Source organism: Magnolia sinica, chromosome 1 (genome assembly GCF_029962835.1).
Source record: "Magnolia sinica isolate HGM2019 chromosome 1, MsV1, whole genome shotgun sequence".
Lineage (NCBI taxonomy): Eukaryota > Viridiplantae > Streptophyta > Magnoliopsida > Magnoliales > Magnoliaceae > Magnolia > Magnolia sinica.
The window spans coordinates 20182943-20255031 of NC_080573.1; the positions used below are offsets into that span (position 1 = coordinate 20182943).

General features: G+C 40.8%; 1 protein-coding gene across 1 annotated transcript; it reads left to right on the forward strand.

Moving 5' to 3' along the window:
* The first annotated feature begins 25293 nt into the window (after nt 1-25293).
* Nucleotides 25294-48247, forward strand: LOC131242486 (uncharacterized). Its single transcript, XM_058241169.1, has 8 exons — nt 25294-25453; nt 33422-33582; nt 38494-42147; nt 42727-42969; nt 43062-43220; nt 44465-44623; nt 45454-45600; nt 47664-48247. Exons 2-8 carry the CDS (start codon nt 33505-33507, stop codon nt 47919-47921), a joined length of 4698 nt encoding a protein of 1565 aa, XP_058097152.1. The 5' UTR covers nt 25294-25453; nt 33422-33504; the 3' UTR covers nt 47922-48247.
* The last annotated feature ends 23842 nt before the right edge of the window (nt 48248-72089 follow it).

The following is a 72089-nucleotide window of genomic DNA, read 5'->3' on the forward strand; positions in this document are numbered from 1 at the left end:
GCAGCTCATTAATGTGACCCACTTGTTGGATTGACGCCCATTGATGCCGCCCAATGATGCGACCCACCGTGATGTGCATATGAGGCTAATGGTGCGGTCCAATGTATCGACCCACCGTGATGTGTAGGCCCACGTGCTGCATGTGTAAGGCCCACCTGTGATGACTATTTGAGGCCACCTGTTGAATATTTGGGCCCACCTTATGTTCGACTCTATATGGGCCACTACTTGGGAGCAATGTTGGTTAAATGTCCACTTTAATGGGCGATGATGGTTGAATGTCCATATTGTGACCTTCGCATAGGCCATGTTCGACCAATCAACGAGGCTGATTATTGATCGATTTCGATTGACGTGACTGATTTGCCGATTTTGATTATCGACTACCGATTCCGATTGTCATGGCTGATTGATCGATTGTCGATCAAGGCCAATTATCGTGACCAATTACCGATTATGATTGTTGTAGTCGATTGACTGATTATCAATCGAGACTGATTATCGTGGCCGATTGTCGATTATGATTGTCGTGGCCGATTGGCTGATTATCGATCGAGGCTAATCATCATGGCCGATTATGGATTCCGATTGTGATGTATATTCTGCCCGTGGGTTGAGGCCCATTGCGATATATTTGGGACCCCTGGGTTAGGCCCATTGTGATGTATAAAGGCCCATGGGCGTGGCCCACTACGATGTATATGTAACCCATGTGATGCGTATTAGCCCCATGTGACGCGACCCATTATGATTGTACGAAGCCCATTGTGGTGTGTTTGAGGGCTAGGCTATAGAGCTATTGTGATGTATGTTAGGCCCATGTGAAAGGCCCATTGTGATGTGTATTAAGCTCTTGAGTGAGGCCCATGGTGTTGTATATTTGTCCCTTGTGTGATGTCATGGGTCCACTATATGTTAGGATCTATGTGGGCCATTCTTTGGGGGCAATGTCGATTAAATGTCCACATTGTCGAGGTCGATTGTCGATACCGGTTATTGATACCGATTATGAGTATGTGACAGCATAGCATCATGATACATGCCCATACGCATCATCTGCATGTTTGTTATGAGATGTGGTTGATCATTGCATATGTCATTGAGCATGTTGTTATGAGACTCCCTGATAGGCGGAGGTTATCTCACTTAAGCACGCAGTATGCACGGGATTGATGCATGACCTGGATTGTATGACTCATGCATCTCACATTATGATTCTGTACGCCCAACGACACTAGGGCCGTAGCCTCCAGCGTATCGTGGATAGCCAAATGGGACACCGAAAATTTTGGTTTCAGCATACGGGCGCCATAGATGTCCTTGGGTGAAAATTTCTAAACCTCCGTGGCCAGAAAATGCCCCAACGTCGAGACCGAGTGGATATATATGAGCGCATGAGGGCCGTATACCAGTAGGTCGCGTCTCCCATTGCGACGTGGTCGGTTGGGAGGGTGTGACCTTACCCGCCTGAGTGAGGGGGCAATATCTAGGTTGAGTTTGACCAGCTTGAGGAATGGGTCCACTATCGATGAGCCGGGCCCGACATTGGCAGGCGGATAGTGAGGTCTCTTCCACTTATCCAGTTGTGCACTCGGATAGGGGCGACAAGCTGGTGTAGTGTAATAGACCCCAGTGATGATTCCAAAGATGAACTGTACTGATATGTGGATTTAGTGAGTAGGAGTTGCATACTCATTCATGCATTCATTAATTAACTATCCACTTGGGTTGGTGGTGCGCAACTAGTTGTTATGTGCACCTTCGCAATGGCCAGGATTTCGGTTGGGGCGCGCGACTAACCTGAGATCAGGAGTTTACTACATTGAGTCTGACTATCCAAATTTAGGTATGGGACTGGTTTTGATAGAAGTCTCTTGTGATGGACCTCATAGCCCGCGATACTACGTACTATCATCCCGACTTCACACTCCAGTATGGTCATTTCATTCGTACCACATATTGCATGACATTCGCGGTATACGACATTTTGGGTTATTATGTCCCTGCATTCATATGGTCTAGGTACGCTGACGCTATTTGTGTTACTCATCAGGAATGTATATTGTATTGCATCCTCTGCATCTGATATTTGGCTATCTATGATTTCTCATTTGCATAATTGTTCTACATTGCATATTCTGACATTGATTAACTCATGGACTTGCCTATATTTTCGCTTACTCTGTTATCGTATGATTTATAATCTTGTCAATATTCTGTTTACTATGATAATTCATGCTCTTGTCAGTACTTCCACTTAATTTGATTACTCTGATATGGAATACTTGACACCTACCTTGTGCACACATTTACACCAACCTCTAAGCTTTCTATAAGCTTATGCACGATAGATGCGTGCAGGTGATGTGAAGTTGCGGCAATGTTGAGCTTGGATCGTGCGGCGGTCTTCTGGGGCTTGGTTTTTATTCATGTATTTCCTTCCAGCATTATACTCAACTGATTATATTAGTGGATATGTGATGTTGATGTTGCCTTTGTGATTTGGGTATGCTTGTGGTTATGCTTATTACGAGTTAAATGTACAAAAAAAAAATCCCCCTTGTAGTATCCTAGGATCGGAATCTGGCGTATGAACGCAAAGAGCTGAGAATGGGGTACTGCGGACGGGTCTTTGTACGAATTTTTCCGAGATGTTACAGAAATCTCCAGCCTCTGCAGACCCATGGAGCTTGTGGGACCCACCTTTTAAAGGGTTGTAATTAAAAACTTGATGGGTTTCGTGTTTTGCAATTTCACACATTTTTTGTGGGTAATTGCAAGAGCACGTGATGGAGCATGTTCAGTTACAAGCAAGGTCGTTAGACGCTCCTCTCAGGATTCCTTCTTGATGCTAGAGATGATCAGGAAGGCAGACGAATGGTCCAAATCATCTAGATCATCTTGATCCACAACGACTTCCATCAACAGTTGGTGGAGAAGAAGATGGTTACCACTTTTGTCTTAAGCTGATCCACGTGAATGGTAACAAAGGGTTAAGATTTTACTTCATGGATGGCTGAGATTGATAGAGAAATTCTCTCTCGGATTTCCAGGTCACAGAATTTGAAATGGAACTTCCTTTTTTAAACAATTTTCGTGTGGGAAGAGGCTTTCTGCTTGTGATTTTGCACATGAAAATGCACAAACACTCGTGCCGCTTTTGATTATGTGATCGGGATGGTAAGTAGAGCTGTACACGATTTGGAACGAGTTGAGCTTGGCATAGCTTAGCTCAGCTCGGCCAGTAGCTAACCCCAGTTCGAACTCAGCCCGGCTCGGTCCTCGAGCCTAACTGGCCAGCTCGGCTCGGCTCAGTCTGCAGCTCGGGCGAGTTAGTGTCGAGTTCGAGCCTATGCGGCATTTTCTCAAACACATACAACGCATCTTCAAATTTTCACAGAATGCAAAACAATAACCGCAGCAACAGGTATTTCATCAAACACTGCGTGGGAACATCAAAATCATGATTTGAGGGCAGTTTTATAATGTAAAGTTTGTTTTTATGAAGTGATTTGTTTCATATCCGATCCTTCCTCGCTATTAGCTATTCCCGTGGAGAATGCACGCACACAAAACATCACATTATTGAGTCATTTCGTCAAACACTTGGCGAGCAACATCAATATCAAAATAACTGAGTCAATTCCATCTAAGTCGATTCGAATTGAGGTTTGATTTGAGTCGAGTTGAGCTCGGGCAAGCTTGAACTCGGCTCGAAATTTTTTCGAGCTCAGAAATCCAGCTCGACTCGGCTCGAACTCAATTTCAAACCGAGTCGAATCGAGCTTTTTTTAGTCGAGTCGAGTGAGTTAACCAAGCTAACTCGGTTCGTGTACAGCTCTAATGGCGAGTCCCTTAATATGGACAATCTGGAACATCTTCACGGACGATGATGGTGGGCCACTCACATAAGCACTCTCCCTGTTAGTTTGAAATAGAAAGGGAGGGAAAGAAGGAAACGAGTCCTTCTCGTCTTCATGGACTTTTTGAAATTTTATTTATTTTATATATTTTTATTTTGTGGTGCCCGCTTTAGACTCTTATTGGGCAATCAAAGTCACGCTAGCCAGCCCCCATTGGGCCATGTGTACAAGGATGAAGTGGATTAGATGTTTAGGTGAGCCTCAAGATGCAAATTTTAACTATTTTTCTGTAAATTATTGAAATCAACAGTTGAATCATTTTTAAATCGCTTCTATACGGTTCATCAACCGTTCAAGGTGTCTCTAAGTTAGTCTAGGTGAACTTTAGCGGTTGATTTTGACATCAGATGATCCGATTTGTGTAATCAAGTTGTGGATCATCCTACATAGAGTTGTGGACCTGATGAATGGTGGATTTTGTGATTTACGCCCTGTAACTAATAATGTACAATTAAATTAATACAATGAGATGTCATTCAAAGTTTCACTACGTTGGGAGTTCCAAAATTTAATTTTCTTCAATTATTAGTATAAGCTATGTAGATTACATGTATTTCCACACCGATAAAGAAATACCCGATGACTTTTAATATTTGAGTATTAAAAGTTTAGGGTGTTACATCATGCCTTAAAATGAGCTGATAAAATAAATGGATGAGGAGGATTTGACACATACATTAAAATGACCCCCACAGACTTTGTCTCTTTTTTTCTCATTGATTTTAGTATACATGTCAACATCATCAGGGCCTTTTGTATGAATTTACATTAGTAAATAATTAATATTCATTCACCAGCATTCATGATGACAAATGGTAAAACACCCAGGCTCTAACGTTATTACCAATGTAGGAGCAAAGTCAGAAAATGACAACAAGAAAAGAAAAAAACCAGCCCGCAGCTCGGGTGAGGAACGAGAACCATATGGACAAAAATCACAACCCTCCGTCATCAGCTGGTCGGGTAGAGAAATCCTGGAAAGAAACAAACCCACACCTCGAGGGAAAAAACAGCCAAGGCAGAAAAGATGAGCCCACGGAGAGAGAAAAAGAGAACGACAGCGACAATTTCGTACGCTCACTTAGTTTTTGTTTGCTGCAATGATACCATGTACTTTTGAACTGCTATCAGCTCATACATGACGCTGATGTAGGATCCAGACTGTTCATCGGATGAGACTGATGATTTTAACTGTACATACATGAATAATTTACGTAGAAAACTCATGTGGTACATACCATAGGTATTAATGTAAAATCATGGTTGCAAATAATACATTTACTTGTTGTGGACGGCCTAATTATTATAATGTATTAAATTTAATAATCTATTAATCTTGGTGGGTTTCACCTGATGAATGGATCGGATGACATCTAACCGACACGGTATACTCCACATTCCATGTGCAAGTTTCTATGGTGGAGGTTCCTTCCCTAATATCTCCCATTGTTCCCTTCGGTGAAGCCCACCTAGTTTATATATCAGTCTGGATTTTAGTATCTAGAATTAAAATCTGGAGGTTTATCTAAGGGACGGTTTGGATGGCACTCAAATATCAATTTGGGTCCCACACAGCTCGAATTTATGGTAATTCACATGTTATCATTTTATTCTTCCACCGTTGAAACTCTCCGCATTCATCCAACCCGTTCATAAGGTCACACTGACATGGATGTAGGGAAATCACAGATATCAACTTGATCGAAAACTTCTGAGGTCCCCAGGAAGTTTTCAACGATGGGCGTTCAATTCCCGTTGTTTCCCGTGGTGTGGTCCAATTGAGCTTATTTTGGGCTCATGCACTATAATATTGAGCTGGAAAACGAATGGACGGCCTGATTAAGACACATACATCACGGTGGACCCCACAGGAATTTGTACGGTTGACACACATCACGGTGGGGTTCACCTGATGAATAGATCGGATGACGTCCTTACAAAATTGTATGATTGGCATACATTAACTCAAGTTAAACCTACTAAATTGTGAAATCCACGGTTGTTGAGTTACAATCCTAAAATCTAGTTGGCTGACCAATCACAACCGCTAATTCTTGGACACTTGTTTTCTGAAACAGGACCATTGGATTTTTTTCATCTTCAACGGTCCAATAAGTGTTAAAAAATCAAGCATCAACTAATTCGTAGTTATTTTTCTAAGTGCAAGCAAATAAAGAAAAAGAAGAAGGCATTTTCTAAGTGCAGGCATATCATCCGACCCACTCTTCCACAGTATCAAAGTGGTTCTGAGTAAACTGTACGGGGTTCACTGTTATTTATTTATTTTATCCACTCCGTTAATCCATGTTAAAAAATAATTTTAGGACTTGATCCCAAAAAGAAGCAAATTAAAATCTCAAGTGGACCACACCACAGGAAACAGTTTGATTGAACCTCTACCATTGAAAATTTTTTGGAGGCCAAAGAAGTTTTGGATCAAGCTGATGTTTGTGGTTTCTCTTCATCCATGTCTTTGTGATCTTATGAATAGGTTGGATGACAAATAAAAATTACTTTAGACCCTAGGAAGGTTTCAACGGTGGAAATCATTATTCCACACTGTTTCCTGTGTAATGGTCCACTTGAGCTTTGGATTTACTTCAATTTTGGGATCAACCCCTAAAATTAGCAGTAAAAATGGATGGACGGTGTGGATAAACCACATAAATTCACAGTGGGCCCAACTGAGTTTACTCAGTACGATAAAAGCGTACTGAGTAACTCAGTACGCAATCCGATTTCCTCTTCCAGAGTATCAAAGTGGTTCTCTTTGTACATATGTGCTTTTATTACGGAAATAGGCAAGCTTTGCATGTACTCACCCTGTCGGTATGGGCGTCAGTACCGGTAGGTATTCAGTGGGACCCGCCATGATGTATGCATTTCATCCACGCCGTTTATCCATTTTTAGAGCTCATTTTATGGAATGACACCAAACAATGAGCATATGGAAATCTCAGGTAGACCACACCAAAGGAAAACGGTGGTGCTTGAATTCCGAATAATTAAAAACTTCACAGGACCCACTGTAATGTTTATTTTCCATCCAACCTGTTGATAAGGTCATACAGTCCTGGATGAAGATAAAACACAATTATCATCTTGAACCAAAATTTTAGTGGCCCCACGAATTTTTTAATGATGGTTGTTTAATCACACCTTTTCGTATGGTGTGGTCGACCCGACATATTGATTTTCTTATTTTTGTTATCATAGACTAAAATGAGTTGTAAAAACAAATGAACGGCATGGATTTTTTAAAAAAAACGTCATGGTGGGGTCTACAGAGTGCTGACCAATAGCGAGTAGGTATTGGCTGGGTCGGTAATGCAATCCGTGTCCAGGGTGACGTACCAAAGCGTTTACGACATGCTCGAGGGAGCAAACTCCCGGGCCCACCACCAAACAGGTAGCTGCACTTATCAAGATCCAAACAAATCATCTGGTGGGCCCCATCATAAATTGGGCCATGCGGCGCAGAAAGTTTTCAAGTAGGGTAATCCTGACGGTCCAATTGGTAACCTACAAATGGACGGATAGATATAGTCAATAGTCCACATTTAATCAGCTCAAGCGGATGATTGGGATCACCCTAGTTGGGAGATCTGCGCCATCAACCGACCCTGAGGCTGCACGGTCGAGATCCTCCGAAAGGTTAGTAGGTAATGAAGAATTATCAGATACACTGTATCTTAGCTTTCCAATACAACCCTACCTTTCCGCTCACGTGTAATATAAATAGGACATCGGAGCCGTTCAAAAGATGGGTCAGCCATACGTATTACCTACTTTGAAATGCTAAATTTAGGTGGGGCAGACCTGTAAATTAAGTCAGACTATGAGCTGTCATCTGACGTTGATAATATCGCTTGCTCAGATGGATCCGTTGATTTTTCTTTTTTACAATGCCCATTGATTCTGACTGTGTGGCCTCCCGCAGGAATGTATTAGCCTGTTTTTCACCCAAGTAGCATAGTGACAAATCTCTCTGTGGAATTTCTCACCTCGGGAATTTCGACTGAGTTTTTTTTTTTTTTTTTTTTTTGAGGTTTTTCTTGAAATATTATGGGGAGAATATTGTTATAATTTAAAAATAAAATATTTATTCTAAATTGGTAATTAGTTTTAAACTTTTAATATATAATTATATAATGAATTAGTTAAATCTTTTAGATATTTTCTAGTTAGTATTGGATAATTATGAGAGAAGCTTGAAAATGGAAATCTGCATTTTTTTTCCTTAATATGGAAATATTGTTATGATGATACCGTTTAGTTTAATTCCCATGTTTTGTGCCTAACATTATAGGGTTAAGGTTTTCCATGCCCCCTTTTTTCTCTAAGTAATAATAAAGGTAGTACAATGGTATGTAAGGATCACTTAAGGACATGCACTTACACAATTCAACATTGTCCTCGAGCTAGAGCATAAATATGAAGCATGCCTAACTAGAAATGTAGTATCAATAAGGCAAGGCTTTATAACTGTATTTTTGAAAATGTCAACTTACTGATCTTCAGAAAATAAATGAAGTGTACAAATGACTGCATTTATGAGCTCTTCGGGAGCAAAATGATAATCAACTTTAATATGCAGCTTAATGCGCTTATAAAAGATTAAATGAGAAGTAATGCACAGGTCGCAACTTTCGTAGAACAAAGAAACAAAAAAGAAGATAACAACACCTAGCTCAGAAAAATAGGAAATGCAATCAAATAACCTTGCTGATAACATGACAAATGGAACGGTTCTCAACTTTGACAAAAGAGCCAGTAACAATAGATTACTCTTTACTCTTTCAGAAGATAAGATTGCCTCCAACAAATCTACATAAGCTTGTAATAGACCACCTGCCAATGGAAGAACCAACCGATCATCATCACAATTGCATAATTAATTGGATGACCACAATTGCATAGAGAATGCCTTTTTTGAGTGTATGCTTGACATAAGGAAGAATTATAATGAATTGTGTTAAGATAATGAGAGCATGGTGGCCGCATTAGAGTTTTGGAAATGTAGAAGAAAATTAAAAAATTTCACTAGCCCAAATTAATCGAGCCCTAAAAATCTTATTTAGATATCATCAAGTCTCTATTAAAAGCTGAAATAAAAATATTTGTGTTCGAAGATACCTTCTGAGAACCACCATCAAGATTTTGGTTTAAATTGTCAATTTTGTATTTTCAAAATAGAGGATCCTCTTTTAAATGAAGGAAAGCCAACATGAAAACCCTAGTGTAGAGCTAAGGCAGCACAGAGAACATTTATAAAATCACTCAAATCATTTTAGAATAGCCGTTCTAGTGAAAATCACTTGATGGTAATCTAATCTATCATATCTCAATTATAAAAGTGTTTTACAAGACTAATGGTTTTCTTGTTGAGTCATATGGACCTTAATAGTATTTAAATGTATGAACTCAATAACATTTTATGTGTAAGCTGCTCTAATTGATTTTGCGAGGTATATCAAAGTACATCACATCAGATACTTACATTTCTCATACATACTCATATTTAAGTCGATTATATAATAGACGTGATGGGTTTCTGAATCTAAAGGCTTAAGTTGATGTTCCAAAGCAAGTGTCCAACATGTCCAATATCAAAAGCCTAATCCCACAATAAACTTACACTTCTACCCAGGGTAGGGCTTATACACATTGACTCATCATCAAACCCAATGGTGGCGAACTTTTTATCTCAATTCATCATTGACTTTCTCACACAGGAAAACCACATCATAATGATAGCAACTGCATGTTTATCCTACCACCTGCTAGATGAAACAACAGGATATTAAGATCTATATAACATAACCCCCTCTTGATCAGTGCCCATTGTGTCAAATCTCAAGTGTCTAAGGACTATGAGAAATTTCTCTCCTTTAATCCATGTACATGTATCTTATATGTGTGTGTGTGCGTGCGCGCGCATATTAGTTATGACATTACACATGACCCATATTCATCGTGACCTATAGTCAAGAATATTAAATTAACTTATAAGATTAATATATTAGTTTGTAGAGGACACAACACTAACAACCTATATGAACTGACTATTTATGCTTACAGCACGATGTCAAAATGAGTGATAGACAAATAAATAAGATTTCCATGATATTTTGACAATATTGTGACATTTTTAGAATCTCGACAATATTTGTCACATTGCCAAGAGAACTCCATTAAGTTGCCATGTTATATGATACTTCACCCAACAGACATGTTGACAAGAAAGATAGGATTGTACCTGAAAGATCACATGCATTAGAGGTATGTGAAGATTTCTTATCTGCATTGATACTTCCTTCTCAGGCTCACCAGTTGACTTGACTTAGACAGTGCAACATGTGTGACTAATATACGACTCGATCTCTACCTTTCTTTCCTTGTAAGCCTTACTAAGTACATAATACTCCAGCTTTATGCTTGATATGCTTTCAAATTGATAGTCCAAAGATCACATTATTAAACATGTTGAAATTTCATTTTTGAAAATAAAAAATATTTCAAAATTTTTATTTTACTGCCAAAACGATTTTGAAAATTTTTCACATGAAAAGTGTGGTTTATACTTTTGTCCCACATCAGAAATGAGAAAAGAAAACTTTTAGTTTATATGTGGAGGTATATGTAGTATTCTTACTTAGAGTTTTGGAAATTGAAATCCTCGTACGCAGGCTCGAGCATGAGCATGGGCAGTGTGACTGTAGTGGCACACTTTGCACTTCGGGCGCAACATATCACAGAGTAGTCGCTCCCTCACGACCTAGCAGCCTTAAAAGCCACAACAGTTTGAAAACGAACAAGATATAATGATCCAAATATTAGATCTTTCAATCCAACAATACAGTCAAACCTCAAACAATCAAATGAGCCTAATTTCTAGTTCATGATACATCTAATTTCGATTGACATAATTTGAAGAGTTTAACTTGAATTAATATTGTTTAATGTGTGTAAATTATAAGTTCTAAGTGCATGCATGTCATCCATAACCCTGTCAAAGTATCAAAGTTTTTTTTTTTACTAAATAGTTATATAGTCTATACGTTCTAGCTTAGTATTGTTTGTTGCGGTTTGCTAGAAAACATCCTAGCATATTGTTATAAGATGCATCGCGATTGTACTCATTGGATCTATGTGCTTGGATCGCTTTAAGTTTTACCCTGCTAATACTTGAGAGTCTCAGAATAAAGCTATTTCTTGATTTCAGCTTGCTCCAAATCCACGCTGTGTCTACACAATCGTTGCCGGCCCTATCATGTTTATTTAGTTGCATTGCCTTAGTTCACATGTTGACCTCTAGCTTTGTTCTCGAAGTACTATTGTTTCACCTACCAAAGTAAGAGAACTTGTCCTCCTCCTTGAGGCTCGCATCACCGGGCTCCACGAAATCTGCATCCTGCATCTATGAAAGGGTCTCGTTGGTGTTTTAAAACACCGCCCAGTGGGAGTGAGTGATCAACTCAGTGGGTGCTATTAGCCTTAAGTTGCAACAAGCATCAATTATAATAAGAATTTAATGAAAAGCAATCAATCATAAACATCTATCTAGTCTTGTTAATGTGCATGCATGCAGGATGATATGATGTATGCCCTCACCACAACGCTCCCTCGTGCGACAACATCTAACGATCGCCAATGCCAACACTCCCTCAGTGCGACCTCGACTGCCGAGTCGCCAACCTAGCTAATGCCATGCAATGATGATGTTAACCGGGTTCTTAGTTAAGTCCATTCATCCAGCAGATTTGGGAATCTGATACACCCCACGTATCAAATACCCTGAACTAGTTGCGAGGCCAAGACCCCCCAATGTGTGAGGCCGAGACCCCGCGATCCTTGACCCCGTCGGGTTTTCCCCATCCCCGACTTCAAGCACATGGGGGGTGCTGAATGTGGGGTCGCTCGCGGTCACTACGGGGAGGCGCGTCACCCCAGCGTAGGCCGACAGCTCGGACACCGTGTCTCATTCCACCATGTCCGGCTCATGAGACTGTGGATCAATATTCCATCCGGTATTAATGGGCTACAACGGTAGTACGGTGTTCCAGTTTCCATACATATGTGAGCAAACAAGGTTAATAACCAGGTGAGTCATCCAGTGGACTAAACTGCACGAGCCCAGGCAAGTATGTGGCAGAACGACATCGGGTACAAGCGACCCATGTAGCCTAACTACTGTCGCCCACACGTACTCGCCCAAACCCATGAGTTTAGCCTCAAGGTGGTCCTACCAACGGAACCACCTTCGCTCTCCTCATGTTCCTGACCAACCCAAGGGTAGGAATAGTGACTCATAGCATGCCAACTACCAATGTAACATCAAACATATTCAACACCATGTTCTCATATTGCTCAACATACAATTCAAATTTCTCTAGCAAGCAAACTATTAATAACATGAATAAGGTGTATGTGTGTGGTGTGGGTTGGTGAGGAAGTTAAGCACTTCCTACACCTCAAGGGATCAATTACACAAGAACAATGAATTAACACACTAAGAAGCAACACATATGAGAGAAAAGAAAATCAAACAAACACGAGCATGTAATCATCCATACACTAGATCATGAGAGGCAAGATTTAACATCAAGGAAAACTAAACATGTCATTCCATACAATCCAACAACATACCATTCCTAGGTTCCTCTAGATTCTTCCATACAACATACCAAGCAAACAAAATCATTAAACTCCAACTATAATTGGTGCTAGGCCACCTAAGGATAATAGTCCGCACCTATGGATCGTTGAGATCTTGGAAAACGACCTAGAAGCGCCAAACTCGATGTTGATCGGCCGGAATCCTAAGACAATGCACTTGCATGTTAGGATTTCATGCATTTCCTAACTCAAACCCAAAGATTACCAAAAATGATAGGTGCTTACCTCCCCATTCGGATAGAAGTGGCTTGTAGTTGTGCATATGGGAAAGGAAAGATATTTCTCTAAGGCCCCAAGCTTCCTTGGGCCTTACCTCCTACCACACACCCCTTTCCTTTCTTCTTCCTCTCTCTTTCTCCTCCTTTCTCCTCTTCCTCTTCTCCCTTTCTCTCTTTTCTCTCTTCTCTCTTTCCTTTCTCTAGGGCAAATTCGTATGGGGAGAGGGGTGCCCCAAATGAGACCCTTATATAGTCCCAGATTTGATGACAATGGCCCCAAGTGTTGGGTTTTTACTATACTAGACCTATGAGAGGGTCTTTCTAGCCTCTAGGGCCCACTATGAGGTGTACAAGTCAATATACACCGTAGGATAGCTAGCCCTAATGATGATCTACGTATGGATATGATCGGCCCGCCATTTGGATGCGCCGATCGACAGATATGATAAGAAGTCTGTTCAACGGTCACCGATAGTCGATCAGGGCCGCGGCTATACGGATATGAGCAGGAAAATATCCTTACTCCATGGGTAAAGTTTGGTCGCAAACCGACGGTCCGAAATCCTCAACTTTGCATAAGAGTGGACGACTCAATTCACTTAAGTTCCAACTCCTTCCTTTAGGGTATTTGCACTTCTCATGCACTTGTCCTTCGGCTCAAGTTGACCAGTTCTGGACAGTACCCTGGTCCGATTCCTGCGATGGGCGTCAAGCCCAGTAAGATGGACATTATTCTATAGTTTCGGAACTAGTGGCCCACCAACGAGCGGTGTAGAGCTTGTTTGGAGAATCGGGGCAATTCTGGTGGCCCTCTGACCATGAAACTTATAGGATAGGTGCTCCATGGCCCGATGAAGGGCCATGTAAAATTTAGGAATGATCAGATATGGGGTTTGGTCGCACGGGTCTGATTCGTGATCAACGGTCACCGTGCCCCGATCGGGACCCAGATTTTTGTGGGCGGGTGTAGAAAAATACATTAGACCCTCATCGTAAATTATGAAGAAATCTGACGGCTGAAATGTCTTACATCTCAGTTTTATTTACCCGTGCCAGATTCCAATTTTGGCATTGGTGGGGCGCATCTGGCAAGTGTCAGATTCCACTTCTGGGTGTCCACTGGGTCCGTGGTCCGCGATGGTCCCCAAGCCCAGTGAGATCTATGCTCCCTTGAATTTTTATAATTTTCTGACCTTCCCGTGTCGCGGTATAGCCCGCACGGGCTGTCGTTAAGTGTAAACGGCTATCTGGCTTGGAGGCCCGCACCAGGTTCTATCAAGGCTCGTCTGGTCTATTCAATTGGGCTAATCTTGGTCTAATTTATTTGTGATACCTCACTATGAGTGGCTTAAATGAACAGTCCTGTGGCAAATCTTACGTGGACGCCCCAGGACACTGTTCTGGTTGGGTGGGACGTTACACTACACCTGATGTTCAAGTGATTGGGCGGATTCATTGGCTTTCTACGGCTGATTAATCGGACTAGTGCGGTTCTTTACTGGTACACTCTTGTATAAACTATCATTGAGTGCTAATGATCATTAAGTGATGTTATAAGTTAATTAAATAAAAAAAAAATTCAAGAATTTTTGAAAATCCAAAACAGTGAAAATCGAGAATGTTACATTCTCCTGAGTGTGTTTGTTGCGGTTTACTAGAATACATCCTAGCTTATTGTTATATGATGCACCGCGATTTTACTCATTGGATAGTGGTTAGGCCACACGGAGTACTTACGCACTTCATGTCGATCAACTCGATGTGCGCTCGTATCAGTCGAGCTCCTCAAGTAACCCGATTGACCCAATGTATGTTCACCATGTATGGACGCTACTGCTTGAATCTTAAGGCCCTGTTTGGTTTTCCGAATTATGCTGTAATTAGCTGTAATGACATCATAATAACTTCTTTACAAGTATTTCTAATCATTGGAGCAGTACCAGGATTCTGCTTTCCCACGCTTGTTTTTTCAAATTTTCAGAGTGTAATACACACTAACTGTGTGACCGGTCGTTTGGTAATACAATGTAGTAGTCAAATCAATCTCTTAATAGGCTTATGGTGTCCACCATTCTAGTTATACATCTACTCAATACGCATGTTTGTTTTTTCAAAATGACGATGGATCTTTGGAAGGTTACAAGTGACTACATCGAACCATTATATTAGTGCTATAGGTTCTACGGAAAATCATAACAGATAAGAAGCTGTCCATCGAGGGACAGTTTATCAGACATTCAGGTTTAGGTTCTACATGAGGTGCATTTAAACTGGGTGCAATCAGACTCAGCATGGTTGATAGCTATCTCATCCATGTTCAATTAACCAAGGGAATGTTAATATAACACATGATAGGTAACCATGTTCAGATCGTATAACAGATAACTGAACATGGTTGATAGTTGTCTCAAATGTTCAGTTAACCATTGGAAATATAATGCAAGAAGTGATAGGTAACCATCTTTGTGTAGTAGAACTGTTTATCAGTCATGGTCGTTAACTGTACGTCTCAGCTCTATTAACCATGGCACTAATAATATCAGAAATGATAGGTATGCATGTCCAGTTTGTATTGGGATAGTTATCAAGGAAAGAGGCTTGCAATGAGCGCATATGTAGCAAAAAAGTAGAGTGTGGAAAACATTAAGCCTGTTCGCCTATCGGCACCTATACAATGGCCCACCATAATTTCTTTACAGGATCAATGTCAAACGTGTGAGCCACAAGTGTTCGAAACAAGCCAGAACAGGACATCAACTTCTATTTCATAGCTTCACTTCTAACTATGTCATGGTCTCCAGACATTCAACAGAGCCACGTGACTTACCTCTTCTGGTGTTGCCGTAGCTAATGGCTGGGGGTGGATGTCAGTCCCAGACAGCAGAGAATATTTCTACATGTTGACAGAGTAACAGATTTATCACCGTCGAAGAAAAAAGAACAATAGTGGAATTGAGGGTTTTCAACCGAAGCGAAATCCATATAATACCTGAGTGGGGTATTAGAGAAGATGTCAGTAGCAGAAGGTAAATGGATGAGGCCCCAGAGATTGCCATGAACATCAGAATCGGGTGACGATGTCGACAAAGGGAAACCATGACATTCCAACAACATGCAACACAAATGGGTTCATGAAAATGGTAATATGTTAGATGGCAGAAGACATGCAGTGACATGTAAGCTACCGAACAGATGGACATGGAGCAGGCCGTGCGATCTCGATGAAGAAGAACAGAGACACGACGACTAGATTAAAATGTATTTCTCCTTGTTTCCATACCTCAGATATTATGGAGAAAGAGGATGCGCAAGCAGAAGGAGATGCTTTTTATATTACCCTTTTCCATTGCTCAGGTTTCGACAGCAAACACAGGGAGAAGTGGAATAGAAGGAGATGCTATCATGTAAATGGTAGATTCAGAGTGAAAGAATAGGCGATAGGCAAAAGCAAATGGAAAGAAGGGTATGTCGTTTACCTGGCCAGAGATCTCACGCTTTGAAAGAGACGAGTGCGCCAGTGAGAAGTGGAAGAGAAGGAGAAGCTTTTGAAAAGCTGAAATCTGAAATCATACTTATGTAGCACGATCGATGCTCATGCGGACCACCGAACCACTACCGCCAGACTCATCCATAAATCGAACTACCATCAGCAGGGGATGTAAATTCCGTCTTTGCCCGAGATCTCTTTACTGCCATTTCGGCGCTATCAGACTGCAGCCGAATCGCTCGTTTTTCAAACGCATGGCTGAAGTGTGACTTATTACACTCATGTTTATTTAGTTGCATTGCCTTAGTTCACATGTTGACCTCTAGCTTTGTTCTCGAAGTACTATTGTTTCACCTACCAAAGAAATTTATCTAACTCCTTATTATCTTCAATCCGTAGAAAGTCCTGGAGTCTGCTATTTGCACTGTAAATGTCCTAAGTATGCTTAGCTCTTTTATATAAGGCCCAATCTTGTCCCATTTCTTTAATTTATTCCTCCAGCTTAGCTTGGAAAGCTTCCCTTTCTTGACATTAAGGCCAACAAATATATTTAGGGCACCCAGTATCCTTCCTTTAATTAAATTCCTCAAGTGAACTTGCTCATTAGTTACATCAATCTCCAATAGTGGTCACATCAATCTCCTTCTTAAACCTACATGGACCACCATCGCTGTTGCGCCTTAGACACTACTGTGCTCCTCTTAACGAATGAATTTTACAAAGTCCTTTACAATCACACTCATGTAGACTGTGAATCACCGGTACAACAATCCCCTTGCCGATGAGCCACTCAGATGTATTTAAGCTACTTCAAAGATGAGAGAGTACAAAAGTGAAAAATGTTTCTATTATAAATTCATTGATATATTAATCTTATAAGAGAGTAAAAATACATTGATATGTCTGTTTAGATAGAAATTTCCACTGCACTATAATATAAAATTATAATTATTATAAATTCTTTTACCAAGATTGTATTATAATTGCATTCGACCATTGGATTACATGCTAAATTACATTCGGAAATGAATATCGTGAAATCGTAATTGTAATGATAATGCTTTTATAACCCTTTAGCGATCATCCAATGTCTATTAACACTTCTTTATCAACAAGATCCTGTCCAAAAATTCTAAAAACATTTAAGAGGTTTGTGAAGTACTTAAAAAAAAAAACAGTTCTTTAGAATTTGCACAACTCTACATGACATGCATACCTGATAATACAACATCTAATTTCCAAGAAAAGCACAAATTAGCTGATTAAACAGTTTAGACGCTTGCAAATGCATGCCTGATTCCTCAACAAGAGCCTTACACCATTTTCACTTGTGGCCTACCAAATCATCCGGCTCACGTTGCTTTCCAGCTAAGTCATGCATAGAAATCATAGGGACTGATTTGGGAGGATTCCAAGTACACACGTGTGGGAGAGAAGTCCACCACTCCTTCTCTCGTCTCCTTCTCGAACTCTTTCTCCTTCTCTCTCCTCTTTCTATTCCTCATTAAGGTATGAACGGTTGGCGCTTAATCTTCACTCGTGTGGCTCGCTTAGAGGTTTATATATCCCTCATGTCTAGGCTCATACCCTAAAATGAGCTGGCGAAACGGATGGACGGAGTGGATGTAATACAAACATCATGGTGGGCCCCACCGAGCTCACTGGCAAGTCGCATCCAGCCGTCGCCCCGTCTCGAACAGGTGTCCCAGTCCGCACGAGTGACGGGAATAACCTCATTTAGATAATCTCCTCGACTAAATCGCCTGGTTACGGTTACTGCCTCTGCCAAACACACGGCGGAAAACGGGAGCGGATTAGGTGCGGCCCCAGCCTCACCCAACACGGTGCGGCTCTGATAGTGGGCCCACCTTTACGCATGCATTATATATCCACGCCGTCCATCCGTTTTTACAGATCATTTTAGGGTATGACCCCAAAAATCAAGGATATCCGAATTCAGTTGGATAATACCGCAGGAAACAGTGCTGATTTGAACGCCCACCATTAAAAACTTCCTAAGGCCCACCCTAATGTTTCTGTAATGTTTATTTTTTCTGCTTTGATGAGTGGGAAAAACGGATGGACAGTGTGGATATACAGTACATACATCAAGGTGGGCCCCACGTCACGACCGCACCGTGTCGGGTGCGGCGCGGAGAACACGCTGGCGGCAGATTACACCGTGGGGAAACGGATTGGCTACTCCCCCTGACAGCAGCCCGGGGCAGAAGGTCGGTGCTCTGTGGACCCCCACCATGATGTATGTGTTTCATCCATTCCGTTCATCCATTTTTAAAGATCATTTTAGGGCTTGATACTAAAAATTACAGGGATATATATCTCAGGTGGACCACACCACATGAACAAAATTAGTGATTGGATATCTACCATTAAAATCCTCCTAAGGCCCACTGTAATGTTTATTTGAAATCCAATCTGTTGATTAGGCCATACAGACCTAGATGAAAGGAAAAAACAAAAATCAGCTTGATCCAAAACTTTTATTGCCCCCAAAATATTTTTAATGGTCGACGCTCATTAAACACTGTCTCTAGTAATGTGGTCCAATTGAGATTGGGATATACCTCATTTTTGTTCTCATACCGTAAAATGATCTGTAAAAATAGATGGACGGAATGGATGAAACACATACATCATGGCGGGCCCCACAGAGCACCGACCATCAGCCATTGGATGGTGTCAAGGGGAGTAGCCAATCCGTTTCCACACCGTGGAGACCGGACAATCGAACTGTGCCATCTCTGCACATGAAACATGGCATGGTGAATTCTCATTCAGGACCGTCCATCTAGTTCCACCTAACCTGGATGTAAAAACATTCAAAATGCACATTGATCCAACGTACCTATACATCTAATCAACGGCCTTTAAATCAACGGTAGAAAAAAATGGTCTGCAGCCAAAATTCAGTACGGATAAAGCAAAGAAAGTGATGGCCAAGATTGTATGATAAGATCAATTGCAAATGTAGAATTCAGATACAGGCATCACCGGCTCCACCGTATGAGTTCATTTTGCCTCTGTTGCGACGCAGGATCAAGCAGTGCATCCCCACCCACAAGGGCCCACATGCGGAGATGGTCCGACGATTTGTACCGTCCATATTCTCTTCACTACAATATATATACTATTTTTCCATCATTAAGTTTCATTGATGATCTTAACCATTGATTTTTTAAGTTGAATTACATCCATTGAAAATCTCTTCATTTCATTGTTCTGATTTCGTCTGCATATAGTAATGATCAAAATCATCCATTCGGCTTAAATTTCTTAGGGTGTCCCGAGTTGCTTATTTTCCACAAAACGGAGGGTTCGGATCGTCGGACCAATCATTACGTGGGCCCCAGTGAGAGACAATGCACGCTCAATCCACGGAGGCAAAACCAACTCCTGCGTGGTATCTTCCATGATCAGATCATTTTCCAAGGATGCTGTCTCACTCTAGCGTCAGTCGCTGATTACCAATTTTCAGGTTTAAAAGGTAATTTGAGATTAACGGGCTCTGGCGGTTGCTAAAACCGGTCAGACGGTAAAAATGAAAACCCAATAAAAATATAATATTGAGAAATGATCTGATGCTACCAAAGCAAATAATTTATAGTGCTCTTAGTTGCATTGGATTAATTTGATGGTCCATCAGCTTGATCTAAACCGTCCATTAGGTCTGGAACATATTTCAAGAGAAACCATGCAAAATTGAGATTGATCTGATGATAAAATCCATCATAGATTCATTGTTTGTTTTTAGCCATCATTTTTCCAACCTATGAATGGGATGTTCAGGATTGCCTAATGGAAGTAAATATTTAGAATCATAAGTAATCTATGTTGGAATCTATTAAATGATGGATTTATTGGTTTGACCTATTTTTACAAGGGAGCGTAAGGTATTAGATCGGATTAGGTGGGATAGAATTGCATTTTGTAACTTGCAATTCCATCCCGCATACACATACCGAGAGGATGGAAAAGGTTGGGATTAGGTGAGATGGAATTGCTTTTAGTCCCATGGAATTGGGATTGGTCCATCCTTGGATTTATCCACTACATATGTGGGCCCCACATGGATGCATGCATATATCCATGTTGTCGATCCATATACACTGTGTAAACACGAGACATTCTAATTACATATGTGTACAAGTGAACGACATTCATTGTGAATTTGGTTTGTTAATTACAATTCCATGGTCCACCAAACATAATTTTGCTTAATTGGGTGTTTTCCCCTATCAAAATTTTTATACCAAACTTGGGATTGGATGGCTACAATATCATGGTATTTCCAGACATGCACTATTGTGCAATAATGATGTCAATCCCATCTAATACAATTTAATACCATTACCAAGCACGCCCTAAATGATCTTAATTGTGCATATTTAAAGCTATCGATCAGATGAACCTAATAGACAGTCTAAATCCATCAATTGGGTTGTCCACGTATTACAATTCAATTAAGAGCTCCAGAACTTGGGAGTGCTCTCATTTTTATTCTTACACATGCACTCATACCACATTGGGATTTTGCTGTAATGGGTACTCAAACTCTTGACCTCCTGTTGAAAGTCTTGTAAGTCTAACATGGATGCATGAGTAAGAATGTACCCCACATTATTTCTTTCCCCAACTCATCTTGACAGGATGAGCTTTTCTTCAGAAATCTCATGGGCCTATCACAATCTCTATTGGAAATCCACTTTATCTGTCAATTTTGCCACCTTATGTGGAGAAAAAGCTAAAAAATGAGTTAAATCTAAAACTCAAGTGGGCCACATGATAGAAAATAATGGAGATAAAAAAATGACCTTCTTGGACTCACTTTGATGTTATATGCTAACTATATTGTTAATGAGGCTATTATTATTGGAATGAATTGAAAATACAAATATTAACTTGATCTAAAACTTATGTGACCCTAGGAGAGTTTTGAATTTGCATTGTTTTTGGACTCATTTACTAACACAATCATGTGAAACTAAATGCCACCCAAAACAATGGGCCTCTCATAGCTTCCACTTACTATAGGTGGGGTAATTTGCGTCCTTCTGGATCTATCTTCATGTGGCACTTAAAACCGACCGGCTTAAACATCCAACGGGCATTGGTCTACTACATCTTCTAACCTAGGGGCACAAAACACTTGATTTATGTAGGCCTACTATGTTATATGTGTAAATATGCTCTATTCATTTGGTGCTACAAAAGATTGATGCAATAAAAATGCCTGATGGGCCACATCAATAGGAACAATGTAACATTGTTCTTAAAACTTCTCAATTCATGCAGCGCGGTCCACTTGAATTTTAGATCAGACCGATTATTGTCTCTTCACTTTACTCATGTGAGTTACACTTAATTAATGGGTTTGATGAAGGATATACTCTATGGTGACTCCATAAGAAAACCCATGGCTCACATCTGATGTGCTGATTTATGTACCTACAGCTTAGAATTGAGGATAGAACATGACAGATGGAGAGGATTTTATATGTAATCCATATATACATACAATGAGATATAAAACATGTTTTTAGGATTCCACCATGTTGTATATGTAAAACCAATTCTTTGTCCATCAGGTGAAAATCATTTTGCTCACCATAAATGTAGTGTCAGGCCAATAACAAACTTAGACGAGTAATACAATGGGAATCATAGTAAAATATTGAGCTTAAAACTTCTATGTTCGTGCAGTGTGGCCCATCTTAGATTTCGATCAGGTTGATTTTTTATATTTTCTTTCACCTGGGTGAGTAACTCTCGATTAATAGATTCGATGAAAGATACAACACCTACACGCATAAGTAGGGGTGTACACGAACCGAGCTAGCTCAGTTAGCTTGCTCGACTCGACTCAAAAAAGCTCGATTCAACTCGGTTCGAAGCTGAGTTCGAGTTGAGTCGAGCTGTTTTTTTAGCTCGAAAATGAGTTCGAGCCGAGTTCAAGCAGGCCCCGGTTCAACTCAACTCGGATCGAACTAGTTCGGTGACTTGGTTATTTTGCCATTGATGTCGCTCACTAACTGTTTGATAAAATGACTCAACAAAATGTGGCCGATGGCAACGAAGGTATGTACATCAGATAATACATTCCAACAAAACAATGAGGCATTCATCCAAGAAAAGAGAGAGGATCATTTTTCTTTTTTATGCTAGGCCAACTAGAGAAACTATAGCTACACAGAGTAACAAAGCGTACAGAGAAGCAGCAGCAGTAGATTTGAGTGGGTGCAGGACTACGGAAGCATCTGTTTCAAAATTTTGCAAGTATAAATCGCAAGGGAGCAAGAAGCTAGAACACAAGTCTGACGGTGACTTCGAAGTGGGATTGACCCCTCAGTAGAGGGTTCAACTAACAAAGAGAAAAACATATTCTACTAAGGGAAAGTACTTTGCAACGCGGAGATCATGATCACTCTTCTTGCCATGGTCCCCCCTGTTGGTGCTGTGGATTAAGGGTAACTCCAAAGACACCACAATATAACTCTTACATGCCATACTTCTACAAACAACATTTTGAGCTAATCCATGAAACTAATACATTTTCTCTCTTTATTTTTTTTGTTTTGTTTTTAATGTTACTTAGAAGGTGTTTGAGAAAATACCTGTAAAACCATTGCCTTTATTTGTAAAACAGTGGGGTTTTGAAGTTGCAGTTTAGGTGTTTGTGGAAATGCCTCAATGGTGAACTCGGCTTGATCTTGGCTTGAACTCGGCCCAAGCTGGCCCGAGCTGCTAACCGAATTGAGCCGAGCTGGCCAGTCAGGCTCGAGGACCGAGCCGAGCCGAGTTCGAGCTGAGGTCAGCCAGTGTTCGAGCTGAGGCCAGCTCAACTTGGTTCGACTCACTGTACACCCCTACACATAAGCTTATAGTATGTCAAATTTGAGTTGTAGTTTTTTTTTTTAAAAAAAAAAATTTTAAATAAAAAACAAAAATTCAAGATATCATTCAAGACTACACCATGTAAAGGGAGTGTAAAGAGAGTGTGTAGAGTTGTACACGTGTCGAGCCAAATCAAGTTTGACTCAGGTTTGATTTGGCTTGTTTATGTGACACTTCCATTTGCGCTTTACACAAGCCGAGCTTCGACTCTATTCCTATCGTTTAAGCTTGGTTTGGTCCAAATTATATGAGCTTAAGCTTGCTTTGGTTTGATCCAAAGATTCGAGCCGACCTGAGCAAACCAAGGCAAGTTCGAAGGTTAGCTCTTTTTCTTTTTTTTTTGTTCGATGATCAATGTTTCATATGGTATGGCCCACCTAATATTTAGATCTACTTCGTTTTTTGACCTAGGCCATAAAATGAGCCAGAAAACTAGATGGGCGGTGTGGATATGCATCATACATATTGAGGTGGGCCCCATCATAGAAAGGAAAATAGTATTTATCTGTTAACTAATGTCCCCAATAAATTTAGATCCTGTGTTGTGGTCTACCGAAGGTTTGAGTCTTCCTTATTTTTGGTCTCTTACTATAAAATGAGCTGAAAATGTGATGGACGGCTGGATAAAACACACATATCATGGTGGGTCCCACAGAGCTTTGACACTAGCTACATGGTGGGTGTTGAGGTCGCCAGCCACTTCGAATCCCACTTTAGTGTAACGAGTAAATTGTGGGTCCAGCGTCATATATATGTATTATCCAAGCCCTCAATCCGTTTTTTCCGTATCATTTTAGGACAAACCATAGGAAACATTGTGCATTCATGTATATGTATTTTGTATTATCCATGCCAGCATGTATATGTATTATCGACACCATTCATACATGTTAACGTATCATTTTAGGACATGATTTCAAATTCGAATCATATCTAAAGCTTGCATACAATTTATGAGCCGAATGAAGCCGAATTAAATCAAGTTGAATTAAGCTGAGCTTTGAATTGAGTCTGGTTTGATCTTAGTTTGTTTTTCAAAAAAGATCTCTACTCTGAAACTTGTTTGGTTTGAAATTCTACTTGAACTAACATATACCAGTCCAAGCCGAGCTTTTGATTTGTGTTGAGTATAAGTGCCTCTACGCACATATTTATATTGTAAGTTGGCCGTTGTTGTGGGGCCCACAGAGATGCCCTTGACAAATCCTCTCGGTCCATCAGCTTTGCAAGATTACAAATGGATAGGAATCTAAAAATCAAGCAAATCCAAAACTCATGTGAACTATTCCACACAAAACAGCTGGGATCAAACGCCAACCATTGAAAAGCTTGCGGGGACCACAGAAGTTTTAATATTCGTGCCTACTGTTTTTCTGGGTGGTAATAACCAAATGAACGGTTTAGATGGCATGTAAACATCATGATCAGCTGCATGAAGGTTTCAATGGAGTACGTTTCCGTTCCCACTCTCTCCTTTGGCGTGGCCCACCTGAGTGTTGGATCAACCTGTTTTTTATATTCCTGTTGTACTGTGCCCTTTCAAAACTGATGGACAGAGTGGATTTATAAAGGGCATATCTGTGGGCTGCACACAGCTTCCGACAACAGGGGCCGCACACAGCTTCCAATATCAGAGAGAGAGAGAGAGAGAGAGAGAGAGAGAAGAGAGAGAGAGAGAGATCCGGTGAGGTAGAAAAAAACGTGATTAGGAGGGGGAGTTGGTGCGGAGAAAAGATAGTAGATTTTCCCTGATAAAAATAAAATTCCTTAATTAATTTATTTTTATCACTTTTGAACTTTTGTCTTAACCGGTTTTAACAACCGCTAAAGCCGGTCAATCTCAGATTAGTTCTTAAATCGGACGGCTAGCAATGTGCGATCACTGGTCAAGCGTAAGTCGCGATTAACAGGAGACGAGCTCTTTTCGGAGGCAGAGTAAGAAACGAGGGGGCAGTCTCGTAATAAAATTGAAATGAAAGGGCATTTTATTTAATACCTGTCTACTTCTATGCGCTGCTTGGGCCCACCCACAGCACTTTCCACCACTTATACAAGACAGAGACCTTTTTCTCTCTCTCATCGATTCCTTGAAAGAAGAAAAAGAAAAAAATCAAAATCAAAATCAAAAGTGCTCGTATTTCGATCAGACAGAGGCGAGCAACTCAATCTCTCCTTTCCTCGTTTTGGATCTTCGATTGGAGGAATCGAATCGAAGAAGAAGCTCGATCTTACAGGTATTCTTGTTGGAATTTCTTTGGGCCCAATTTCTTTACTGAAATCCATCTGCTTTATTCTCTTTTTCTTTTGAATGTGTTTAGTGAGATTCTGCTGTGTTTTTCTTATTTTTCTGATTATCTGAAGCTTTTTTTCCGAATCGGTTTGAATTGGATTATTTACAGATATTTGCTTGATTTCTTAGTTCTTTATCGGAATCGCTCGGTTTTCGCTTCGATCTCCCTATAGGAAGTCGAATTTCCTTTTGATTTTGCTTGCATGTTATGATTTGATGCTTCCTTCAGATCTGTTTGGGGAAATCGCTCTGTAGAAGCTTCGGTTTTCCGATCCCTTCTCGAACGGATTTCTCTCTCTCCCCCCATCGTTTCTAGAAAGATCGATATCTTCCCATAAAAGACAATCAGATCTCAGGATTTTGTTTATTTAGGTTAATCAGGTTTTTACTTTGACGAGCTTGATTAAGCTTGTAATAATTACTAATTAATTAATAATTAGTCATGGATGATTTTATACTTGGGTTGAGTTGATGTAAGGTGTGCCAGAGCATGATCTGGACCGCCGTTGATCGATCATGCGGTAAAATCCTCCTTGATCCTAGCCCTTCGATTGGTGGATTCCGATTGGATGGTTCATTCAACGGAAAAGGTTTGTAGATTTGATGGATGGTTAGGATTGAGTGAAATTTCTGGTAAATACTCGAAATATGATCGTGTCCATCAGATCGACGGTCTGGATCAACAGGATCACCAAAACGTGGGCCACTTGTACGGACTGGGCCCGCAGGTACACTATACATGTCCTTTTGTACTCCGATCGTATGCAATTTTTATTTTTAATTTTTATGCTCCTTTTGCCCGAGGTTTTTTTTCTTTTTTTTTTTACACGCACCCACACACTCACGCCGCAGTGGGATTTCACCACCTATGGATACTCGAACCCGTGACCAGGTTTTGAAACTCTTGAGAGTCTACCACCGGAGCAAGAGCAAAGATCTGCACACTAGAACTGATGCAGTGATTGGATCCAGAACGTTGATCTGATGGCACTCATGATGAAAATCTCATCTATCCAATCTTTCTGCTTTCCATTTCTGTATTCATTTTCTTCGCCCTGAGTTTTCAGCAGATCATCGAATAGGCAGGATCACCCCATCAATGATAATTATTGAACGCGGACTAGTGACTTTAGGGCCCACTAGATGAACGGTCTGAGACACTAGATAGTAGGCCCCATATGTACAAACCGAGTGCCGAGAAATACTGAGCGTTTCCCGGGGTGGAGGATCGCCTATTTCTCCTCAGGTTTTAATAGAGACTTTTTAGGTTTGTTTGCTTGGACGAAACGTATCCGCCGTCTCCAGGTGAGATGTCTCTGTACACTGCCGGGAGCTGTCAGCCCCGAGTCAGACGAATCCGAGTACAACTCGACCCGATAACCCATCCGAGTTGACTCGGTCGACTACCGGGTCCACTTTCCGAGTTTGCGAACTTTGCTCCTCTCTTTGAAGTTCTCTCAGTCCTCGGGTTTTAGTTTCTGCAACTGTGGCACAAGGTTTCTTGGTGGGTCCCACCATAGATGGACCACCATTACCCAAAAATCTCTTGGACTTAAAATTTCTAAGGTAACCAATTAAAATGAACCGTTTGTTTATTTTCCTATGTTGATCGTCTATGATCAAACAGTTAGAATGGCCCATCAGTTATACGGTCTGGATTACTGAACCGTGGGCCTTATTTGTAAGAGCTGAAAACTCGAGGATCATCCACGATCTCATAATTGCTCTATTACAAATGGAACCCATGGTATTGCAGTCCAATCTTGCCACATATTGGAGCTGCAACTGGAGTGGACTGGCCCAAAGAACGGGCCGATTCGAATTATGTGTGACCGTGATGGTTCTTCGTGCAAAGATAATTAAAGAAAAGAAGAAAATGGATGGTCCACATTTAATGGAGAAGGCCGATATTCGGTGCCCATGATCTTCCATGAATAGTTCTTCTGTAATTTCACGCCCCTTTTTTCAGGGAGTGGTCCATGACCATCATATCAACGTTCTGGATCGCCTCACAATGCCCTTGATTGTCATTTACTGATGGATCGAATATACGAGTTACACCATCATGGAGAAGATTGTACAAGAGGGTTCCAACGGCCGTAATCTAAGATCGCGACCACTCAAATAAGGGCCTGCAAAATGGACACTGAGAACTTTTTATCTTTACCGTCCATTGTGCATCGCCTTAATTTCACGGCCATGATTTTACAATCATGATTTTTTATTTTATTTTTTATTATTTTTATTTTTTTGTCACGTGCAATCTGCAATGTACAGCACCTATTCAATGGACATTGTTAATCATGCATGGACCCACATGGGCCTACGGAGATTCACCGTAAATCAGGTTAAAAGAAATTATTACTTGGGATTTTTACTAATTGAGACGATCTGAAAAGTGCTTTAGGATTGGAGCATCGTGGCCCCACGCGGTATGTGTGTATGGCATCCAGCCCGTCCAACAGTTCCACCGCACGGAAAGCGGATGACCTGAAAACCAGGCCAACCCAATCACTTGTGAGAGCTACACGTGAATTAGAAGATTTTTGTGTGTAGATTGTTTTTTTTTTTTTTGCGGTGTGGCCCACCTTCTGATTGGATCGACCTGATTTTTGCTTCCTTTGATCATCATGGTGGGTTGCACCATGTGGGCCCCACTATGCTACGTAGAAGAAAACAGAAGGGCATTTCGGTCATGTTACCTTCCAATAGCAATACTGGGGCGTTACGGTGGTACCATCTACCTGCGTATTAATGTATCCTAGCCTAAAATTATGTCCGTCCGCTGATCAGATGGGCCATACTTGTACGTTAAAGGTCTAACATTGTGAATCATTCCTGACCGTTCAATATTTTCGCACATGTTCCTCTCACGGGCGGATTAGGTGAGTCGATGGGTCCCTGACCGTGGGGCCCACCTCGATGTATGTGTTGTATATCCACACGGTCCATCCGTTTGCCAGCTCTTTTTAAGGGAATGGTCTCAAAATGACGCAGATACAAACCTCAGGTGGATCACACTAAGGAAAACAGTGGTGATTGAACGCTCACTATTGAAAACTTCCTAGAGCCCACTATAATGTTTATTTGCCATCCAACCTTTTGATAAGATCACACAGACCTGGATGAAGTGAGTACGCAAATATCAACTTGATCCAAAACTTTTGTTGCCGTGGGAGTTCAATCCCTACTGTGTGGGCCACCTGAGATTTGGATCTGCCTAAATGAGCTGGCAGAACTGATGAACGGCGTGGATATACAACATATACATCGAGGTGGGTCCCACGGTCAAGGACACCCGCCCGATAAGCTGTTACCCCGGACTCACCTAATGCGGGCCCGCCTATTACATGATGAGAGACTGATTCGATTTTCGGGTTCGGGGCCAACAAGTCAAAAATATTCACTAGGTGCTTGGGTGCCTGCACAAAAGCTTTTTACACGTGTGCTCCACGTTAGCACGTGTCAGGCTGGTTATCATTAGCGTCTTCATGCGCCACAAGCACCAGACAAGGCCGACGTGGAAAACATGGGCATGATTGGAGATGCTCTTCATGCTGCCGTTTCGTAAAATGTATCGAGGTCCACAAATCGATGAGAGATGATATGCGTTGGAGCCGGTAGATCTATTTCACCACACGACACATGGTGGATTCACCTGAAAATCAGGTATCCCATGTGCAGAGCCGTATAATGGACGGTTAATGTCTATAAATTTACTCCTATTAGAGCATCGTATCCATTTGATCTGTGGCAGGTAGGGCGCAGCATACAATGTTGTGTCCTTGAAATTCCGCCTGGTCGTCATGTTCGCCCGGGGAACGGATTGGCTACTCCCCCTGACACCAGCCAATAGCTGGTGGTCGGTGCTATGTGGGCCACACCATGATTATGTGTTTCATCCATTCCATCCATCTGTTTTTACAGATCATTTTACGGTGTAGATACAAAAATGAGATCTATCCAAATCTCTAGTGGACCAAATTATAGGAAACAGTGTTGAATGAGGGTCGACCATTAAAAACATTTTGGGGCCCATAAAAGTTTTGTATCAAGCTGATATTTGTTTTTTCTCTTCATCTGGGCCTGTATGACCTAATCAACAGATTCGATGTCAAATAAACAGTATAGTGGGCCATAGGAGGATTTTAATGGTTGATATCCAATCAATATTGTTTTCATGTGGTGTGGTCCACCTGAGATTTATATCCCTTTCATTTTTGGATCAAGCAATAAAATGATATGTAAAAATGGATGAACGGAATGGATGAAATACATACATCATGGTGGGGCCCACAGAGCACCGACCACCATCCACGGAGCTGGTGTCAGGGGTAGTAGCCAATCCGTTTCCGTTCGCCCGGCCCTACAACTCATCTTATAAAGAAGCATTTGTTAAAATTTTGGCTGTCCATCCTTTTTCGTATCAGTGGACAACCTGATGGTCGGACCTCCCAATGAACATAAATACGGGGGACAAAGGTGGGTAGCCTCCATGTGGGACCCAGAAGCGGCAGAAGATGGGTCGTGGATTAGACAGTAGCTGGTATTGCTACTGAAGTGACTTCACCAACTTCTGTGGAGCCCACAGTGATGTATGTGTTGTATCCGCGCTCCCATCCATTCGGAGAGATCATTTTAGGGCATGAGTCGAAGAATGAGGCAGATTTAAAGTTAAAGCTCAAGTGGACCCCACCACAGAAAGGGGTGGGGATTGAATGGCTACCATTAAAAACTTCTTTGGGCCACAGAAGTTTTCAATTAAGCTTTTATTTGTTTTTTTCCTTATATACAGGTTGGATCTCAAATAAATATCATGGTGAGTCTTAGAAAGCTTTTAACAGTGGAGTAGCTCACTGTCCCCACTATTTTTCTGTGGTGGGGTCCACCTGAACATTGAATCTGCCTTGTTCTTTGGCTCATGCCCTTAAAAACACATACATACATCATATTGGGCCCACCAAACTTGGTGATGTCACTTCAGCAGCGAGACTCACTACTGTCGGGGTCAGTAGCTTTTCTCTCATGCTAATAAAAATGTGCACCATACATGGCTATATCCACTAATATCTATGATCATGGGCGGTCGTGATGAGTGGGACTACAGTGTGTTAATGGTGTTAATGGGATATATCATACCCATTAGTGAGTGACATACACCTTTAAGGTGCTGGCATACACAAGTTTTAACTATCCTTTTATGATTTGATATTGAAAAAAGGGGGAAAAAACCATACAGGCCGTTAAGGTAAAATATTATACACACACACACACACACATGGCATGATGCATGCCATTTTAGATTAAAAGATTAGAAAAAATCTTTTCTTTTCTTTTTTGTTACATTATTTTTAATTCATCACATGATTAAAAGCTAAAAACTGTCACAGAAAAATTATATACAGAAAGTATCCAAATTGTAAGCCACAGATTAGACATAGAATGAACCAAAAATTAATCTTGTTTGGTTATCTATTTATAGAATGAAAGTTTTTCTGACAGTAAAAATTGAAAATTATTTTGCAGACCTATTTCCACAACAAAAGGTTATTTATGAACCTAAGGCTAGGGTTTGTTCAACCAATCTTATTTTTGGATTATTATTTAACAACAATGATTTCCACAATTTCTTCAAACACTTGCAATTTGTAAGCTTGTGTCATACACAACCAAAATATCTAATTACTTCCCATTTCATCATGACTCTTGATTTGGTATGAAAATTCTGTACGGAGACTCTTGTTTTGATATATAAATACCGCATGAGTCCCACATGTTGTCACTTGTACCATAAGCTATTTTCCACTAAAAGAAAGGTGGGCCACATCACGAATGTCAAAATATATAATAGGTAGGTTTGATTTCACTATATGTAACCGGTACAGTTGGAGTTTGAGTATGGTTGGATTATACCCACACCTGCCTATTTATTAGTTGGGCCAAAAAAAATACCTACACGCACGCCTGTTTAGCTACATCCACACCCAGACGATGTCGGGCCAGGCTTAGTACGCATTGGCTTGTCTCTCTAGCCGATGGTGCGTATCACTCATCTTCTAATCATAACTCATCATCACACGTCCATCGGGGCTATTGTAAGGACCAAGGAGCATCGTTCTAAAACTTGTTTAACTCAAAACTTGGCTGAGTTAACTCAACTCGACAAGATTCTGAGCTAAGTTAGTAGGAAACATGCTAGTGACCTTGGCTCAGTTGAGACTCGGTTGACTCGACATGACTCAACCTAGTCACTGGATTTGTTGATTGCATCTGTAAAAAAAAAAAAAAAAAAGGAGAAGAAGCTCAACTTGGCTGAGATGACGCAACTCGGCCTCACTCAGGTTAGATTATTGCTTTTCAGATGGAAGCAACTCTGCCAAATAAGCCAAGCACTTTATCTATGAAATAATGTCTATTTTTATATCATAATTTATTAAATAGTTATTGTTGCTTAAATATTATTATTATTTTAATAGTTAAGTATCCATCTGAGTTGACCTGACCCAGCTGGATATCGAGTCGGGTTTTTTAAATTTTAAACTATAGCACATTCTCTCCAAGATTATTATTATTATTATTTTCCGTCTCCGGATTCTGTCCGTACATGTGGTGCATGGTTGATCCTGTTAGATCCATCATTGATTGGACGCTAATAAATCAGTTTGATTGGTCTATCCTAACCATCTAATAACTGTACATTTTTTCCGTGAATGTGAGCCATTGATGTCCTTTTTTCCCATTCCTTTTTATTGCAATTCATATGGCACCTGTTACACCGCTAGATTTGTCCATACAATGTGAGTTCTAGCCTCATGCGATCTAGTCCATGTATGTACCGTGTGCAGCAATGCTATGGAAGACCGTAACCCGTGCCTTGAATCCTGTACAAACACTTGTGCGTGATACACCCAGGTCTGAGGAGCGCACCATGCCATACATTTAAATCCACTCCGTCTATCAAGTTTTATCCTCACTGTCAGGTCTTAAGACCGAAAATCCGCTAGACACACAGATACGGGGGGCCACACCACATGAAAAAATCAAGATGAGATGGCAACCATAGGTTTTTTGTGTGTTGCCACTATGGTGTGTATCTTTAATCAAACCTTTTAAAGGTGTGACTCACCACGATGAATTTATCAGCTTTGAAAGAAAGTTTACATTGTTCCTGGTGTGGCTGATATGAACTTTAATTGGGCTGATCTTGTGTGTGTACGTTTCAAATATTGGTTCTCACCTGATCGACTGAGTGGATTTGCATATATGGGTTGTATATCCCTCACTGTGGGGACCACCTTGATGTATGTGTTGTGTATCCACGCCGTCCATCCATTTTAGGCCAAAGATACAGCAGATCCAATTCTAGGGTGGATCACACCACAAGAAACAGTGATGATTGACCATTAAAAATTTCTTAGGGGCCACGAAAGTTTTGAGTCATTGTGGACCTTTCATCCATGTCTTTGTGACCTTATCAGTAGGTTAGATGGAAAATAAACATTCCGGTGGCTCCCAACAAGCTTTTAATGGTGGGAGTTAAATCACTTCTGTTTCCTATGGTGTGGTCCACTTGGGACTTGGATCTGCTGCATTTTTTTGGATCATACACTAAAATGATCTGGAAAAATGGATGAACGGCGTGGATATAAGACAAATATATCACTGTGGGCCCATAGTCAGGGATCCACGACCACGGTGGATCTGGGATCCACCGAAGCCGCATCCCCTTCCCCGTAATTTCTTTATTTAATTAACGTGCGTTTGGTTGCACCAAATAGCAAATATAATGAAACTGTGCAACCAAATGCCGCCTTTTTATTGGTTCTCTGGTTTCTGTTATGTCTGATTAGCGTTAAATCCAATAATAATAATAAATATAATCTAATGCTTGTCTGGAATACCTTAATCGCAGATTGGGGGAAGGGTTTTGGGAAATTCAGGAGCCCTTTTTTAAAAAAAAATTAAAAATCAGAGAGGAGGACAGAAAGGGCGGCAATGGCAGAAGAGAGTCAAGCAAGTGCTGGCGAAGTCCATGTAACGAAGGTGATCGACACCGATGCAAGCCACGTCCCGGTATTCTTCCTTTTTCTTTTCTTTGGGGGTTTTACTAAGCCACACGTGCGCGGATCCCTATCCGTCCACACGCACGGCTACGTGTTATTTTCGCACACATGTGTGGTATGACCTTACCGTCAGGTGGGAGCAGTGTGGAAAGCAATTGGATGGTTGGCACTGTGGCTTGCCTGAGGAGTAAAATGGGCTGATTTTTAATTCAAATATCTAAATAATGGGACCCCCTCGATAAAAAGATGAGATGCGACACATGTGTGCGATATCCACACGTATTCTTTCGTGTGGCTTGTGGTATTTTATGCGTTGGCTTTGGGACTCTTCATCTCTACTAACGAGCCGGAGACCTCTCTCCCTCCTTTTATTCTTTCTCTTTTTCCTTTTTTCTTTTTCTTTTTTTTTTAATCGAGAAATGTTGGAAAGCTCTCCTAGCACTATAAGTTGCAGTGCTCCTAGTTGCATCAGATTACTTAGCTAGTTCGATCCATTCATTAGGTCAAACACACATTTCATGGAGCATGATGCAAACATTTCTCTGATTTGGCAAATATTAACCCTTTGGCCAATGGCCTTTAATATGGACAATCAAAATCATTTACATAAAAATAGGTCCAATTAGCAATTTGAACGGTCTATGTTTTTGGGCTTATAATGGAATGCTTATGATTCTAAAGAAGCACTTCTGCTAGGCAATCACAACCATGCCATCCATGGCTTGGAAAATGGATGGCTATAAAAGAAAGGCCAAATCAAGGATGAATTGGATCATCTGATCAGTGCAATATTTGCACAGGAGCATATGAAATGCATTCTAGATTTAGTGGACAGTTCAGATTGGTCGATCGGATTGTCCAATTGAACCGATACAACTCGGAACACTATAACTCATAGTGCTTATGAGAGCACCGATGGATGATACAACTGGCACTAGTTAGAAACTTCGTATGTAGCAGACAGGTAGTTCAAATGTAGCTTTCCAAATTATGGGTCCCACTTTAGAGGCACCATAAACCAACGACCAATTTTATTATTTCCATTTAATGTTTGGCACATGTCTTGCTTCTGAGTGCGCCAGTGTATCAAGCGTTGTAATCTGCCAGATCATATCAAACAACTCTTCTTTCTTCTTCAGAATATTCACACACACTTGCACGTGTGAACTTCCACACTGGCGCTTTCATTCCTGCCAATTTTTCACTTGTGTGGTACACCCAATACATTCCCAGAAGTAGGTCGCACAATAAATATCACCTGAGGAGAAAATGGGACCAATAGACTCATTAGGTGGGCCACCTTTACCTTGAACCTGCTTACTGATCCTTATAGTTGGATCCACCCTTTGAACGGCTCGGATGTTCTACATAAATGATGGTGTACGTACATCAGCTTGGATGTTCTACATAAATGATGGTGTACGTACATCAGCTTGGATGTTCTACACAAATGACAGTGCATGTACTTTCACGTAAAATAGTTGTGAGGGAACGCGTTTTCCGGATTTACTTTAATGGGCTCTCCTACATGGATGGACCGGTTTAATAACCAACGCCCTCGGCGTTGTGCGATCACTTGTCTTTATCGTCAATCAAGAAAGACCTACTCCGCTTCCTACCTTGGGTGCGTTTCAACATCGAGGTCTCGCATGGGAGGTCAGCTTACCCTGACCGTAGGGGCCCACCTTGATGTATGCATTATATATCCACCTGGTTCATGGTCCCAAAAATAAAGTGGATACAAATTTCAGGTAGACCATACAACAAAAAACATTGGTTGATAAGGATTGAAAACCTTTTGTAGGCCACGAAAGTTGCAAATGAAGCTGATATTTGTTTTTGTTGTTTTCATTCATATTTGCATGACTTTATCAATAGGTTGGATGATCAATAAACATTACAGTGAACACTACAAAGCTTTTAATGGTGGGAGTTCAATGACCACTGTTTTCTTGTAATGTGGCTGATGTGAAACTTGTATGGGCTTCATTTTTGATATCATATCGGAAAATAAGTCGGAAAAAGGCATTGACATGCAATGCATACGTCAAGGTGAGCCCTGACTGGAATCATCTACCACCCTTGAGGACCCACCGTGTACATAAGTAAAATCCAGTCTGTCCGTCAGGTTCTTTCCTCTTCTCCATGTAACCCGGGGCAAAAATCAGCTAGATGCACAGCTGAGGTGGGCCACACCACAGGGAACAATGGAGATGGGATGCTAGCCATAGGTTTGTGTGTGGGCCATCATGGTGTCTCTTTCATCAAACCTGTTAATCAGGTGTAGCGCACCAGTGAAGGAAAAAAAAAAAAACCTGTTCGTTGATGGCCTTATGTTAGCCAGTTGTGCCATTTCCATGCCCGTTAAGTTGTGCCGCTTATATACCCATTTACTTGTGGGCCACTGATAATAAGGTTAGAATCGTCTAATCCATGGAAGTTCTTTATCATCCGTCCATTCTTGGTCACTTAATATTAACGGATAGGACCCGCAAAGCACCAGTAAATCTGGCGCATCTGGACAATGTTCACGTCCTCTTTCACCCTGACCTGTAAATCCTCGAAAATAGGAACAAAGTAGCTGCGACACCTTTTAGGGACTTTTCTCGCTTGAGGGAAGACTGATCACCTACAGCTGTATGTATGCTAACTTAGCCTTCAGCTGGATGCATGCTAACCTGTCACGTGTACAGTACATCTGACTTGTGTAGAAGTTGGGGCCCACCATGAGAATCACCCGATTCCCTGATTAAATGGTCAGAAATTTTCAATTATTACATTTTTTTTTGGCTAAACCCTTCTGTCGATGCTCAACAGCCGGCTTCATGATTCAGTGGTTCATGAGGGACACGGATTGCATAGTATAGCACAACTGGAAAAGCTCTGTGAGCCTCACCATGATGTACGTGCCTTATCCACCCCGTCCATCCATTTTGTCGGATCATTTTAGGGAATGAACCCAAAAATGAGGCAGATCCAAATCTCAGGTGGACCACACCATAGGAAACAGTGGTGATTGAAATCCTACCATTAAAAACTTCTTGGGGTTACAAAAGTTTTGGATCAAGCTGATATTTATGTTTTCCCTTCATCAAGATCTGTGTAACCAAATCGAGCAAGTTGGATGGCAAGTAAATATTAAAGTGGGTCCTAGGAAGTTTTTAATGGTACGCATTCAATCACAACTGTTTCTTGTGATGGGGTCCACCCGAGATTTGGATCTGCCTCATTTTTGGGCTCATGCCCTAAAATGACCTGGCAATGTGAAGGTGGATAAAACAGATACATCATGCTGGGCCCCATAGAGCTTTTCCAGCATCACGCGGTACCATATGGATGGTGTGCTAAACGAGGCAATCTGAGTCCATTCAGGGTGCAACTTTGCATGCCAAGTGATGTTAAGCTAGTCACCATCACCTCAAGGATGTAGGTGAACCACCACAGATTGTAGTCTCCTTCAGAGAGGGAGACTTGCCTTGAAAATTTTTTAAGAGGAATGTGCTCACCAAAGAGCATAGTACTCAAGAGTAATTCATGGCACACATGTGCGAGATACAGGCTGTTGATTAGGTATTGCGGCCCTACCTAATGAATGGGCTGGATCTCGTACACACATGCCATATTGATACATGTCCCAGGAATCCCTTTTCTTCTCCAATGATAAGAATAAATAAGGAAAGGTTAAATGTAACGGTAGGCATTGAACATAAATGTCTGAATGTTCTTTAAAAATACCAGTTGGTGATGAGGGTTGTGGAATAAATATGCAACTGGGTGGTTTTTGGTCCTGATTCTTTTTACTGGCCAACTTTTGATAAATTTTTCCTTCTTTTCTTTGCATCTCCTTATAAGATCGTAATAAGATATTTACTTGGAGATCATCAATGTAGGGCATAGTTTTAGGCATAGAATCTTGGCTTTTTGTTAAATTAAGCATATAAACTGTACATAAGTATGCCATTAAAAAAATAACAAATGATAGATAAGGCTACGTTTAGTTGTGCCAAATATCATGAAATTTCATGATATTTTGCACCAACTTAGATTAATTAATTGTGAAATTTTATGATATTTGGTGCAACCAAATGCAGCCTAATTATTGCTCCACCCCATTAATGACAATTTGCCCCCTTGGGGCGAAACTGTCCCTATTGTTTGTAACACAGAGAGATATCAATCTTGGACACTGAGGACCCTAGAAACCGGGACACAATGACATGCCTATATCTGATCCCCATATGATTTTCTACTGATCAAAGTTCAAACTTCTTGACTCCTGGCCAACTGGTCTTCAACCATTGTTAGCATATATAACTTGTAGGAAGAGGAGAGTATGGTGACTCTTCTGAATGCATCTTGATTTCCTTGATTTGGGAATAATCGAGTTTCATTTATTTGCAGAAACACTCTGGCAATACTTCCACCAAAAACTAAGAATTTTATTGTGAACTTCGATATTTTGTTTCATGAGGAATACTATTCACAACCGCTCATACACAAACACCTCACATGTGTCAACGTTATGCACATGTGGGAGATCCAGGCTGTTTGTCAGGAGAGCCTGATGGACCATGTGCACGTGGTATTGTTATCTGCTTGCATCAAAGCCCCATGGTGTATGTGCCACCAAAAACTGTTCAGGTGGACCGAAAGTATATGAAAGGTGTACTTAAAAAGAATAGTTGATGGTTCACATTCAGCATGCATGTGGCCCACTTGATGAGTGCACTTGCCATGGGCCACATGTTCACCATTGGCCTTCCCAAGTAACAACATGGATCTCGAACATTGCCTCCACGTTGGCGGATGCGAGGCACTTGTCTTTGGCATCTCTATATGGGCGTTCGCAAGTAGCAATCCTGTGTGTTCAAAAGTTTTTGTTTTTCAGGAAAATGTATTGATGCTGAAAATCTGATCACAGGTTGAAGTGGCGGCAGGAGAGACTCTAACAAATGGAGGGTTGGACCTAAAGGGAAAAGAAGAAAACAAAGAGGAAGAAGAAGAAACTGCTCTGGATGGAGAATTCATAAAAGTGGAGAAGGAATCATTGGATGTGAAGGACACTCCTCAAACTGGTGAATCGACCACAACGGAAGATAATCCATCTGTCATAGAGCGCAGTGCAAGCAATACCATGGCAAGCAAAGACCTCTTAGAAGCTGAAGAGAAGCTGAAGACACTCGAGCTTGAGGTTGAAAGGCTGGCCAAAGAACTACAGCAGTCCGAGTCTGAGAAGTCCCAACTGAAGCAGGATGTCGTTCTTGCGAAGGAAAAGTTTGAGGAAAGAAACAAGCATTATGAAGAGCTTGAACTCAATCAGAAGAAGCTGCAGGAACATATCAGAGAAGCCGAGGAGAAGTACAATTCACAGCTTGCTGCACTCCAAGAAGCATTGGGAGCTCAAGAAGCAAAGCACAAGGAGCTGACGGACGTGAAAGAAGCATTCAACGGGCTGGCCATTGAGCTAGAGAGCTCACAAAAGAAGATGCAAGCGCTGGAGCAACAGCTCCAATCTTCAGCAGGTGAGGCAAGGAGATTTGAAGAGTTGAGCAAGCAGAGTGGGTCTCATGCTGAGGCAGAGTCTCAGAAGGCTACAGAGTTCGAGAAGCTGTTGGAGTTGGCGAGATCAAGTGCTGCGGAAATGGACAATCAGATGGCTTCCTTAAAGGAAGAGCTTAAGGGTCTGTATGAGAAGGTCGCTGAGAATCAGCGCCTAGAGGAATCACTTAACAGTACTTTGGTGGAGCTTTCTGCAGTTCAAGGTGAGTTGGAGCTTTCGAAATCGCAGGTGCTGGATTTCAAGCAGAAGCTGGCATCTACGGAAGGTGTCATAAGTGAACTGACGGAAGAACTGAAACTACGTAAAGCTTCAGAAGGGCAGTTGAAGGAAGACATCCTGGCTTTAGAGAATCTATTCACATCAGCCAAAGAAGATCTTCAGGCAAAGGTCACCAACTTGGAAGAAATCGAATTGAAGCTTCGAGAGGAGGTGAAGATAAGGGAAACTGTTGAAACTAGCTTGAAAAACCAAGAATTGCAGTCCTCTGGTTTGCGGGAGGAATTGGTGAAAGCTACTGGAGAGAGAGATGCTCTGGAAGCGGCTGTGGTGGATCTGAAGAGTAATTTGTTGAAGACGGAGGAGTTATGCGGTGATCTTGAAGCCAAATTGAAGCTGTCGGACGATAGTTTTTCCAAAGCAGACATGCTGCTGTCTCAGGCTTTGTCGCATAACGTTGAGCTGGAAGAGAAGATAAAGTCACTCGACGAACTCCATAAAGAATCTGGAGTGGTAGCTGCTACTGCTTCACAAAGGAGCCTCGAACTTGAGGATATTGTTCGGGCTTCCAGTGCAGCTGAAGAGGAAGCAAAATCACAGCTAAGAGATATTGAAATTCGACTGATATCTGTTGGACAGAGGAATGCGGAGCTGGAGAAACAGCTAAATCTGGCAGAGCTAAAAAACAGTGATGCTGATAGAGAACTAAAAGAGTTCTCCGAGAAAACAACTGAGCTCACGGCTATATTGAAAGGGGTTGAAGAAGAAAGCTCACAGTTAAAAACCCAATTGAAGGAATACGAAGATAAGTTAACGCAATTGGAATCTGCTCTGAGCATATCAACTCTAAAGAACTCCGAGCTTGAAAAGGAGTTGAAGGATGTTTCAGAGAAATGTGCTGAACATGAAGGCCGGGCGAGTACCACTCATCAGCGCAGCCTAGAACTGGAAGATTGGATGAAGATATCTCACTCCAAAGCTGAAGATGCTGGGAAAAAGGTGGGTGAGTTGGAGCTGCTACTGGAAGCTGCAAACTACAGGACACGGGAACTCGAAGAGCAGGTAAGCATCTCTGAAGCAAAATGCAGAGATGAGGAAGCAGAATCCAAGAAACACTCTGACAAGGTAGCTGAACTCACGGCTGAGTTGGAGGCCTTCCAGGTGAAATCATCGAGCCTTGAAATTGCATTGCGAGCTGCAAATGAAAAGGAAAGTCAATTGCTGGAAAGCTTGAATGCTATCACTGAAGAACGGAAAAGATTTGAAGATGTATCGAACAGCTCCAGTGAGAAGCTTTCTGAAGTTAATAATCTACTGGAAATTATGCAGAATGAATTGAAAGTGGCCCATGATAAATTGGAGGCCATCGAGGAAGATCTCAATGCTTCCCGTACTCAGGAGAGCGAGATACTGGAAAAGCTTAAATCTGCTGAGGAGCAGTTAGAACAGCGGGGAAAGTTAATAGAGCAAGCTACTGCAAGAACTTCAGAGCTTGAGCTGTTGCATGAATCTCTTTCCAAGGAGTCAGAGCTAAAACTCCGAGAAGCAACAGAAAGCTTCACCCAAAGGGATTCAGAAGCTAAAAATTTATATGAGAAGTTGAAGACTCTTGAAGATCAAGTGATGATTTATACAAAGAAGGCAGCGGAAGCAACTGAAAGGGAGGCATCCCTCAAGGCAGAATTGAAAGTCGCCCATGAAAAATTGGAGGCCATCAAGGAAGATCTCAATGCTTCCCGTACTCAGGAGAGCGAGATACTGGAAAAGCTTAAATCTGCTGAGGAGCAGTTAGAACAGCGGGGAAAGTTAATAGAGCAAGCTACTGCAAGAACTTCAGAGCTTGAGCTGTTGCATGAATCTCTTTCCAAGGAGTCGGAGCTAAAACTCCGAGAAGCAACAGAAAGCTTCACCCAAAGGGATTCAGAAGCTAAAGATTTATATGAGAAGTTGAAGACTCTTGAAGATCAAGTGATGATTTATACAGAGAAGGCAGCTGAAGCAACTGAAAGGGAGGCATCCCTCAAGGCAGAACTAGAAGAGAGTTCGACAAAACTAGCAGCTCTGGAGAACACACTCGAGGAACTCAAAAGCAAGGTCTCAGAAGCAGAAACCAAAGCTTGGCAGTCTTTCTCAGAGAATGAACTGTTAGCTGAGACAAACTCAAAGCTCAAGAAGGAACTGGAATCCCATCAGATCAAGATAAATGAGCATCAGGAACTGCTGAGCTCTCTGCATGCGGAAAAGAATGCAGCTGCTGAACAACTGGCGGTTCATTCGAGAACAATAACTGAATTAACAGATCAACATTCACGGGGCTTGGAACTCCAGTCTTCAGCTGAATCCCATGCCAGGGAAGCTGAACTGCAGCTACTTGAAGCTATCGAGAGATTCACCCAGAGAGATTCTGAAGCCAAAGTCTTGGATGAGAAGAGGCTTGAGCTTGAAACCCAATTCAGGATTCTTGAAGAACAGGCAAATGAGGCGGCGGCAGCGGCTGAAGGTCGAAAGGTCGAGCTGGATGAAGCTTTGTTGAAATTAAAGAATCTAGAAGGCATTGTTGAAGAATTGCAAAGCAAATCTCGCCGGTTTGAAACAGAGAATGAAGGTTTAGCTGAGGCAAATTTGAAGCTTACTCAGGAACTGGCAGCATATGAATCCAAGATGAATGAGCTACAAACAGCATTGAATGAGATTCTTGTTGAGAAAGAGGAAACACATGAACAGCTTCACTCTTCAAAGAAGACAATTGAAGATTTGACACAACAGCTTTCTGCTGAAGGACAGAGTCTACAATCCCAGGTATGTGCATACATTAACATTAGAGACATAAGCAATGCTCCTATGATTGCATCCTCAGAGTGCTTCATGGAGTTCCAAGATTCACGCACTGCCATATCTCTGTTGTACGCATGGCATTTATGCCTGCTGATGAAATCCATTGATTTTTTGGGCCACCATGGTGATGGGCAATTAAAAAAAGGCAATTGAACCATAGTGTCACCTGCGCAGGAGTGCGAAAAAGGATGGTTAGCTCAAAATTTGAGCAGCGGTCTACATCCAACAGGGAGAACTCCACTAAATTTATCAAAGTTTTTTTCCAATCACCAAGGCTTTTTTTGCTTTAGCCCATTCACGTGGTTCCCATCAGATCAGCAGTCCTGATCTTCATACATGTTTTCCGCATCTGTGTTGGGGACAACACTTCATGGAACTTCTTCTATTGGGTACTCTTAGATATGGTTCTTTTCAGTTCTCACTTCTTATCACTTTGTCCAAAATGATATTTATGTTTATCATGCATTTTCAAACTTTAAGCGAAACAAATATTAGTGATTTCTGTGGCTGGAAGCCTTCTGATCATGAGGACCGCACTTGCAGATATCTTCAGTTATGGAAGAGAATGATCTGCTCACTAAAACATATCAAGCTGCAAGAGAAGAGCTTCAAGCAGTTATAGTCCAAATGGAAGGGCAACTGAATGAACAGAAGGCAAGGGAAGCCATTCTCAATTCTGATGTGGAAAATCTCAAGGCAGAGCTTACAGAGAAATCCCTGCTGCAAACTCATATAGCACAACTTGAAGAACAATTGATGTTGGCTGAGACCCGTTTGAAAGAAGAGGTACTGTCTGTTACTGAAAGCATCACATACTGTATGGATTTACTCTAGTGAAATTTGAGTAATCCCTTCATTTTTATTTCAAATGGCTGTAGGTGGAAAGTGTTAGGGCAGTGGCAGCCGGAAAAGAAGCAGGACTAACTTCTCAATTGGAGGAGCATGCAAGGCAACTCCAAGAAAGAGATGCTTTAGGCGAGAAATTGGCACAATTTGAGAAGGAGCTAAGTCTTGCTCATGCCACCATAGCTGAACAGGTTCCCTTTCATCACATTTTAAATTAATGCCCTAATTGTCTATCATCATTGTTGTCAAAGTGTTTTGTATGGAGAATTGGGACTCTGTTCATGCTTCGATTATGATTTAAAACTATCTTCTGAATTTTTTGGGTAATCTTCTGAAAAACATACAAGAAAATTTTTTACAAGTATCCCCTTGTATAAGAGTTAGATGGTATGTTTTTGAACTATTCTTAAATGTCCAAAAAAAGCAAGAAAAAAATAAATAAATTCAAGACTTATCCTAATAGATATTAAAAGTTCACCTATTGACACTGCCTTATAGGGGCTACTTGTGCAGAGTTTCACGAGTTTCTACTTGTTTACAGCAGTTATGACTTGTCATTTCGATGGGTGAAGGTGGCATATCTAGATTTGCGCACCATTTTTCCTCATGTTCACATAGATGAGTAGGCCTACATTTTTGCTGATAGATGGAAAAGTCTACTGTTTGGTGTGTTGATGCTATTACTTCCATCTAGGGTTACAATGGGCCAATCCACAACCATGAGACAAAAACTGAACCACTAACAATAAATATGTTGGGTCAGGCCTTCATGCAGATGCTTGCCGAGGTCCAACCATGTTAGTTATTGGGGCTAAAACTCAGGTTCCAGTCCTCAAGACTCATTCAAAAGCCAGCCCAACATAGGCCGTACTCTGTCTAGGCCTGGGTAAGCCCAGCTTAGTTTCAATCCTCCTTCCATTAAAGGAATTGCCCGAGTTTCACTTGCAAGTAGTTGATCAAGGAAGATTTCGTAGGAATTATTTCGTAGGAGCCATGGTCTTAGTTGCTTGCTAGTGTGAATCTTTATGTTATGTGGAGATAAATACATTACGAGGATGGAGTCTAGTTGCCATAAAGGAAAAGTTCCTGTAAATTTTTTTTAGTGTATTGCTTGATTCCCTTTGTATGCTTGCATCTGATTTAACATGTGAAGGAAATCAATATACAGGATCTCTGTGCATGCTTTCATCTTTACCATGTGGTTACAGAATTCCTTTGACTTTCTTTTGTTTTTCAAAATGGCAACCTACTTGTAAAACAACAATGGAAAGGCTACCATTGTAGTTCTCAATTCTAATAGAAATGATGGTGATTATTTGCTTTGCAGAGCTACATTTTCCACAATATTCCCATATGAAAAAGCAAATAATTAACAGTGACATAGACTAAAACATTTATGAAAATCTGTGCTTAACAAAATCTTTCAATCAAACAGAAAGAAGCGGATTCAAGAAAAGAGTTAGAACGAGATGCTGCTTCAAAACATTCCCTTGAGGAGCTGGAGGAAAAGCATCAACAAACCGTGCTTTTAGGAAAGCAGGTCGAAGATCTTGAACAGAAACTGCAGCTAGCTGAGGCCAACTATAAGGAAAAGGTGGGATTTTTACTCATGGATGTGACCACGGTATCGACTTAATTCAGTAACTCATTCTTAAAAGCACAATGAGATACTACAAAGTATAATATCCTACTAGGGCTGTCAACGAGCCAGGTTTGGGCTGTTCTGAGGTCTGTCCAAGCCTGGCCCATGAAGTAAAACCCAGGCTCAAGCCTGGGCCCGGTCTGTGATGATAATGCATGGCCCGAGCCCCTGGCCACTCTGCAACATCTAGGCAGTTCGTTTGTCATGCCCAATCATGCATGATATTGACAAAAATGCCCTTGAAACCTTAGATCAGCCAGGCCGGGCCAGGTTGACAGGCTCTTAGATGCAGCCCGACCCTGGCCCTATTAGCCAAGCCCGAAAGCCCCCTTGCCTGGAATATTTTCAATAAAACATAGAGTGATTCTCGTTTTCTATTTGTATTATTTCTTAAAGTCAACTTTACTCTTTTGTCTATCCAAGCACTTAGACCCCATTTAGTAGACACCGAAAAATGAGTTCATCTCATTTTAGTTACCAATCAATGTCTTACAGATCTTTATCTCTAATACATAATGAGTTCATCTCAGACTCGTAGTTAAGGTAAATATGTATTAGAGATACGTTAATTATGTATTAGAGATGCATAATTACTGTTAACTAGGAGAGATAAACCCATTTTTAGGCATCTACCAAACAGGACCTTGCATAAATTTCATCCCTATGTCAGCATGTAGCCATATGTCACCAATTGCAGGGATATTTTTGTTAATGTATGTAAAATGATTTCTTCTTTTCATTCACAAGGCACTTATTTACCTCTGCTCAAGTTATTGTTCCAGGAAATAGAAGAAGGGAGAAAGCTGGCTCTTGTCAATGCAGAGTTGGATGATTTGAAGAGTAAATCAAATCAGACTGCTGAATTGGAAAAGAAGATTGTGGAACTCGAGAATCAGCTGAAGTTGGCAAATACCAAGTCTGAGGGGCAGGCAAGTATATTAGTTGTTAGATAATTCATGTTTAAACCAGAATGGAAATAGATTCCTCTTGGGTCTAAAAAACAGAACAAACACTAACAACTTAACCCACTGTTCGAAAAGTTGGACTCTGGCTAGAAATGACGGATTCACTACTTCATCTGAGTCAGTGAAAGATTCGCCAGCTTTTCCAAGCCACTGACCCACCTTGGCCTGTTTTCTATGAAATCAGGTTCTAGGCTTAGCATCATGGTTTTACCATGCTGGTGAACCCTATATTGATTCTCCACCCACTGAGAAAAACATGGTGCAGTAGCCGTAGGATTAGTTGCCTATTGTATATTTCTAATAAGAGGATGAGTTCCTTGTTTGTAGCCAATGGAGAGCTTCCCTGTTGGGCACCGAGTCTGTACGTGGGCCCAGTGGTTGGTTTCTCCAAGCCATTCAACCAAAGGCCCCCACACACACCCCACCTGTAAGAGCGCGTGCACACTTAAGTGCACACAATCTCTGAAATTGGAAGATCATAGCCATCAAATCTTTGGTCGTTCCTCCATTGAATGTGGCTTGTTGGTGTATGTGTTCTTGACCATGTATTTACATGCTACCACTGAAAAGGTTCAAGTTGATCAATTGAGGATATTTTTTTTTGGCGTGCCCCATTCATGATGGGGCCATCAAATCAGTGGCTAGGATAAACCAACCATGAGCCCCATGTGTACAAAACTCAGTGCACAACAGGGAACTTGCCCTCGTCTAGAAATATTGTCCATGCATCACCTACAGTTAAGTATTGTTCTCCCTTTAAAAATGATACAAAAGGGAATGCGTCCATCTCTTAACATGAGAAGATGAAACTGTCAGATTGGGTTAATGATATTTTCCGTCCAAAGCTCCTTTCTTTGCCCAATTTATTTTTCATGCTCTCTCATGCATGATTGTTTTCGGAATGTCATGAGAGAGAGAGAGAGAGAGAGAGAGAGACAGACAGACAGACAGACAGAGAGAGAGAGAGAGAGAGATTTCTTTATTTTTGTTTACCCTTCTCTTATAATGTTCTCTCTAGAAATGAAAAAATGGCGACTCCCAAGCTTGAGTATATCAAGGTTTGGTTGGTTCATCAAATTAGAAAGCAGCGCAAGAGCATAGCACGTACCAGTACAAACAGATGTGATTTTCAGTTTGTGCTAATGCCATGAACCCAGCATCCATAGTCTGTACTCAAAAGCTCAGCGAAAATGAGTTTCCTTGGCCCAGTTCAATTGGATCATCAAATTCTTGAACGTTGACTTGGGTGTGCTTGGATACACTATCGATATGAATTGCAACCATTAGTCCAATTGGGGGCATATGACCAAGTTGTAATTACCCTCAAGGTTCTTTCAGGAGGACTGGGCTCAAATTGCAGTTACATAACTTTCCATTTCAGATGTGAAATGAACCTAACTGCAATTTGAGGTCTGATTCCTCACTGTGAATATTCGGAAACACCATTTTGTCACATCCTCTTGATTAAACTGAATGTCCACACTTTGCCTATGCATCCAAACACAGCTTAATGTTCTTACGTTGTCTTTTCTCTGTTGTTCTTACCGTTATCTTTTCTCCATCGTTCTTTTCTTTTGATCGAATCCCTTTCTTTTAGCTTAGCGAATCTGCATTCGTAGTAAATCTGTGTATATTCATGCAAGTATTCACTAAGAGTCACCTCCAATTTGATGTGTCTATTCCAAGTTAGTTCCGAAACTACTGAATCTTAGCTAAAACTCGACCGAGTTGAGTCGACCCAACTCTCTAAGATTCTTAACTATGCCTATATCGTATATTGAAAAGGTGGATGAATGGATTTTCGTCCTACTCAATTTGATACGTCTATCACAAGTCGGTTCGAAATAGTACTGAGTCAGACCTAAAACTTGACCGAGTTGAAGTCAACTCAACTCGTTAGATTCTTAACCATGCCTATGTGTATACGGAAAGGGTGGATGAACAGATTTCCGTCTATCTAAATTCTCAACTTGCAATGTGTGATGTACAATGTCTAAAAGGCTTTGCAATTTTCATTGCATTTTCAGGTTAAAGAAGGCATCCATGTGGATACAAAAGATGGAGTAGAAGTGAAATCACGAGATCTTGGGTCATCCATCTCAACCCCATCGAAAAGGAAGAGTAAGAAAAGAGCCGAAGCAACCAGTGTTCAAGCGGTAGAAGCTTCTTCCACCACACCTGCTCAAGCCACGGAAGAACACTCTTTGGCGACAAACATCAAGATCATTTTGGGAGTGGCTTTGGTGTCAGTGATCATTGGTGTGATTCTAGGCAAGCGATATTAGTCCAATGTTATGGTGCATTTGCTTCGTTTTTGTGTAACTTCTCTTTTAGTATTTGTTTATTTTTATACAGATGGGATTAAGCTTTTCTCTGGTGTGGAATAGCTAAGGGTCTTTTATTTGGGTGAGGAATTTGTTTTTATTTGTTCCTACCCAGGTGCGTGCATGCGGTGCATACACCATTGCTTATGTGTCTTTTATTTGGGTGAGGAATTTGTTTTTATTTGTTCCTACCCAGGTGTGTGCATGCGGTGCATACACCATTGCCTGATGTATTTGAGTTTGATTATTCTCACAAGTTAATTGAGTATTTGTGTTGAAATACTCTAGATTGATGATCTTAGTGGAAGGAATCGGAGGAAGTTATTTCTTTCTCTACTTGTGATCTAAAATGTTGTTAATCATCCTTCCATTGTCATGGCATAGACGCCCGGTGTTATGAATTTTTTCAAAATAAAACAATTTGTGGAATCCAATAATGGTCATTGGATAGGCAAGGGGTGCTTATGTTGTTAGACTTTTAAAGTCTTCAATGGTTTGAGGCTGCTCAACCGGTCAAGAGGCTGGCTCAACTGGTCGAGGGTCCACTCGACCGGTCAAGCACCACTTGACTCAAAGTCCAACGTGTTACTTATTCAGGTGTCCGGGGCACTCGATCAGTCGGGGGGATGGCTTGACCGATCAAAGGGGTCCCTCGACCAATCGAGGCCTCAGCTCGACTAGTCGAGGTTACGCAGATTCTTGCGCGGATTTGGTGCGGACTGCGTAAATTTGAAGCGGTTTCACAAGGGCGCGAAATGGAAGTTTCCCTAGGGCTATTCTAAAGCATACCAAGGCTTCCTAAAGGTATTCTAAAGGGTTCTAGTGTTATCAAAGGGTGTAGCAAGGGTGAGATTCGATGTTGTTCAAATCAGGTAAGTCCTCTCTCTTTGTAATTTCTATTTCATAGTGAAATTTTGTCGCTTTGTGCCGTGATTTTTTCCCACAAGGGTTTTCCACGTTAAATCTGTGTTCTCTTGTGTATGCGTAGTGTCATTGGATTGCTATCCTAGATCTAGATCTGTGTGATTCCGCAGCACAAATCCTCAACAAGTGGTATTAGAGCAATCGTTGGGGTACAGATCTGAATCTAAGGGATTAATAATAATGGCAAGCACCAGGTATGAGATTGAGAAGTACTCGGGAAAAAATAATCTTCAGTTATGGAATATCAAGATGATGAGTTCCTTAATCAAGCAAGGCGAAGATGGTGCACTTGAGAAGCGAAAGTCTACTATGACTGATGACGAATGGAATACTCTTGATAAGAATGTTTTATCATCGATCCGTTTATGTCTCACGGATGAGGTTCTCTACAATGTCATGAGGGAGAAAACTGCGGCAATGTTATAGGCGAAGTTAGAGGACGTCTATGCGAAAAAATCCTCTGAAAATCGCCTACACTTGAAGCGGCAGTGGTATAAGTTCAAGATGGCAGAGGGTGGAGATCTGGAGGCTCACATCAGCAACTTTAATAAATTAGTTTGCAATTTGTTGGATATGGAGGAAGTGATGAAAGATGAAGAACAAGCATGTATGTTGCTAAATTCTCTTCCTGCGTCTTATAAGTCATTCAGGGACACAATGTGCTTTTTTTATTCATCCTTTCTCTTTGGTTTCTTTGAATCTTTAGCAATTGAATTCTTCATTAATGTCCTCACAATCTCCAATGCTTCAGTGATCATTATATTGGACTTTAAATCCTCATTTTAAGCAAGTATTCATTGTCACGCCCCAAACTCGAAAACCGAGCTCACAAAATTCACGATTGCCAAATCCAGTGCCGACAGCCTCCATAGTACCCCATTCTCGGCTCCCAGCGCGCATACGCTAAATTCCGATCCTGGGATCCTACAAGGAGGATTTTTCAACGTACATTTGTCTCATAAGAAGCATAACCACAAGTTTACCCAAATCACAAAGGCAACATCATCATCACATATCCACTAATATAAACATTTGAATACAATGCAGAAAGGGAAATACATATATCGAAAATCAAAGCTCCAGAAGTCAGCTACACGCTCCAAGCTCGACGCTGTTGTAACCTAATGTCACCTGCACGCATCTATCGTGCATAAGCTTATAGAAAGCTTAGAGGATGGTGTAAGTGTGTGCACAAGATAAGTGTCAAGTATTCAATACAATGCCTTAATCATAGAATATCGAAATTACTGTCAAGATAAAAAATTATACGATATCAAAGTAAGCGGAAATATTACAAGTCTATAAATCATACAATATCAAAGTACGCAATACAGATCGGCTATGTAAATGAAGAGTCATAGAGAGTCAAATATCAGATGTCGAGGATATGATGCAATATGTAAATTCTATGAAGTCCGTCTAGGCCATATAAGTGCAGAAACATAACAACCCAAAATGTCATATGCCTACGGATATAATGCAACATGTGATGCGAATGAAATGACGAAGCTGGAGTGTGAAGTCGGGATGATAGTACATAGTATCGCAGGCTATGGGGTCCATCACAAGGGACTTCTATCCAAACTAGTCTCATACCTAATTTGGATAGTCAGACTCAATGTAGTAAACTCCTTATCTCAAGTTAGTCGCGCGCCACAACCGAAATCTTGACCATTGCGAGGGTACACATAACAAATAGTTGCGCACCATCAGCCCAAGTGGATAGTGAATGAATGAATGAATGAGTATGCAACTCCTGCTCAATAAGTCCACATAACAATATCGTACATCTCTGAGATCATCACCGGGGTCTAGTACACTCTACGCCAGCTTGTCACCCCATCAAGCGGACAAAATAACTGGGTAAGTGGAAGAGACCTTACTACCCGCCTACCAATATTGGCCCGGGCTCGTCGATGGCGGACCCATTTAGGAGCTGGTCAAACTCAGCCTATCTATGCCTACTCTCTCAAGCAAGTAAGGCCACACCCCCTCCCAACCGACCACGACACAGTAGGAGACGCGGCCTACTGGTATACAGTCCTCATGTGCTCATATATATCCACTCGGTATCTACGTTGGGGCGTCTTCTGGTACTAAGAGGGTTTAGAAATTTTCACCCAGGGCCATCTATGGCGGCCCGATGCTAGTAACACATTTCCAATGTCTCATCTGGCTATCCACGATATGCTTGTGGAGGGTACTGCCCTGATGTCGTTAGGGCGTATGGTAATCACCATCACACAATGCGGGATGCATGAGTCACGCAGTCTAATCATGCATCAATCCTACGCATACCATGCACTTATGTGGGATAAGTCCGCCTATCAGGGAGTCCCATAAACCACCTACACTATGGCATATGTAATAGTCAATCACATCTCATAACAAACATGTATATGATGCGTATGGGCATGTATCATGATGGTATGCTGTCACATACTCATAATCGGTATCAATAACTGGCTTTGATAATCGGCATCGACAATCGGCCTCAACAATGTGGACATTTAACCAACATTGCCTCCAAGGAGTGGCCCACATAGAGTCTAACGTATAGTGGACCCATAGCCTCACAAAGGGCCTAATATACAACACCATGGGCCCCACTCAAAGGCTTAATACACATCACGATGGGCCTCTCCCATGAGCCTAATATACATCACAATGGACTCCATTGCCTAGCCCTCAAACGCATCCCAATGGGCCTCATCACATAGGCCTAATATACATCACAATGCGCCTTCAACACGGGCTGAATATACATCACAATGGGCCTCAAATACGGGCCGCATATACATCACATTGGGTCTTGTCAATCAGAATTGGCCTCGGTGATCGGCCTCAACAGTCGAAATCAGCCTCAATAATCGGCCTCGACAATCGGAATCAGCCTCAACATTTGGAATCGGCCTCAACAATCGAAATCGGCTTATACAATCGGCCTCAACAATCGGAATCGGCCTTGATAATCGAAATCGGCCTCAATGATCGGTCGAACAAGGCCAAAGGGAAGGTCACAATGTGGACCTTAAACCATCATTGCCCAACAATGTAGTCATTTAACCAACATCGCTCCCAAGCAGTGACTTTCATAGGACTAAACATATAGTGGGCTCATGGCCACACACGCAAGGGCCTAACATATATCACAATGGGCCGCCCACACGGGCCTAATACACATCACTACGGGCCGCATCACATGAGCTGGAAATACATCTCAATGGGCCTCATCATATGGGCCATAAACACACCACATCAGACCTTGCTCATGGGCCTTGAATACATCACAATGGCCCACAACTCATGGGCTTCAAATACGCAATAGGTGGACCCTACACATGGGCCTAATATACATCACAGGTGGGCCCTGCACATGGGCCTCATACACATCAAGTGGGTTGCATCAATGGACCGCGCTAATGGGCCTCATACACATCAAGTGGGCTGCATCAATGGGCCGCACTAATGGGCCTCATACACATCAAGTGGGCTGCATCAATGGGCCGCACTAATGGGCCTCATAGATGGTCTACAAATATATCAAGGTGGGCCTCTCGAATGGGCCACAAAATACATCAAGTGGGCCTGACAAATGGGCCATAAAATACATCAAGGTGGGCCTCACAGATGGGCCACAAGTATATCAAAGTGGGCCTCTCGAATGGGCCACAAGTGGGAGCTTGGATTACATCTAAAATCATTTCAATAGTTGCAGGTATAACATGTGTATCACTGTACACTATCATTCTATGGGGCACAAGGTTCACTAACGATGATTAGCACTGTCCAAACATTGTCCACGTAAATCAGCACCATCCAAACATTGTCCACATGAATCAGCACCATCCAAATATTGTCTAGCACGGTCCAAATGTGTGGACGGTGTGGATGAAATGCATACAACATGGCGGAGTCCCATAGAACCGTCCAGGCACGGACGACCTGGAATACAAAACATACATCACGGTGGCATCCCACCGTCCTAATTAAGTGGACGGTGGGGATGTAGAATACATAAATCATGGTGGCCTCACGTGGGGCCCATGGATGCAGGGAGTGGATACAACACTACATCAGAGTGGGCCCCACCAGAAATGGACAGATGGTATGTATATAATACATAGTCAGAGGTGGGATCCACCGTCCAGATGGACACTGTGGAATAACAGATACATCATGGTTGGGATTCCATGCAGCACACCGTCCAGATGGATGGTGTGGATGCAAAATACATATATCAAGGTGGGTCCCACTCCCACACATGTAGGGTGGGCCCCACGGTCTGCCCAAAACAGGTGGACAGTATGGACTACCGATCCAACATGGTGAGATGCCACAGCACCGTCCAGAGGGGGTTATATAATACAAGCACTAAGGTGGGCCCACCCCACACGTGCAACATGTGTGGGTGGGTCCCACCAGCAATAAATAATAATAACAAGGATAGAGGGATTTGGATATAACCCATACCTCACGGTCAGACTTACTAACACCAATGAAATACAGTAGCTATTGCTGTGGTGCTGGCCCACCAGTAGATGGACAAACTGGATTTCATGCACATGGCAGGTGGGCCCCACTGCCGCTGACCAGCGTAGGTAAGACACATACATCAAACGGCCCCTCCACCGTCCAAGGTTTGGACAGTGGAGATGTAAGGAACATACATCAAGTGGTTCCCATTGTGGGCAGCAAGGTGGCTGCCGCTAATGGATGGGTGGATATAATCCATTGATCAAGGTGGGCCGCAACAAGAGAGAGAGAGAGATAGAGAGAGACGACGAGATGGAGGGACCCCACCACTATGGGCTCCTCTTGATAAAAATCATACATCAAGATAGGTCCCACCATAAGTGGGCCCTCTAATCATCAAAATCAACAAATAAAATCACCCACCGTTTATGCTCCTTCTTGGTCCCTTAGCTTCATTAGCTTCTTGGCTTCAACTTTGATGGAAGATGATGGAGATTGAAGGGTGGAGATGAGAGATCTAGGGGTAAGGAGTGTGCCACACTTGGCTTCTCTCATGGAGAGCTTGGACGTTTTGCTCTCATGGGTTGCTTAAGAATTGGTTTGAAAGAGGAGAGAGAGAGAGAGAGAGAGAGAGAGGTGATGTAGTAAATGGAGGGTATAGTGCTTGTTGACTTGTTGGTAAGAAAGGAATGGGATGAGTATGGGTGTTGTTGACTTTGGGTGAGAGAGGGATGGGTAGGGTATTGGTTGTACTTGACTTAATTGATTGATGTGTACTTGATTGATTGATGTGACGGGTCGTAGAGATTCTCTCAAAATTTACAATGAGCGGTGTTTCTTGGGAATGAACGCGGGCCCACATCTCGTGGCTTGGGTATCGCATCAGCACGTGAGATGGGGCATTGGAACCGCGGCGATGATGCAATCGCTAGGGCACAAGTTTCAGGTCAAGCTGACTCCGGTTTGCAAGACTCAGCTTAGGATCGCGCACAAATACCGATTATAGGTCGCAGGTTGTCAAAATTTGACCGGGAGGACCGCGAAAGCCTACGGAACGATACGGTCTAGGATACGAGTCTCACAAAGGGCAAATGGAAAGTAAAGTGCTAGAATTGTGGGATGGAAGGACATGTGAAGAAGAATTGTGAAAATCTTAAATCTAAAAGAGAAGATTTTGAGGCTTCTTACAGGGAGGCCAATGCTGCCACGTCAGATGGATCGAGTAGATTGATAGTAATGTTTTATCTTTATCTACTATCAGGCGGCCATACGATGATCGTAAGGACGAGTGGATGTTAGACACAGGAGCGTCTTTTCACATGACTCCTCATCAGAGTTGGTTCACTAGCGACAGGGAGTGTAATGGTGGACAGGTATTTATAAGTAATGACATTGCCTGTAATGTTATGGCTTTAGTATAGTGCGTATTAAGATATTTAATAGGGGTGGAACGTACCCTGACTGATGTCAGGCACGTTCCTAATTTGAAGCATAATCTAATTTCTCTTGGTGTACTTAAGGCAAAAGGATGTAAGTACATAGGTATTAATGGTGCTCTCAAGGTATCTAAGGGGACATGGGTAAGCATGAAAGCGCAACGACTCGGTAACTTGTACAGGTTGATCAGGAGCACTTCAAAAGGTGGAGCTGCAGTGAATGTAGCGAATTCCACCTCTGCACGTGTGTGGCATGTTGGGCATGACCATATGAGCAGGCAGGGCAGGAAGGTTAAGAAGTGTGGACAGGGATACAAAGCAAGTGGAACAGCCACCTATGAGAAGAATCACACGACATGATCGCAAGATATCGACGAGGTACATGGACGACTCCAATATCGCAAGAGATTCATCTTCTATTCAGATGGCTCTAGGTGAGTCTAGTGCAGAGAAGTGAAAGGTGATTATGGGCGATGTGATGGATTCGTTGTACCAGACTGACATATGGGAGCGGGTGGAGCTTCCAGTGGGCCGGAGAGCGGTTGGATGCAGGTGGATCTTCAGGAGGATACAACATAAATACAGGATGAGATTGGTAGCGAATGATTATGCTCAGAGAGAAGGGATCGACTTCTCAGAAATATGCACGCCGACGGTATAACAGGTGTCTATTAGATCCATGATTGGCGCTGGTTGGCCAATGTGATCTTGAACTGGAAGGATGGATGTGGAGTCTGCACTTCTGCAAGGGAAAGTGAAGAGCAGATATACATGAACTAACCAAAGCGGTTCAAAGTTAAAGGAGCTGAGAAAAGACTTTGTAGGAGGTCGTGGTTCGACTTGTCGCCTAGGCAGTGGTTTGATTCCTTCATGGTGAGTTAGGAATTGATGACATGTAGATCGCCAATTATGACATATATGAAATCAATGTACTGAAGACTCGATTAAGTGGGACATTCAGGGTGAAGGATCGGGGGGCTACAAAGATGGTTCTCGGCATTGAAACTGAAAGAGGAGTAGACTTGGTTATCTCAGGCAAAATACTTTGGGTAGGTATTGATCAAGGAGGTGATGGACCATATAAAGCCGGAGAGCGTTCCCTACGCATATCTCCTCAAGTTTTTCCCAAGACATATCCCAAAACAGATGAGGAAAAGCAAGATATCTCATGAGCTTTATTCGAATGCAGTTGGCAGTATATGATATGGTCTGAATTAGACCGATTATTTCACAGGCTATCAGTGTTGTGAGCAAGTACCCCGACAAGCAATATTGGGTAGCGGTGAGATGGTAAGAAGACTACGTCTTTTCTTTTGAGAAGATAGGAGCAAAGGTGGTTGAGCACATGGATTCTAATCTGGCAGACATGCTCACCTAGAATGTTTCTGAAGAGAAGTTCAAGTACTGTACAACTTCTCTGGGCTTGGCGATGGCGAAAAAGAAAGATGAAGTGTGCATAAGAAGCTATGATGCTGAGATAAGAGAAGAAGACATCAAGATACACGATTGAAGATTGAAGACTTGGTGGAGATTGTTGTCAGACTTTTAAAGTCTTCAATGATTTGGGATTGCTCGACCGGTCGTGAGGCTGGCTCGACTGGTCGAGGGTCCACTCAACTTAAAGTCCAGCGTGCTACTTATTCAGGTGTCTGGGGCACTCGACCGGTCGAGGGGATGGCTCGACCAGTCGAGGGGGTCCCTCGACCAGTAGAGGCCTCGGCTCGACTAGTCGAGGTTACGCAGATTCTTGCGCGGATTTAGTGCGACCTGCGTAAATTTGAGGCAGTTTCGCAAGAGTGTGAAAGAGAATTTCCTAAACTATAAATAGGGGTCCCTATGGCTATTTTAAAGCACACTAAGGCTTCCTAAATGTATTCTAAAGAGTTCTAGGGTTATCAAAGGGTGTAGCAAGGGTGAGATTCGAGGTTGTTCGAATCGGATAAGTCTTCTCTCTTTGTAATTTCTATTTCATAGTGGAATTCTGTCGCTTTGTACCATGGTTTTTTCCCGCAAGGGTTTTCCACGTTAAATCTTTGTGTTCTCTTGTGTGTGCTTGGTGCCATTGGATTGTTATCCTAGATCTAGATCTGTGTGATTCCGCAGCACAAATCCCCAACAGCTTATAAGTCTCATGGTGGGTAGTTGTTTGGAGAACAATTAAATTCAAATGTGATTCAAGCTTGCTACTTTTTTCCTTGCAATTTTGTGGCCCACCTTTGATCGTGTCTATCGACTAACTAACCTTGACTGTTTTTTTATGATTATGACTCGAACTCCCTTTGATAGCATCTAAGGTCCACCTTTTCTTAACATCATTAAAAGTGGAACATGTGCTCATTGAAGGTGTCAGGCCTCCACCTTTCAAAAATGACACCATTGAAAAAATCTGTCATTAACACAAATGGGAGTGGGATGACTACCTCTGCAAAGGATACATTTTCAATATGTTTTTGAATTCTTTTTACACCATACACCTACACATGTAGAGTACAAGGGAGTTATGGAATACACTGTAAGCAAAATACACATCCAAATATGTCAATAATAAGAAATTCCTTGTAAGTCAATTTTTAGATTTCAAGATGTTAGTTAATAAACCTATTTTAGCCTAAATATATGAATTTCAAGTGATCATCCAACATATTGTCGCCGAAAGTATAACCTAAATAAATCCTTTCAAGTCTCCTCTATCATAGCAAAGTTACTACAAAAGAAGGATATACATTAAAGTCTTAAATAAAGAATAGCCTCTTAAATAACAATTTAAACTCTATGATAGTAAACATGAACAATTGAAAATATTAGCTAAGGTAAATTTAGTCAAGTGTAGTACCAATTTAGACAATAATAAACCTCCATACCAAAATTGTAAAGATAAGAGGTTTTACAACAATAATAAAAAGAATCTAAGAACATAGCTAAAAAGAGCCATTTTTTCAAAATGCATTGCCATTTTAAGTAAAATTATCAATTTATAAAAAGAAATGAAAGAAAAAAGGAACAATATGATAAAGATAAGAATCTAGTTGTGATTGTCTCCACGGTCAATATGATCGCTGAAGACATTGTTTGGTGGATGTGTTAATTTTGTTGTTCGATGGATGACCCGCTAAAGAATTTTAATTCAGAGATGTACTGCAATGCCGTTATTTGAAGATAGTTTACCACTCCTTGTCTCTCAAATGATGCAACACAAATCTATTGTCCCTAGGATTCAACTAAAAATGAAGAATGAGAAGAGAATATTTTACCGACCTCCAAATGGGTTAAGATGTGGGTTTATTTAAACTTCAAGTAACATTTGGTGAAAGATCAATTATAATATATGCATAAATATAGTTAATAAGGTTGATATATCTACGTATCTATTGGTGGATATATATATATATATATATATATATATATATATATATATATATATATATATATATATATATATATATAATGCATGATTATAAAACAATGCATTCATGCATCCATTCGTGGATACACGTATGTGTTATAATGAAGATACGTGTATCACATTAACTTGGTTCACAAGATACCTAAAATTTTTCACTTGTTTCAAATACATGTCTCATATAATCTCTATTATTTTCAAAACCCTATGAAGACATAGTTTCTTTTATGTCTAGGAAAGTTTTGTACATAAAGTATCCTTTAAACTTAAACCTTTACGTGGTGTGGACTGGTTAAAGTTCATGAAGGCATATAGTGAGGAATGACTTGAATTATATTGCCTTAGTTGATAAAACCATTGAAGCCACACATACAATCCTTTCAAAGTTTGTAAGAACAATAATCGGCTAGCATATTATATGATCATATGCAATCTCTCGTTTAAATTAAAACTTTAAAGATTTGAACTCTTATCTCATAAGAAGCGATCAACTTCTGCACTCAAATAAGTGAATTTATCAAAGATAAACATGTAACTTAATTACATCGATTCAATATGCATATATTCATTAAGAAAAAAATCTCAACCTCCAGTCGTTATTGATATTTTTTAGTACTATATACATCATAGGAAGGATAAGAAGTATGTGGCATACTTCTCTAAATGGATATGATTATTATATCTAAATAATCCTCATATAGTTTGTTCGTCCCATTAAACCTATATTTTCAATTAATAGGTTGGGTTTCCACTATATGTAATTAATTAAGTATGGACTATAGTCGCATCCCTTTTGATGTATTAGATATTATAATTCTATTAAGGTCTTTTAGTTACTGGGTAGGCCAAGTTCCCATCCAATCTCACATATTGGATTGAGATTATTTCACTCTTTATGGTCTCCCTCACATAGTTATGTTTAAGTTATAGTTGTCTCGATTTTTTACTATATGACTCATAGTATGTTTTACTTAAAGTAGCATTATTGTCACAATACATGGAAAACTTATGAATAGTAGGCATTGGCTTACTCCATACAGGTACATCTACCAATACATTCTGAAGCCAATCTACCTCCTCTCTTATTGATGCCTAGGTGATGAACCATGACTTCATTGTTAAGTGTATAATGCAGGTTTGTTTCTTTAACTTCCAAGAAATTGCTTCACTTCTTAAGGTGGAGATCTAGCCACTTATAGATTTTGAATTATTGAGATCTGAATTCCAAGTAGCATCACTGTAACATTTAATTACAGCTAGATATCTCTCATAATGAGTACCATAATTTATGATTTTTCTTTAGATATTTCAGAACTCTAGTTAGTATCATGCAATGCTCATCATTAAGATTGCTCATGCATCTATTCAATTTTTCTACTCCAAAAGCTATATCAGGCCTTGTACAGTACATAACATATATTAAGTTGTCGATGACCCTTAAATACTCGAATTGAGATACACTTATTCATGTATTTTCTTATTAATTTTACTTTAAAATCACACAGATTAGGAGCTGGTGTACAATCATATTAATCAAACCATTTAAAAAAATTTAATGTAATAAAATTGTATTAACACAATTCCATCATCTTTTCTTATGATTTTAATTCATAAAATTACATCAACTTCTCCCAACGTCTTTCATGTAAAAGTTAGTGGAATTGAACCTTTCAACATGTGATACTTCACAATTTTGTTTAAAAAATAAATATATTATCAACTTATAATTAGCAAATGATAGCATCATAGTTCTCTTTGAATTTGGAACAAACATATGTCTCCACCATTAGCCTTATATCTCATGAGAAATCATCACTTATATCCATAAGTTTTGGATAAATCTGATATTTGTTTTTTCCCTTCATCCAAGTCCATGTGACCTCATGAATAGGTTGGATGACAAATAAACATCATAATGGGCCCTATAAAGGTTTTAACGGTGGGAATTATTGTCCCTACTGCTTTCTGTGGTATGGTCCACTTGAGCTTTGGATCTATCTCATTTATAGGCTCATGACCTAATATGATCTTGAAAAATGGATGGATGGTGTGGATATAATACATATATCATGGTGAGGCCCATAGAACTTGGTGACATTAATACACCACAACACAATCTGCTACTAATTTTTTCTCTCTCAAATTCATCGAGGAATTCAATCCCACAATTCTCACAAATCAAGTGGGATTAGGAGAATCCCTTCTATTCAAAGCTCTATTTGATGTGGTTTCCAAAGCCTTAAACCAACACCATTAAATGAAGTAATCAAACGAAAGTTATGTTTGAAAAGTTGGTTTTCACAAATAAATCTCATCTAATACGGTGCACCAAACACTCCTCAAAATACTATCATATATGAGTAGTGGAAGTGGTATGTCATAACATTTAAGAAATTGATTGTTCTTGTGAACTCATAAACCAAGATTGAGCATAAAGCTATCAACATGCTAAGCATTTGAGAATACATCCTCGAAGTATTATATACAACATGTTCAGTTATACACATAATTCAAGACCAAGGTCACTAAGGATTCTGATAAAATTTAGCATGCCTATACTAAGTAAAGGTTTAAGTACACATAACACCTTCATTTATATGCTTACTTTCCTTATTTTCTTACACAATTAATTTTTATTTATTTTAAAATTAGTGGAAGATTATTATGAATCTTTTTAAGAATAAATAAATAATTTATGAGATTCAATTATGGTAATTGAATAGAGAAGATATGTTAATAAGTGTATCTTGATGGGTAGTTGTTTAAAGAAAACTAAATTCGAATGTTGGTTGAAAGTTGTTTGGGTAAAAATTAAATTCAAATGCTTGTAAAAAGTTATAACTAAATTAATGGGTACTATGAAAGAACATATATGATTATTCGTGAAAATGAATATGTATATTCAATTTGGCTTAATATATGTATTCAAGACTTTAAAATGTCATTTATACATCTATAAAAAGACATCATTAGTCATTCTAGAATCACCTCAACTTGTTTCATGAAAGCTCTTCATTTTGTTTAAAAATTCTTCTCTCTCTCAAAGTAGTATTTGATCAAACTATGTTTTTTCTCATTTTTTTTTTTGTTGCTTAGTTTGGGCATATAAGTGTCTTGTGAGTATTCATTAAGTGTTCACTTGATTTTGTAATTTAGATAACACAATTTTCATAATCAAAAGGTTGCTTGATTTATCTTAGAAGTAAAATTTTTGACAACCCTCTTATGAACCGATTTACAAATATTGCTTTAAAAATAGAGACACTCTAACATAATTTAAGCCTATTACTATTTCTATACATCAATTCTAACAATCGACTAGTTTTTTCACTCAGGCTCAACTAGAGACTCAATTTTGGATTCTATTGAGTTTGATTTATAGTTCTACCTGGTGGGAAACATATGATGTTTTAGAACTAAGATATGATGCTTACTAGTTTTCGTGGGTGATTTGGTCCAAACAATTCTGAACACTATTCCATTAGGTCAACCCATGGCATCATCGTGATGTCAAATTTAATTTAATTATAATTAAAAATATAAAAAAGAATGACATATTACGACCCCCTGTCGAAGCTATTGAGTTGATTGGTTCAACAATTGGACTGGAAAACATGTATTGATTCGGGCTGTCTTAATTCAAAAACAGGTCCTTTAGTGACCCAACATGGAAATGCCACAAGTTTATATTTAAATCAGTCTAGTCACTTAGTTTAGTCTGAATTGCAATAAATCAATTCATAAACTCACCCACAAATTTTAAAGCAAACATCCAAATGCTTCATCCAAAGGAATCTATATCTTCATATTAAGGCTTATTGTTGGAATTGATATGTATCTATCAGCTTGAGGTGTCTCAATTTTAGTGTCTAGTGATATGGACAAGTCACACCAATAGCTCCCTGATTCACCTATTAAAATAATGTATTTGATACGTTACTTTCTTGGAGGGATCCAAGACTCACAAAAATATCATATATTCAATAGAGAGAAGGAGACGAATATTTTCAAACACAATTAACTTTTAGACATTTTTGTCACCACAATTAGCCATGAAGATGAAAAGAAAAGCTTCATTTTTTTTTCCCAAAGCCCTTTAACCCAAGGGCATTCTTTTCCTTTTGACTCCTTCCTAGTAGCAACCAGCACCACTTCTCTTTTTTGCATGTATCCACACAAAAGAGTCAGTGTCAGGAAGCCGTTGCACTGGTTCATGTTAGAATGTAGGCTTAAAAACCAAGGCAGGTCTAAGAGTGATCCCATCATAGGAAAAAGTGTGCAAAGGTCACCCACCACTAAAATCCTTCCTCTCTCTTTCTCTTTTTTTTTTTCCACGTTGTACTACTTAATACAAAATAATGAATCATCTATGCATATAGAGATCATAAAACTCAACAACTAAATCTTAAATGCATATATGAATGACTTTAGATTATTTAGATGTAAATTGATGAACTTAACTTTTTGAACTTGGCTCACACCCTTTTTGAAAAGCGTTTTCAATAGGATAGGAGTTTTCTCTCATGTAGATTTGGAGACCAAGATATGTATTTCTTAGCCATTTTTTTAGTTTTCCTTGATAAGGCTTTTTGAGGTTGGACTATTTACTCTATGTGAAATGTCTAATCCACAAGCCATCATTACAACAATGAATGATAAAAAAATGTCTAACTGTTCATTAATACATTAAAAACGTCTTGTGCAAACTAATGTCTTCCCTAATTCTACAAAAAAGGGTTATGGTCTATCTTTTCAAAAATATAAATATGAACTTACATTATTTCCTTGGGTGTTAAGGCTTCCAACAGTTTGTGCATGTTAGAGGATTGTATATGTTGGGCGTTGTATTCTAATGATGGCATACCAAAATCCTACTGCACCAGTCATAATATACCGAGGTGTGTGAACTATCTCAAAGAAAGCGACTCCGTATGCATATCTCTCTAATAAAATAAAAGGTAAGGCAATCTTTCTCTTCTTGCGGTTGATCATCTTGAACAAGTGTGAATTTTCATATTCTTTATTATCTCAATATTCAAGCTAACAATTTGTTCATGTTTTAACACAACATACATTTTCTTACAAGTATCACTATGAGGTATTGAGAGTATATTGCTTTGCATGTTGGCATGCATATGCATATGTTGTATGCTGTTACCAAAGGAAATTGTGTCCACTTACAAAACAAGTTCGACATAGACCTACCGCGGTGTTCGTTTGACAATTACTCTGTGCATCAGTTTCTTCAACTCATGTTACAGTATGTTGGTTTGGAATTCGGCCACGTGATATATGTGTGAGGTATGCGAGCATGTCATAATCAATCGGGATCCGATTCAAACCGAAACAATCGATCCCTGGTGTCGAGATAGAGCGGTGCTTGGTCGGAAGATCTATTCAGCCAACCATCGAGTGCGCTATTTAGCGACTTGGGGAGACTGAGGATATTTCTCCTATGAGTTCTTTTTTGCATTAAAAATTAAGGCCTTTCGAAGGTGCGATAATTGTGTGATTGAATGGAAGTGAATTACAGATGGATGTGGAAAAATCAGACTTACCACAAAAAACGGAATCATTGTCCTAGTTGAGAATAGTGGGGTACTTTGTCGAGCAGCGCACGGATGAGAAAAGAAGATGCAATGTCGAGACTTATAAGCTACTTTTGACCCAACATACGATTATAGGTAGAAGATTCCTAGGACTATAGTCTTCCTTCAAATCCGGCATGTAGACGTATATGGAAGGGAATTACAGCTATTAGTTATGACTATCGGCTATCATTAATTCAATTCGACTTAAGGCAGAGACTAATTAAGATAATCTTAGATACTAAGAGAAATTAAATATTTCAAAAGACTAGATAAACAATGTTGCGCTAGATTGATTTGTTTGTATTGGGTTTAATTCGTTGATAGTGGCTCCTGATTAGAGCTGGGCATGTCTGACCCGATCCAAACCAAATTGACGGCCTGGATCGGTGCGGATCGAGTTGGGCCATTTAGATCCGAATGTTTTTTGGATTGAATTTGGATCGTGGTCAATCCGGACCGATCCGATCCGAAACCCGATCTGAATGGATCCGACCTGACCCGATCCGGAGTGGATAAGCCACATGCATTCACGGTGGGCCCCAACAGAGTTTACTCTATACATTGTACTTACAGGCTACAACAACTATATAGCTAGTGTGTGGTACTGAGTTTACTTAGTACATTTGCACAAGATCCTGTCCCTTCATCTGTTGGGCCTTGATGGGGCATGACCCAATGGTTACAGCCATCCAGTGATCCTCCCCAGTGATTTGAAGACTCTTGATAGTTGCTAATTGGCATCAAATAGTTAACTAATCTCATCGATATGTTGGCATGTGGATTGTCCATCATATGTTCAAATAACTGAACGGTGCGGATCAGATTCAACGTATGCTATATGTACATAGATTCACAGTCTTTAGTGACTGAGATATCACTATCAGCTTTAAGCACCGGAAAGATGTACTAGTATGTGTCGTGCAAAGACGAGTACTGACGATCCTCGAGCTCCGAGTTGTACAAACGGTTCAAAGGAGATCAAAGTTATATGGGCCCCTGTAACACCCCGAACTTTTCAATACCCGAGTATTGAAAGTCCTCGAGTGTTATCATGAAGTTTAACTTGATACGTACATGTGTACGACACCAACTTAGCTATCCTAACCCTACATCCATTCCCCAACAAAAATTGAACCATTGTGAATGATCTTCTTTCATAGATCAAGCCATTTAACTGTAGACTTCAAGGTAAGACTCTATGTCATGAGATCTAACGTATGTGTCTTCCCTTAAAGGAATTGACAAATAACTCCCTATCCATAATAATTTAGATATACATTCTTTTCTAAGAATTTCTTAGAAGCACGCCTAAAACCATGTGGAGCCATTAGATTTCACAAAACTCTCATATCAGTAATAATTACGAAAACGCCATTGCCTAGGCCACTTGATTCTAGATCACGTGGTTTTCACTATCCGTTTGATGCAAAATTTTATACCATGCCTAATTACCAAAAATTAACCGTACACGTCGAATTTCAGGCCTTAGATCACAGTAAATCAACTACTTGACCTCTACATCCGTTTGTACACTTATCAAATTAAGATTCTGATCCGCCCATCTTATTCATACCATATGAATATGCTTAGCCCACCATTAGAATCAGAATCTGAGAAACTTTCATGTATAAGAAAGTCACTCGAATCTAACGTAATATAAGCCCTACCCCTAATCCTCCTGAAACCCGCTTTACATATTATCCGTTTACGAAACTGACCGTATAACCACCTACATATATAATAAGAGTGCTAACCAAAAAGCTTCCTTATTTTTAACAAGTCACCTGATCATCCATCAGATTTGGATCTGCTAAATGGATCATCCGAATATTAGGATGAATCGATCATTGTGAAGATCTTCGGGTTTAAGTCCCAACTACCTGGTAACTTGTCAATTGGAGGTATACAAATGTTATTTTGAATTACGGAGTGTGCAAGCCACTAAAGGAGCATCTTGGACATCCTTGGGAGATCGGGGTACAAATTGGACTAAGAGAAAGAGCACGAAAAATAAAGAATGCCTGCCAAAATTCAAGAAAATCAGACGGTGCACTTCGACGTAATGGACATCGGAAGCTGGTTGAGAAATGAGTGGCAAGATAGTAAATATTCATGAATGTAATTAGATATTACCGTTGAAGCTAAAACATACCGTGTGGCCCACCCGATCAACAGATCTGCCCCATTTTTGGACCTTAATCCTAGCAGGACATGTTAAACACAATGAACAGAGCGGATCGTACAACTACAAGTAGTAAAGTGGACTTCTCAAAAAATATCTCAATTCATTCAAATTTCAACGTACATGGGATTTGACGGTAAATACCATTTAATGCATTAACAGATCGTGCGGCCCAACCAAAGTTCGGATCTACTTCAAATTTCAGACCATGGGTTAGCACGGCATGCCAAAGACGGTGAATGGAGTAGATCTTCTGAAAGATCATCACAGGTGAACCCTCATCTAGTTTAAACAACCACATAGAAATCTGCATGTTGTAACAGCGGACGCAATTCAGAATTTACGGAATTAGCACCACTGTGGCTCATCCAAAACTCAGATACATCCCATATTGTGGCTGCTAGCCTAACATTACCTTATAAAACTGATGGAAGGAATGGATTTTCTAAAAACCATACTAATTGGCCCTCGAAAACAAATGGAAGGGAATCGTTCCCTGACCGTCCGTCCGTTTTATCACGAATGAACGGAAGGCGAACAAACCACTGAAAGTTATGGGGAGAGCCGTGTCGATTAGAGTTCCGACGTGCAACGCCAGCTCTCTCTCTCAAGCCAAAAATAGCTAAAAAGTCACATTTATCCATTCTATGAAAAACAGAGGCAACCACTGACTGCCGTCGCTTGGGGATGGGCAAAACAAATCCCAGCCCTTGGATCTCCATCCCCTTGCCCATAAATGGGGAGCTTAGCCCTCAGACTTCACACAGAAAGAAAGTTGAGAGAGGAAAGAGTCGGAGAGAGAAGAAAGAGAGAAAACAGAGAGGGAGAGTAAACGGAGGAAGAAGGAGAAGGTGGTGCGTGCGTACCAACCCAAACTCGCGACGGATTCGACCAGGTAGGAACTTTCCCTCCACTCTGTTGAAACTCTAAGAAAGCTCAAAAACTAAGGCTCTATCTCACCCTACTACACGCCACCTTTCCCTGTTTTGGACTGACCATGGCTTGATCGCAGGCCCTGTTTTAAGGCCAAACATGGCCCTGGTATAAGCATCGTTTGGAGCCGAACCAGGGCATGGGAATGGCCCCAACTGTGGGCTAAAACTCGGTCCAGGAACGGCCCCAAACAGGGCCGAAAATGGCCTCCAAGACAGCCTGCAACGGAGGCTGTTTCACATCAGTTGCAGGAGGCCGCCAGCACGTTGCAAATGCAGTTGGGCTGCTTGTGGGCTTCACCAAAACACTGGTGGGCCCTGCACAAATGCAGGTGGGCCTCACCCAAAAACCAATGGAACACCTCGGTTTCGGTCCCTGCACGAGTGCTGATGGGTCACACCCTGTAACCACTGGTGGACCCAGCTTGATGACGTGTCTCATCCAGGACCGTCCATCCATTTTCCCAAAAACCTGGGCTCTTGCTTTAAAGAAAAGAAAATATACATATAATAATATATATATTAAAATATTTAAGCATGCATCTGTACATGCATGGGAATTATAAAATAATATATACCCCTGATGTATAAAGAATGGTACATATGAGGATTACATCTGGACCGTCCCTCCATCAGCCATGGATCTCCATGATTCATCCAGACCGCCCATCACATGGCCCACCTTGATGCCACGTGTAACCCACGTTGATATGATATGTATAGTAGATACATATGATACACATACACCAGATGCATGTGGCATCAAATGCATGTATATCTATATACATACCAGATGCACATAACGTTAATAAAATATTTAAATATGTATCAAGTGCATATAGCACTGATATAACATTAAACACATGAAATAGGCTCAGTGTGAAACCCACGATGGTATAATCACATCTGCACCATCCTTGTGGATCATGCCTATGGGACCCACCTAGTGTATGTGTAGGATCCTGACCATTCAAGGTCTGTACATGACTCCGTTCACTTGTTTTGCCACCGAACGTTCACACGAATGGAGCATGGAGAAAGTGTTGTAGGATCTAGAGGGGGTAAAGTTGGTTGATGTATCTCACACTAACCACAATTGTTGTACACATCAGCTAGACATGTGAATAGCCACCTTGATGAGTCTGTTTCAAATTGGGCCGTCCATCTACCGACAATCCAGGCCATCCCACCTGTGGACGCCCAGCTTTAAGCATGATCACTCAGATTTATAGCTCAACTGATAGGTAGGATGAAGATACCTCATTTCAGCACTAGAGGTCTTGGTGTTAATCCCTAGCATGGTGTCTAACATGGCACATGTGTACCAACATGGGTGGTGTCGGTGCCATTTGAACCATTAGATGCGCCCCTACGTTGGTCACATATGGACTCCACCATATATGAGGTTCATCTAAATGTCCATCTATGCGGTAAATTCCACCTCATGGTATGTTACACCATCCATGGGACTTCACTATGAAACATCTGTTAATCCAAGCCGTGGACATACCTGACAAATATGAACCATAATTTTAGGAAATTCCTCAAGCAACCTTGGATCACAAGAAGACTCGGGCCGAGCTCGAAAACACCACCATACAGGTGATGACTTTCCCCTTGGGCTTTCCATTTCTAAATTAGCTAAACCTAGTTGTACTAGATCACCATTATTGTGATACTTACCCACATGCTAGTTAATCCTTGATCACTATTCACATGACTTGGTAATATATCCTCATTAGTTATTTCATGATGCTTCCTTTCATGCCTTATTTGAAGTCATATATTGTCACATGTTAACATGTTTGCTTCTGTACATAACCTTTTTATGCTACACGTGGAGGATACTATGATTGTATGCAAGCCACACTTGGGATGTAATTAGACAAATGTGTGGGAAATAGGGACCTTGAACTGGTGTCATTTTGATCAGGGTATCCTATTAGAACATCCCAAGGTGGAGGACCTCATGAGCCGGGGATGGTGGTAATGGGACACTATGCTCGAGCTGTCGGCCTACGCTGGGTGACGAGCCCCCCGTAGTGACCATTGAGTTACTTAAATTGGCTGATTGTAACTGGATTAATAATGGTTGGCTAATCATGCATTTATAGCATATTGGCAATGACTGATGGCTAATTCTGGATGCTGTAGTACGTGCCCTAGAGTCGTTGGGGTATCGTTTCGCTAGCTCCCAGACCATCAACTATCGACCCCTGTTCCGACTGGATGATCATTCGTAGGTCGATGATTGCATGGGTGACGAGCCCAAGTCCGACTGGATGTACATCCCCAGGTCGATGTGCATTCTTGCATACATGCATCTAATAAGACCCCATATTGCCTGTTTTGGATTACTGCTTGTTTTCCTTTTAACTATGCTTGCTAAGGCGACGATGTGTAATCTTAAGGGGAATTCACACTGAGCTGGCCACTCATCCATCAAATATACAACTGTACAGGTAGCACAGGTGGCCCTGATGATGTTCACATTCATATGGGTGAGGAGCAGGCTATGGTTGACAAGGGTGCATGATTCTATTTGCTAAGGGTTGCTACAGGATTTCACAGTTCAAGATTTTTGCAGTTTACCTTGTTTCACATGTAATATTATGTCATTTTGTATTCGTAAGAATGTGGACATTGGTTTGTATAAGTCATTATGGGCAACCACTTGTATATTCTAAATAAAAATTGAAACTTTCCTTTTAGCTTACTTGTCCATTTTACGCTCATCCGCTTACTTTGATAAAGAGAAAAAATACGTGAATTTGACCATCATTTAAGGTTAACACTCGGGTTTTTGGGAAATGACTCGTGTACTCGGGAGATCAAAGTTATATGGGCCCCACAGTGATGTATTTATTATATCAAATCGTTCATATATTTTTAGAGATCATTATAGAGCATTATCTAAAAAATGAATAATATCCAAAGATGATCTGGACCACACCACAAATAGCAGTAGAGATAATGATTTTCACTATTAAACAATTCGTGTGGTCCACTTGATAGTTATATCTGTCTTATTTTTTGTCTCAAGCCTTAAGACGAGCTCACCAAATGAATGGACGGTTTGGATATAACACATACCCCGTGATCAGACCCACGGAACTTGTTGACGTTAATACAACAATGCAAAGTGCATGTCAACACAGCTGCACTTTCGTGCTATGCACGTCAACGCAGCTATGCGCCTCAAGCTCCAAGTTGTATGAACGGCTCAAATGAGATCAAAATTACATGGGCCCTACAATGATGTATTTATTATATCCATACCGTTTATCCATTTTTTGTGATCATTTTAGAGCATTTGACAAAAAATAAAAATTGAATCATATCTAAAGCTCAAATGAACCATATCGAAAATAGCAGCGAGGATAATGATTTTCACCGTTAAAAAAATTCGATCCGAATCATACCCAACCCAATCTAACTTGATTTCCCTGACCGAGTCGGACTCGGTCAGGGTCAGGCCAACCGTGCACCAAATCGGTTCGAGTCATATGTCTCGAACTTGATCCCGGATCGGTTCGAGTTTGGGCCAACCTATATAGATTTCGGACCGAATCAAGTTGGACCCAATCTGATACAACTTGGTCCGATGCCCAGCTCTACTCCTGATCCTTATGTTCTCATCTGCTATTTATAGACTCCCAGGTGAAGTTGTGAGAATATCCGTTACTTGCATGGCAATTTCCCGCCAACTATAAAATAACGATTATCTCTCCTTATCATGTCCATTCTTTCATTGAATGCGCTTGCTCTTGTATTTCTTTGGTAATCTTATGAACGCTCATCAATATCGAAATAGCCATGATGATTAGAAGCCCTTATCTCTTACCTATAAATTACGGAGATATGCATTTAACACCATGGCTATTATTAATGGCAAATACCATATCCAAACGGTGTGCGCTGAGTAACACTTGAGAGAGATTCATATCTCCACCACGGCAAATACATCATGGTGGAGCCCTCAGAACTGGATACTCAACACAGGTTGGATTAGGTGCGGCCCTTACCATGAAGCCCACCTTGATGTATCTACTACATATCCACGCCGTCCATCCGTTTTCTCAGATTATTTTAGGGCATGACCCAGAAATGAAGAAGATAAAATTCTGAGGTGGACCATACCATAGGAAACAGTGTTGATTGAACATCCTGCAATCAAAACTTCCCAGTGCCGACTGACTGTTATGTTTCTAAAACGTTCATTTTCCATCCAACCTGTTGATAAGGTCACATAAACTCAGATGAAGGCAAAAAACAAACATCAGCTTGATCCAAAATTTCTGTGGCCCACTAATGGTCAGTCATCATTTTTTCTTACGGTATGGTCCACCTGAGAATTTTTTCTAATTAAATTTTTACCTAACATCCTAAAATGATATGTAAAAACGGATGGACGGTGTGGATATAGAATACATACATCAAGATGGGCCCACGGTAAGGGTCGCATCTAAGCCACTCCCCCATTCATGAACCCACAAGTCTCAATGTCTGCAGAACTTCTGAGAAATTTAACGAACCGTCTGTTTTATTGGCCACAAATTCAAAGGCTAGAATTCTGTATTCAAGATGAATTCTGGGAAATTCCATCCTCGGCCGGGCCCAACTGAACGACGGCCTCGATCACTGAAGCATGGATCCCATCCGTACAAATCGAACACCCGAGTATACTCTGCATATCCTCGGGCAATGTAATGCATGTTGCATTCGGAAACGGATTGGCTACTCCCCTCCCATCAGCCAATGGCTGGTGGTGGGTGCTCTGTGGGCCCCACCATGATTTATCTATTTCATCCATGCCATCCATATATTATTCTGGATCATTTTATGGTATGAGAGAAAAAATGAGATACATCCCAATCTCAAGTGGACCACATTAAAGGAAAGAGTGTTGAATGAACATCGACCATTAAAAACTTTTGGGGGGCCATAAAAGTTTTGGATCAAGATTATCTTCATTTTTTCCCTTAATATATGTATATATGACCTAATAAACTGATTGGATGTCAAATAAACAGTACAGTGGGCCCTAGGATGATTTTAATGGTGGATATTCAATCACTATTGTTCTCCTGTGGTGTGGTCCACCTGAGATTTATATCACTCTCATTTTTGGTATTAAGCCATAAAATTATTTTTAAAAATGTATGAACGGAATGGATGAAAATCATAC

Excerpts from the sequence above, each read along its gene's own strand:
- LOC131242486 (XM_058241169.1), top strand. The coding sequence starts at position 33,505 with ATGGCAGAAGAGAGTCAAGCAAGTGCTGGCGAAGTCCATGTAACGAAG. Across the intron at positions 43,221-44,464 it reads ATGCCACCATAGCTGAACAG|AAAGAAGCGGATTCAAGAAA; the intron begins GTTCCCTTTCAT and ends TCAATCAAACAG. Across the intron at positions 44,624-45,453 it reads AGGCCAACTATAAGGAAAAG|GAAATAGAAGAAGGGAGAAA; the intron begins GTGGGATTTTTA and ends TTATTGTTCCAG.